Source organism: Ranitomeya variabilis, chromosome 1 (assembly GCF_051348905.1).
Source record: "Ranitomeya variabilis isolate aRanVar5 chromosome 1, aRanVar5.hap1, whole genome shotgun sequence".
Lineage (NCBI taxonomy): Eukaryota > Metazoa > Chordata > Amphibia > Anura > Dendrobatidae > Ranitomeya > Ranitomeya variabilis.
Window position 1 is genome coordinate 109,910,103 of NC_135232.1, and position 72,089 is coordinate 109,982,191.

At 45.2% G+C, this 72,089-nt stretch overlaps 1 protein-coding gene and 1 long non-coding RNA gene across 2 annotated transcripts; one reads left to right on the forward strand and one right to left on the reverse strand.

Moving 5' to 3' along the window:
- The first annotated feature begins 18,068 nt into the window (after positions 1-18,068).
- On the forward strand, positions 18,069-33,878 carry ENC1 (ectodermal-neural cortex 1). The gene is made up of 3 exons (XM_077287642.1): positions 18,069-18,487; positions 25,747-27,546; positions 31,140-33,878. The coding sequence occupies exon 2, from the start codon at positions 25,758-25,760 to the stop codon at positions 27,525-27,527; it is 1,770 nt and encodes a 589-aa protein (XP_077143757.1). The 5' UTR covers positions 18,069-18,487; positions 25,747-25,757; the 3' UTR covers positions 27,528-27,546; positions 31,140-33,878.
- A 1,446-nt stretch (positions 33,879-35,324) lies between these two features.
- On the reverse strand, positions 35,325-37,885 carry LOC143793759 (uncharacterized). Its single transcript, XR_013220244.1, has 3 exons — positions 37,751-37,885; positions 37,509-37,670; positions 35,325-35,701 (listed from the first exon to the last, which is right to left on the reverse strand). It is a non-coding gene; the product is annotated as an uncharacterized LOC143793759 (long non-coding RNA).
- Positions 37,886-72,089: the final 34,204 nt, after the last annotated feature.

Sequence of the window (72,089 nt, forward strand, 5' to 3'; positions counted from 1 at the left end):
CCATTATACAGTATTGAGCATCATGCGCGGTCATTATATAGTATGGAGCATCATGTGCGGTCATTATACAGTATGGAGCATCATGTGGGGCCATTGTACAGTATGGAGCATCATGTGTGGTCATTATACAGTATGGAGCATCATGTGGGGCCATTGTACAGTATGGAGCATCATGTGTGGTCATTATACAGTATTGCGTATCATGTGGCCATTGTACAGTATGGAGCATCATGTACGGTCATTATACAGTATGGAGCATCATGTGCAGCCAATATACAGCATGGAGCATCATGTGCGGTCATTATACAGTATGGAGCATCATGTGTGGCCATTATACAGTATTGAGCATCATGCGCGGTCATTATATAGTATGGAGCATCATGTGCGGTCATTATACAGTATTGAGCATAATGTGTGGTCATTATACAGTATGGAGCATCATGTGGGGCCATTATACAGTATGGAGCATCATGTGGGGCCATTATACAGTATGGAGCATTGTTGGGCCATTATACAGTATGGAGCATTGTTGGGCCATTATACAGTATGGAGCACTGTGTGGCCATTATACAGTATTGAGCATCATGTGTGGGCATTATACGGTATGGAGCATTGTGGGGCCATTATACAGTATGGAGCACTGTGTGGCCATTATACAGTATTGAGCATCATGTGTGGTCATTATACAGTATGGAGCATCATGTGGGGCCATTGTACAGTATGGAGCATCATGTGTGGTCATTATACAGTATTGAGTATCATGTGGCCATTGTACAGTATGGAGCATCATGTACGGTCATTATACAGTATGGAGCATCATGTGCAGCCAATATACAGCATGGAGCATCATGTGCGGTCATTATACAGTATGGAGCATCATGTGTGGCCATTATACAGTATTGAGCATCATGCGCGGTCATTATACAGTATGGAGCATCATGTGTGGTCATTATACAGTATTGAGCATGTGTGGTCATTATACAGTATGGAGCATCATGTGGGGCCATTATACAGTATGGAGCATCATGTAGGGCTATTATACAGTATGGAGCATCATGTGTGGCCATTATACAGTATTGAGCATCATGTGTGGCTATTATACAGTATGAAGCACTGTGTGGCCATATTTTTTTGTTTATAATTATTCTTTATGAAACAGTGTGATCAGCAGTGCTAAATGGGTGTGGTTGGGACGTGGATATGGGTGTGACTAGTTATGAATGGGTGTGGTCAGAGGCGTGGCCTAAAATTTGCCACGGCGCACGTTGCAAACTTTGGCCCTCTTTCCCATCTTCAAAAGTTGGGAGGAATGGATAAATACAGAAATGGCCACATGTTTCTATTAGGCTATGTGCACATGTTCTGTAAATGGATTCAGAAATTTCTACATCTCTTAGCAGGAAAAATGCAGCTCCAAAAATGGGTGTTTTTGATGTGTTTTTGCCTGATTTGAGTAAGGTCAATGGTCAAAAACGCAGGGGGAAAAACACACAGAGAATTGACATTCTGCAGATTATTTTCTGCCCCAAATCTGCAAGTCACAAATTCTCAATGTGTGCATGACACGTCAGGTTTCTCATTCACTATGCTGACTATAGATCAGGATAGCATCAGGTTTTGCTAACAAATCTGCCTGGCAAAAACGCACCAAATCTGCAACGTGTGCACAAGCCATTATACATTTCCTGTGATTGTTCCTCTCCTGGTTTTGGCTTACAAATACTGAGGTAAAAAACTGAACATCTGAACAAGGCCTAAATGGTGCAGAAATGTTGCATAAAATCTACAACATCAAAAACTCATTGTCGGAACATAGATTTAAAGATCCGGCCAGGAGAGATGAAATTAATCCAATGCGGCTTCCTCCCCCTTCCCTTGCAGGTGATTGATGACAAGTCTCTCCCACGTGTGTATGAAAGGAGAGGTTTATCAGTTGCCTGGAGCGTCGTGGGGAGAAGCCACATTGGATTCACTTTGTCTCTCTTGTCAGATCTTTAAACTATATTTTCTCTGAAAAGCTGCAAGAATAACATAAGATGTCTGCAATCGCACCCCCAGGCTCTGATTCCTGCTGCTGGCGGTTTGGGCAGCATGAATCAAGTGACAGGCTCCTTTTGATAGTCTTCAAATCACACTTGGAGTTTTAAGACATATCTGACCACTAGAGGGAGCATTGTAGTTAATTCTGGACTCTGACAGTTTGTGGTGCTGGATATTTGGGGAATTCAATAGTCTTTTATCTGAAAGGCTGTAACGAAAAAAACAACAGCAAAAGAGCTTTTTTTATATACTGTGAATAGGCCTTGGAGGATGTTCGTTCAGTTGTTTAATTTTGTAGAAAAAAAGCAGATCACAGACATGGCACAAAACTAAAGTCATTTCAAATGGCAACTTTCTGGCTTTAAGAAACACTAAAAGAAATCAGGAACAAAAATGTGGTGGTCAGTAATGGTTACTTTTTTAATCAAGCATAGGGGAAAAATTATGGAATTACTCAAGTCTGAGGAAAAAATTATGGAATCATGAAAAACAAACAAACAAAAAACCCTCCAAAACATCACTAGTATTTTGTTGCACCACCTCTGGCTTTTATAACAGCTTGCAGTCCATGTTTGTTTCTTTGTTCTTTGTTAAGTCTCCATTATGGAGATATTGCCTCCAGTTCCCTGTATATGAATATAAATTTAGTCTTTTTAGGCAACTGGGCATAGATAACCCCCCATAGAGAACCCTGACCACACCCACTTGACTAACAAGACTAGATTTACAAATGGGAAAGAGGGGGTCACATCTCTGGAATGGAAAGGCCATGTGCACATGTTGTGGATTTGCTTCTGGAATTTTTGGTGTGGATTCTGCATCTCTTGGCAGAAAACGCAGGTGCGAATTTGATGCCGGTTTTGTGCGGATTTACCTCTGTGGATTTCTATAATGGAATGGGTACAAAAACGCTGCAGATCCGCAAAAAAGAAGTGACATGCTACTTCTTTTAATCCGCGGCGTTTCCGCACGGAATTTTCCGCACCATTAGCACAGCATTTTTTTTCATTGATTTACCCTGTACTGTAAATCACTTGCTGATCTGAAGTGTTTCTGAGCGGTAAAAAAACACTGCGGATCCGCAGGAAATCCGCAACGTGTGCACATAGCTAAAGACGTTTAACAGAACAAAAACAGCGACATTTACACCTGGTAAAAATGTGTCATATTTATGGCGAGTGACGGATCCTCTAACAAGTGGTGCACAATACAAATAGGATTGTCCTGTGATGCCCATAAAATGGCGCTGTCAATTGTCCCGTTTGCTGTTGGGTGACGGCAAATAACACCAGCAATACTGCAGACTAGTGATCTTAGGCATCGGCACCATTAACACTAATAAAGCCCAACGGCTGATACATCTGGAGCCTAGCCTTAATAAACCAGCTGGAGAAGAACTACATATCCCAGAGTGTTAGGTGACTGGCATGTTAGGACATGTAATTCTATGGCTGTCAGTATTGGGAGATGCTGTTGAGCAGCCACTAGATGGCGCCAAACTGCTGTCATCAGCCTTGTGTATACTAAGCTATAATACACAGAGGTGAGTGGCGCTGACTGCGGGTAAGGGCACCGCTACATGGGCACCGATTACCTGCGTGTAGTTCTGTAAATGGATTGCTCTCAATGGGAAAAAACATAATAATCTTGTAGCTTTGATCTCTTTTAATGGCTAGCAAAAAGCTTTCAAGACTACTTAGGTCTCTTCATCAGGCACGGTAGAATAAAGGATCTGAAATGTTCTGTAAATGAACACAAATGAGAACACAGTAGAAATCTTCCATGAGGTTATATATTTGCAAATTAATAAGTTATATGTGGCATACAGATCTGCACAGATACTATAGATTGTTCCTAGGTGCTTGTTAAGAAATTATATTATAGAATGATATTATATGCCAATACTTATAAAATGAGATGACTTCTATGTCTTCCCCACTGTCAGCAGAGGATAATAGCACATGCAGGAGCTAGCCCCCAGGAGACTATAATTTGTGAATCAATAGGTCATTGGTACTAAATAGTCTTCATCAGGAGATGTGTGTGTCAATGATCTGCTCCTTTCAGGTGTCTTGTCTCCGGGTTATTCACCCTCTGGGAGATACTGGTCGTCCCATACACTGCTGTGTACATGGGTCTGTCGCTATGGTTAGGAAATGGAGAGTATGGAAGTCCAGGCCTGGCTATTGATCATTTAGATACTAGAATGTGTAATCTACGCCAATACCTGCTCTATAATTTATATATATATTTATATAATTTACTTAGACCTTATAGTATCACACTTGCATAATGTCCATATAAATAAATGATGGTAACACGGGGTTGAGGGGTGTAGTTGTAGTGGATGTGGAGGTAGCAGTCCCCCTGCTGCCTAAGGGGGCTCCCTGACCCTTCTGCCACATAAGTGATCAGTATTATAAATGACACGTGCCAGGTTGGGGGTCCTGTTACTGATTTTGCATTGAAGCCAGGGGCTTTAAGTTTTGTTTCTGATGGCCTAAATTCCGTTCTACACAAACAGAGGATTGCGAGACCTTCACACTCATTTATAGGGACCTGATACCGGTGCCTGAAATACGCACATTACAAGCTGTCACTTGTCTTATCAGTAAAGATAAATAAAAATTATCACTAGGTTTTAGACACCTAATCTGAGTACAGCACCCTGTAGAAAAATTGGGTATCACTTACTTGGCTGTTTGATAAAATCACTGGTTTTTCAGCAGGTAGTCTAACCACACCCCCACCACTGATTGGCAGCTTTCTGCCTATGCACAGTGTACACAGAAAGCTACCAATCATTGGGGGGTCAGGATTATACAGAGCTCAGCATTCAGAGAACTGGTAGATTTGCAGCAGATCCCTTAGGCTGGGTTCACATTGCGTTCAGTGACTCCGTTAAACGGACTACGTTACACAGCGGCACAACGTGGTGTAACACAGTCCGTTAACGCCGCCATTGAGTCCAATGTCGGACGCATCGTTAGCGCACACCCACAATGGCCGTGCTCTAGCGATGTGCCCTCATTGAGTGACGGACCCTGGGACGCGGGCTGCAGCGTTTCCGGGTCCATCACCGCTAGCGCAGGTAGAGCATCTGCTAGCTCTATCTGCACTAGCGCGACGACATATCGGCACTTGCGTTAACAGCAGCTCGTTAACGCATGTATTGAAGGGGCTGCTGTTAACGCAATGTGAACCTAGCCTATGTGTATGTGCACACGCTGCGGATTTCGCTGCTTTAAAGGGAGCTCAGATCTTTTTTTAATTGTCCCGTACAGTCGCAAAAAAAACCCCGAAACTCACCTTTTTATCGGGGTCACATTAGCATATAGCAACTGAAGCAAGAGCATGGGATGTGATATGCTAACAACATTTGGTTCAATCTCTGCTCTGTGCTCCAATCCTCTGAGAAAATTGCAGCACAGGTGCCGAGGAGACAGAGAAAACAATTTCTCCATTGCCAGCATGAGCAATAATTGCACTGCAATCGGATGACATCTGAGTGCAGTCTGATGTTTTGCATGCACCCATAGTCTTGTATGGGTGTGTGCCATTCGATATACACTGCCAATTGCAGCATGCAGTGATTTTTTTTCATGCCGTCTCAGCACTGCTCCATAGTAAAGTCCCTAAGGATCTTTGTTTACATCTATGTAGCGATGACATGCCATCCATGTGCTGGCGACTGCTGCAGACAATCACTAGCCTCAGTAACAATGCGTGCAGGTACAGCACCACTGAGGCCAGTACAGGAGTGCAATGGTCATGTACATGGACAGCACACCATGAAGGTAGGACAAGGAAACATACCGTCAGGGCGGCGCTCCCAGAGTCACACATGATTTTGATATTGCATTTATTGCGGTTAGGGAGGGTGTTTTTTTTATCTACTTTTGTTGTGATGTTCTAGTCCAAGAAGACCTTTATTAAACTCTATTGCTGCAAAAAATGGGCGCTATAGAGAAGTGGTGGACTGCGTGAGCAGATGATGCGGTGAGGAAACGTCTCATTTCTGTATTGTGCCCATTATATTTACAGGAGCTTTTTGGAGATTGGTAAAGGTCTACTATGGCAAGAGCATGACAATATATTGCTGGTATTGTCTGCACAAATAAAACATTTAGGTATTAAGATCTGGAATTTCCTAGCTTAATTTTTTAATATTTATGGGGTTGATATGGTTTTTCAAGCCAAAGTAAAAAGTAGTAGTAAAAAAAAAGAAAGAGAGTCAGAAGCATAAAGGACTTATACTTCTTGCTAAATCCGCTTATGGCTACATAAAAAAAAATAGATATTTTTCTAAGCTACAAGGGTATATGTATACGATGTCTTTTTCAGGTGGATTACGCTGCAAAAACTGCATGAAGAAGCGCCCAGAATATGCATTTCTACGTAAAAACGACTTGGTGTTCACATAGACTTCCACAGATGTGGAGCAGTTACAAGTCAGCTGGCCATTCTTCTATGACGGAAAGATTTGCATTCAGCCTGAGTTTCGGAGTCTCTCCTGATTTTGGGTTCCAAATACTGATGTGTTAAAGTGGCCTGATGACCTGCCTCTTTCAAGATCAGAGACTGCGTGTCGCAGGTCCGGGGCCGGCGCCTCCCATCTTCTTGCGATGCCGCCCTCCTGTTGCGTCATGGCTCCCGGCATCGCGCTCCTGCACAGGCGTATTTTGTCCTGTTGAGGGCAGCGTGAAGTACTGCAGTGCGCTGGGCCTCTCTGACCCTTCCTGGTGCCTGCGCACTGCAGTACTTTACTCTGCTCTCAGCAGGACAGAGAATTACACCTGCGCAGGAGCGCGATGCCTGGGAGCCATGACGCAACAGGAGGGCAAGAAGATGGGAGGCGCCGGCCCCGGACCTGCGACACGCATTGGACCGGACCGCCCCTCCGGGTGAGTATAATCTAACTTATTTTTCTTCACTTGCAGGTGGGACCGGGGGCTTATCTCCAGCATTACGCTGCCGTCACACTAGCAGTATTTGGTCAGTATTTTACCTCAGTATTTGTAAGCCAAAACCAGGAGTGGAACAAATAGAGGAAAAGTATAATAGAAACATATGCACCACTTCTGCATTTATACATCTTTATTACGCATACAAAAACGTGCAAAAACGCATAAAAAATGCACCTGCGTTTTCTGTCAAGAGCTGCGGATTTAGTGCAGAAAAATCCGCAGGCAAATCTGCAACGTGTGCAGAAAATAATCTGCAGAATGTCAATTCTCTGTGTGTTTTCCCCTCCTGCGTTTAAGACCTTTGACCTCACTCAAATCAGGCAAAAAAGCATCAAAAACACCCATTTTTGGCATTTTTCCTGCTAAGAGATGCAGAAATTTCTGAATCCCTTTATTCAATGTGTGCACATAGCCTAATAGAAACATGTGGCCATTTCTGCATTTATCACCCACTCCTGGTTTTGGCTTACAAATACTGAGGTAAAATACTGACCAAACACTGCTAGTGTGACGGCAGCCTTATAGAATGCTGTAGATAAGCCCAGAAAAGCAGTGGCCACATCTTATAGCAGCAAAATCTGCTGACAGGTTCCCTTTAAACACGTTTTGGCACAAAAAACGCTGCAAAACCTGATACCTGCTTTTTGGTGTGGTTTTCAGCAGTTTTTCACCGCCTATTACTTTCAATGGGTGAAAAATGCTGAAAAAATGCTGGAAGAAGTGACATGCTCTATTGTGCAAGAAACCCTGCAAAGGACAAAATACCATGGACAAAAAAACCAAGGAGTGGGCACGAGATTTCTGAAATCTCATAGTCTTTGCTGGTACTGTAAAATGCAGCTGAAGAATTGCATTAAAAAGATCTAGAAAAAAAATGCCTAGTGTGAACATAGCCAAAGGGTACCTGCAGATGAGCCTGAAAAAATCATTTTATCCAAAAAAAGACTTTTTTTTCTAATTTTCATATTTTCATCCATATGCCTTCCATGTGTGTTTTTTTTTACGTCCGTGTGCTATCTCTATGTGATCCTTATTTATGTAACTACTAGATGGTGGCCCGATTCTATCGCATCGGGTATTCTAGAATATGCATGTCCACATAGTATATTGCCCAGTCACGTAGTATATTGCCCAGTCACGAAGTCTTTTGCCCAGTCACGTAGTATAATGCTCCATACAGCTCATTATGGCCCATAGATGCCCCATATAATGCTCCATGCAGTTATGGCCCCATAGATGCCCCATATAATGCTCCATGCAGTTGTTTATGGCCCCATAGATGCCCCATATAATGCTCCATGCAGTTAGGGCCCCATAGATGCCCTATATAATGCTCCATGCAGTTATGGCCCCATAGATGCCCCATATAATGCTCCATGCAGTTATGGCCCCATAGATGCCCCATATAATGCTCCATGCAGTTATGGCCCCATAGATGCCCCATATAATGCTCCATACAGTTGTTTATGGCCCCATAGATGTCCCATATAATGCTCCATGCAGTTATGGCCCCATAGATGTCCCATATAATGCTCCATGCAGTTATGGCCCCATAGATGCCCCATATAATGCTCCATGCAGTTGTTTATGGCCCCACAGATGTCCCATATTATGCTCCATGCAGTTATGGCCCCATAGATGTCCCATATAATGCTCCATGCAGTTATGGCCCCATAGATGCCCCATATAATGCTCCATGCAGTTATGGCCCCATAGATGCCCCATATAATGCTCCATGCAGTTATGGCCCCATAGATGCCCCATATAATGCTCCATGCAGTTCTTCATGGCCCCATAGACGCTCCATACAGCATTGTGCCACATGTAATGCTGATGCTGCTGCTGCAATAAAAAAAAAAAAATGACATACTCACCTCTCGTCGCTGCTCCTCAGCGTCCCGTCTCTCCACACTGACTGTTCAGGCAGAGGGCGGCGCGCACACTAATACGTCATCGCGCCCTCTGACCTGCACAGTCAGTGCAAGAGGACGGGAAGACGGAGCGGCGCCCGGCGGATGGAGCGCAGACAGGTGAATATGAAATACTCACCTGCTCCTGACGCTGTCTCTGCCGCTGTCCCTGCCTGTCCCATGGTACCGCGGCTTCTTCGCGCAGGGCCTGTGATGACGTCGCGATCACATGACCATGACATCATGGCAGGTCCTTGTCGCACACCAAACTTAGCACCGGAACCTGCCGCTTGCATGGACCGGTCACCGGAGCGTCGGAAAGGTGAGTATATCATGATTTGTTATTTTTTTTAAATTATTTTTCACATTACATGTTTTTACTATTGAAGCTACATAGGCAGCCTCAATAGTAAAAACTTGGTCACACAGGGTTAATAGCGGCGGTAACGGAGTGAGTTACCCGCGGCATAACGCGGTCCGTTACCGCCGGCATTAACCCTGTGTGAGCCGTGACTGCGGGGAGTATGGAGCGGGCGCCGGGCAGTGACTGCAGGGGAGTAGGGAGGGACTAATCGGCCTGCGCTGATTGGTCGCGGCAGCCATGACAGGCAGCTGGCAAGACCAATCAGCGAATGAATAACCGTGACGGAAGTTGCCGACAGACAGAAGGACAGACAGAAAGACGGAAGTACCCCTTAGACAATTATATATATAGACAAGTGATGAGCGAGTATACTCGTTGCTCGAGTTTTCCCGAGCACGCTTGGGTGACCTCCGAGTATTTCTAAGTGTTCGGAGATTTAGTTTTCATTGCCTCAGCTGCATGATTTACAGCTACTAGCCAGGCTGAGTACATGTGGGGGTTGCCTGGTTGCTAGGGAATCCCACATGTAATCAAGCTGGCTAATAGCTGTAAATCATGCAGCGCTGCCATGAAAACTTAATCTCCGAACACTAACAAATACTCAGAGACCACCCGAGCTTGCTCGGCAAAACCCAAGCAACGCGTATACTCGCTCATCTAATATATAATTGCCTAGAATACTACTTCCTGCAATTTGTGCCAACTTCCGTGGCTTTGTCCGGAGCTAATGTCCGGAGCTAATGTCCGGAGCTAATGTCCGGAGATAAGTGACGTCACCAGTGTCCTACACCCAGGCAGAGCACAGGGGCCCCAGGCAGAGCACAGGGGCCCCAGGCAGCATATGGGGCCCCAGGCAGAGCACAGTGGTCCCAGGCAGAGCACAGGGGCCCCAGGCAGCCTATGGGGCCCCAAGCAGAGCACAGTGGCCCCAGGCAGAACATGGGGCCCCAGGCAGAGCACAGGGGCCCCAGGCAGAGCACAGGGGCCCCAGGCAGCATATGGGGCCCCAGGCAGAGCACAGTGGTCCCAGGTAGAGCACAGGGGCCCCAGGCAGCCTATGGGGCCCCAGGCAGAGCACAGGGGCCCCAGGCAGCATATGGGGCCCCAGGCAGAGCACAGGGGCCCCAGGCAGCATATGGGGCCCCAGGCAGAGCACAGTGGCCCCAGGCAGAGCACAGGGGCCCCAGGCAGAACATGGGGCCCCAGGCAGAGCACAGGGGCCCCAGGCAGCATATGGGGCCCCAGGCAGAGCACAGGGGCCCCAGGCAGCATATGGGGCCCCAGTCAGAGCACAGCGATATTTTGGACCACTGTGCGGTGTTTCAGACCCCCTGTGTGATGTCTGGGGCCCTGTTCTTAAGTATATTAAAGATTAAAGTAACGTATATTAAAGTATATTATAGATCAAATTTGACACGTTTATGAGCACCATTGAGTGATATACTGAAGAATGACATAATTTTTCAACATTTTATGGTTTCAAACTGTAAACACTCAGAGTTTTTTTTACTTCAACCAGAAAACCTTAACGGTTCATAAAAAACTTGACTGTTCAGGATATGATAAAAGTCATAGTATTCTGAATCTTTAACTTATAAAGATACCTTTACATGGGGTGATTATTGGTTCCAGAGAGGCTTTTGGCCGATAATCGTACACATGGCTGGTGACAGGACAATCTAATATATAAAGCTGAATGTGTGTGTGTGTGTATGTATGTATGTATGTATGTCCGGGATTGGCATCTGAACCGTAGCAGCTACAGCCACAAAATTTTGCACAGTCACACGTCTGGACCCCGAGAGCGTCATAGGCTATGTTGTGAGGTGAAATTTTAACCCCGCGCTTTCCAATTCACCAAACAATTTTGCCCCTATCTACATAATGGGGAAAAAGTGAAAGGAAAAGTGTTGGAGGCGTCGCAGCTACAGGCACAAAATTTTGCACAGTCACACGTCTGGACCCTGAGAGCGTCAAAGCTATATTGTGAGGTGAAATTTTAACCCCGCGCTTTCCAAGTCACCAAACAATTTTGCCCCTATCTACATAATGGGGAAAAAATGAAAGGAAAAGTGTTGGAGGCAAATTAACAGCTGCCAGATGTGAACAAGGGGGACTTAAAGAATGACAGCGATGGCACCAAAGAGTATATACTGTACAGTTGCTAAGGTGGGGCCCCAACATGGGATAATCACACCACCACGGGGATATGAACACACACACAAAATGCGCCACACACTACCACGTGCTCAAACACATATACCACCCTCAGTGCACATTTCACCACACATACACCAACCTCGCCACATAAAAGTAGAAACACAAAAGTCGCCGCTCAAAACTCGCCACGCGCAAAACTCTCCACATGCAAAACTCGCCACACGTGCAAAACTCGCCACACGCAAAACTTGCACACGCAGAAAAATTGCCACACGCAGAAAAATTGCCACATGCACAAAAGTTGCAACACATGCAAAAGTTGCCTCACACAAAACTTGCACATACTCAAAAGGCACCACACATAAAACTCGCCACGCGCAAAACTCGCCATGCGCAAAACTTGCTGCACACAACTTGCTACACTAACCTGTCACATGCAACTCGACACACAAAAAGTTGCTACACGCATGTCGCCACACAAAACTCATCTCACAAAAGTCCCTACATGCATGTCGCCACACGCAACTCAACACACACAACTTGACACACGAAACTCGCCCTAAAACACACACAAGTCTGGTATCCTTCAAAAATAAAAATCTGATTAATAAGCAGACAAACTACAAGAGCAACAAATGTACCATATAGGAATCCGGCAGCTGTCAGTCACATGACCAGTCTATTATGTGTATGTGTGAGCTAATATATACTGCCAGGGGGTGGGCTTACTGTTGGCTGGGGATTTATCAGGCTGCCATTTTAGCTTACAAATACTGAGGTAAAAATACTGACCAAATAACGTGTGAACGAGGGCTAATACAGGAGGAGATGGCATACAGCTATATACTATATACAGGAGATGACACACAGGTATATACTATTTACAGGGGAGATGACACACAGGTATATACTATATACAGGAGGAGATGACACACAGATATATACTATATACAGGAGAGATGACACACAGGTATATACTATATAGAGGAGGAGATGACATACAGGTACATACTACATACAGGAGGAGATGACATACAGGTATATACTATATACAGGAGGAGATGACACACAGGTATATACTATATACAGGAGCAGATTACCTACAGGTATATAGTATATACAGGAGGAGATGACACAGGTATATGCTATGTATAGGAGGAGATGACATACAGGTATATACTATATACAGGAGATGACACACAGATATATACTATATATAGGTGAGATGACACACAGGTATATACTATATACAGGAGATTACATACAGGTATATCTAATATATAAAGCTGAATGTGTGTATGTATGTATGTGTGTATGTCCGGGATTGGCATCTGTACCGTCGCAGCTACAGCCACAAAATTTTGCACAGTCACACGTCTGGACCCCGAGAGCGTCATAGGCTATGTTGTGAGGTGAAATTTTAACCCCGCGCGTTCCAATTCACCAAACAATTTTGCTCCTATCTACATAATGGGGAAAAAGTGAAGGGAAAAGTGTTGGAGGAAAATTGACAGCTGCCAGATGTGAACAATGAGGACTTAAAGAATGAGAGCGATGGCGACAAAGAGTATATACCGTACAGTTGCTAAGGTGGGGCCCCGACATGGGATACTCACCACACACGGGGATATGAACACAAACACAAAATGCGCCACACACTACCACGTGCTTGAACACATATACCACCCTCAGCACACATTTCACCACACACACACACCAACCTCGCCACATAAAAGTCGAAACACAAAAGTCACCACTCAAAACTCGCTACATGCAAAACTCGCCATATGCAAAACTAGGCTCACGCAAAACTCGCCACACGTGCAAAACTCACCTCATGGAAAACTCACCTCATGCAAAACTTGCACACACAGAAAAATTGCCACATGTACAAAAGTTGCACCACATGCAAAAGTTGCCTCACACAAAACTTGCACATACTCAAAATGCACCACACATAAAACTCGCCACGCGCAAAACTCGCCATGCACAAATCTTGCTGCACACAACTTGCTACACTAACCTGTCACATGCAACTCAACACACAAAATGTTGCTACACGCATGTCGCCACACAAAACTCATCTCACAAAAGTCGCTACATGCATGTCGCCACACGCAACTCAACACACACAACTTGACACATAAAACTCGCCCTAAAACACACACAAGTCTGGTATTGTCCTTCAAAAATAAAAATCTGATTAATAAGCAAACTACAAGAGCAACAAATGTACCATATAGGAAATACGGCAGCTGTCAGTCACATGACCTGTCTATTATGTGTATGTGTGAGCTAATATATACTGCCAGGGGGGAGGGCTTCCTGTTGGCTGGGGATTTATCAGGCTGCCAATAGCAACCAATCACAGCTCAGCTTCTATTTTGCTACAGTTAATTAACCTGAGCTCTGATTGGTTAATATAGGCAACAAAGACATTCTCAGTATAACAAAGCTAATATATGTTGTGAAATGCTTCTATTTGCTTAGTTTTTGCCTTTTAATAATTACATTTCTATCTATTTGTTTTGTGGTTTTTGTGTGCAGAATAAATTTTTGTTAACACATTCTATTTTGCTAACAGCAGTCATTAACCCGGGCGAAGCCGGGTAGTACAGCTAGTCTAATATATAAAGCTGAATGTGTGTGTGTGTGTATGTATGTATGTATGTATGTATGTCCGGGATTGGCATCTGAACCGTCGCAGCTACAGCCACAAAATTTTGCACAGTCACACGTCTGGACCCCGAGAGCGTCATAGGCTATGTTGTGAGGTGAAATTTTAACCCCGCGCTTTCCAATTCACCAAACAATTTTGCCCCTATCGACATAATGGGGAAAAAGTGAAAGGAAAAGTGTTGGAGGCGTCGCAGCTACAGGCACAAAATTTTGCACAGTCACACGTCTGGACCCTGAGAGCATCAAAGCTATGTTGTGAGGTGAAATTTTAACCCCGCGCTTTCCAATTCACCAAACAATTTTGCCCCTATCTACATAATGGGGAAAAAATGAAAGGAAAAGTGTTGGAGGCAAATTAACAGCTGCCAGATGTGAACAAGGGGGACTTAAAGAATGACAGCGATGGCGCCAAAGAGTATATACTGTACAGTTGCTAAGGTGGGGCCCCAACATGGGATAATCACCACACCACCACGGGGATATGAACACACACACAAAATGCGCCACATACTACCACGTGCTCGAACACATATACCACCCTCAGCGCACATTTCACCACACATACACCAACCTCGCCACATAAAAGTAGAAACACAAAAGTCGCCGCTCAAAACTCGCCACGCGCAAAACTCTCTACATGCAAAACTCGCCACACGTGCAAAACTCACCTCATGGAAAACTCGCCACACGCAAAACTTGCACACGCAGAAAAATTGCCACACGCAGAAAAATTGCCACATGCACAAAAGTTGCAACACATGCAAAAGTTGCCTCACACAAAACTTGCACATACTCAAAAGGCACCACACATAAAACTCGCCACGCGCAAAACTCGCCATGCGCAAAACTTGCTGCACACAACGCTAACCTGTCACATGCAACTCGACACACAAAAAGTTGCTACACGCATGTCGCCACACAAAACTCATCTCACAAAAGTCCCTACATGCATGTCGCCACACGCAACTCAACACACACAACTTGACACACGAAACTCGCCCTAAAACACACACAAGTCTGGTATTATCCTTCAAAAATAAAAATCTGATTAATAAGCAGACAAACTACAAGAGCAACAAATGTACCATATAGGAATCCGGCAGCTGTCAGTCACATGACCAGTCTATTATGTGTATGTGTGAGCTAATATATACTGCCAGGGGGTGGGCTTACTGTTGGCTGGGGATTTATCAGGCTGCCATTTTAGCTTACAAATACTGAGGTAAAAATACTGACCAAATAACGTGTGAACGAGGTCTAATACAGGAGGAGATGACATACAGATATATACTATATACAGGAGGAGATGACACACAGGTATATACTATTTACAGGGGAGATGACACACAGGTATATACTATATACAGGAGGAGATGACACACAGATATATACTATATACAGGAGAGATGACACACAGGTATATACTATATAGAGGAGGAGATGACATACAGGTACATACTACATACAGGACGAGATGACATACAGGTATATACTATATACAGGAGGAGATGACACACAGGTATATACTATATACAGGAGCAGATTACCTACAGGTATATAGTATATACAGGAGGAGATGACATACAGGTATATGCTATGTATAGGAGGAGATGACATACAGGTATATACTATATACAGGAGGAGATGACACACAGATATATACTATATATAGGCGAGATGACACACAGGTATATACTATATACAGGAGATTACATACAGGTATATCTAATATATAAAGCTGAATGTGTGTATGTATGTATGTGTGTATGTCCGGGATTGGCATCTGCACCGTCGCAGCTACAGCCACAAAATTTTGCACAGTCACACGTCTGGACCCCGAGAGCGTCATAGGCTATGTTGTGAGGTGAAATTTTAACCCCGCGCGTTCCAATTCACCAAACAATTTTGCCCCTATCTACATAATGGGGAAAAAGTGAAGGGAAAAGTGTTGGAGGAAAATTGACAGCTGCCAGATGTGAACAATGAGGACTTAAAGAATGAGAGCGATGGCGCCAAAGGGTATATACCGTACAGTTGCTAAGGTGGGGCCCCGACATGGGATACTCACCACACACGGGGATATGAACACAAACACAAAATGCGCCACACACTACCACGTGCTTGAACACATATACGACCCTCAGCACACATTTCACCACACACACACCAACCTCGCCACATAAAAGTCGAAACACAAAAGTCACCACTCAAAACTCGCAACGCGCAAAACTCGCTACATGCAAAACTCGCCATATGCAAAACTAGGCTCACGCAAAACTCGCCACACGTGCAAAACTCACCTCATGGAAAACTCACCTCATGCAAAACTTGCACACACAGAAAAATTGCCACATGTACAAAAGTTGCACCACATGCAAAAGTTGCCTCACACAAAACTTGCACATACTCAAAACGCACCACACATAAAACTCGCCACGCGCAAAACTCGCCATGCACAAATCTTGCTGCACACAACTTGCTACACTAACCTGTCACATGCAACTCGACACACAAAATGTTGCTACACGCATGTCGCCACACAAAACTCATCTCACAAAAGTCGCTACATGCATGTCGCCACACGCAACTCAACACACACAACTTGACACATGAAACTCGCCCTAAAACACACACAAGTCTGGTATTATCCTTCAAAAATAAAAATCTGATTAATAAGCAGACAAACTACAAGAGCAACAAATGTACCATATAGGAAATACGGCAGCTGTCAGTCACATGACCTGTCTATTATGTGTATGTGTAAGCTAATATATACTGCCAGGGGGTGGGCTTCCTGTTGGCTGGGGATTTATCAGGCTGCCAATAGCAACCAATCACAGCTCAGCTTCTATTTTGCTACAGTTAATTAACCTGAGCTCTGATTGGTTAATATAGGCAACAAAGACATTCTCAGTATAACAAAGCTAATATATGTTGTGAAATGCTTCTATTAGCTTAGTTTTTGCCTTTTAATAATTACATTTCTATCTATTTGTTTTGTGGTTTTTGTGTGCAGAATACATTTTTGTTAACACATTCTATTTTGCTAACAGCAGTCATTAACCCGGGCGAAGCCGGGTAGTACAGCTAGTACAATATAAACGTTCAAAGGTAAACACTGATAACATTAAAATCTAATATATAATTGCCTAGAACACTACTTCCGGCAATTTGTGCCAACTTCCGTGGCTTTGTCCAGAGATAATGTCCGGAGATAAGTGACGTCACCAGCGTCCTACACCCGCTCAGGGTGGACAAAGATATATGCCTTCGTGGTGCGCGGCACTTTTCTGATTGGTTGCCGCCTGCCGCGAGCGACCAATCAGAAATGTGCCGTACTGTCAAGAATTGTCAAGAGCTGGTGAGTGCAGCCATTTTTTGTTCTTTCTTACTATTATTTATTAATTGTATTATTCTTACATTTGAATAAATAAAGTATATATGGATTCTAGACTCCCGATTCTTTAGAATCGGGCTGCCATCTAGTCACTAATAACTACATTAAAACATGTGCATGATCAAATACAATTTTCTAGATTTATAATAGAGATCTATCCATAAAAATCAGATGCCGCTCTGATGGTTCATGTGGGATCCGATTTTTTTTCGCTCACCCATAGACTTGAATGTGTGAGTCTCATCCGAGACTTGGCTGAAAGTAGTGCATGCTGCGATATTTCTCTCATGGACACTTGGACCAAGAAAAAAAACATTAATCTGAACAGCCCTATTGAATAACATGGGTCAGCGTGCTGCCTGATTATAAGTTGGATAGCACTCGTCCGATGTATACACTCGTCCGATGTATACACTCGTCTGCATGAGCCCTACACAGGGATGAGAGAGTGTCAGGGCTGCTCCTCAGTCACTGCTAGCTATTGGCAATGCCTTTGTCCTCATTCAGGAAGAGTTTTGGGTGTATTAGCATATCCCCAGCCCCTACTGCAGGAGCATTGAGCACTGTGGGTGTGCTCATCCGCCTTCCCTCCTCCTTGTGCCTCTAACACCTCTGTGAATGAAGCCAGGCTGCAGTGAGCCACAAGCGCTCAGACACAGTGCAGGCTGCTCCTTACTCCCCTTGTGTGGCATGGTGTCTCCACCTCAGCCTGCTGCCTTGCTCCCCTTGTGTGGCATGGTGTCTCCACCTCAGCCTGCTGCCTTGCTCCCCTTGTGTGGCATAGTCTCCCCACCTCAGCCTGCTGCCCATGTGTCCTCCATGAAGCCTAGTGCATCTCATCTGTGAGCCCGGGATAACTGGGTGACTGCTGGAAGAGACTTTGTAAGGTCTGGGAGAGACTGGAACAAGAAAATAATTGTCCCAACTGCTACATCAAGACCAGCAGAGCGCACAGTGACATGAGCTGAGGGTAAGTGGATGTGGGGTTGGGTGCTTAGGACTGCACTTACCATATTGGTAAACTAGTCGTGTGCATTGGGGGTAACTTTTGGGATATTCTGGGAAAACACTATTTATGTGGTCACCAGGAATGAAAATGGTGTTGATACTAGCGATCCGGATGATGAGGAAGGGTAATGTTATCAGGCGAAATCAGTAATGTATTGTGTTCTCATAGCACCTAGTGTACGTACTGCAGTGGTTTTCCGTAGGGTTTCTTATATGGCGCCAACATATTCCGTAGCACTTTACAATTCAGACATAGTAACACTATGAGCCCTGCTCACAAGAGCTTACAATCTAGGAAGATAGAGGTGATCCAAGAGATAATAAGTGCTGGCAATATACAATGGTCCAGATATCTTTTTATAAAAAAACATGGTAGCCCCCACGGAGTGGCATGTGAAGAAATCATACATTGGGCTCGTCTACATTGTTGTATGTTTTGGGATTCGGTCTCCTCTGTCTGTAACCCTGTGGATGTAGCAGTGTGATGGGTCCGAAGCTCTGGTTTTGGGATTGTTATGGTAACGGCGATGCCTTTTGCTGTGGGTTTCTGATCCAGGGAGGAGCGATATTTGAATGAATGCTTGTTATGTTCCCAGCTTTCCAGTATGTCTGAGCTCCTAGACAGCATGGCCAGGGAGCAAGCGGCTGCTGCACAGGAAATGCTCCCTAAATCGCCCCCTGCCCTTTATATGAGCACCGCGTTACCCTAAACCACTTCTTGCATGATAAATATTAAGAATCAGAAGCGATACCAGGCAGTCATGTATATGTGGAGCGTTCATGTTTGCTGGTCTACATCACATTGTTTCCCTTTTGTTATATATTTCTATAGTAATATTTGACAATAAAACATGTACGGCAACATGTATTGGTTAGAGTCAATCTGATCTATGCAGAATATTGCAACATACAAAGATGGGGCAGACATGGGGGCTGGATAATAGTTTGCATTCTGTGTGGCTCTACAACATCCGCTATTGGAAATGAATGACTATTTTGTCCAGGAAATACTTGGCAGTGTGCGGACCTGCGAGCTCTCGGGTTCAGCATTAAATAATTTCCTAGACACGGCTTTGGATGCACCTAATGCTCCTTACACGTGCTGCGTATTCAGCTGTCATGTTCGGTTAGGCTAAAAGCGTGTTTCCACCCTGAGCTGAGGCTCCGAGGAGTGCTGGTTACAGATGCACATTGGCTATGCGGAGTATGCCATACATCCACATGTGCGCTGGAGAATGGCGCTTTGTTTGCACAATCACATGTTAACGTATTCTAGAAATTGATGAAATATGTGAACGTGGTGGAAGGGCGGCAATGGTTTGTACATCTAGAGGTATTTAATTGGGCTTGGTTCCTTGCCAGTATGTGCTTAGCACTGCTGATGGATGGCACTCGACTTGTAGTCATATTGTATTGTGTCAGAGTAGGGATATGTTGTGTGGATCCTTGGAAGACTTGAGGACTGTCACGTTGTGTTCCCTTTGTATGGATGAGTGCTACGAGATGCTTGTTCCTATTAGATCAAGACAGACTTGTCAAAGCTGTGAGGACTAATGTCCCATGTTATACAAGCAGATGTAGTGGAAATGAATTATTGCTAGGGAGTTACCAATATGCTATGTTCTGTCTGTTTTATCCTCATTACTAAGGCCATAACAATCCCGTATGTCATGTCTAAGGGCTATCAAGATGCTGTTGGGTGGTGCATTATTTGCAATGATGTTTTTCATGGCTGGATATCACTATGTTCTCTATATATGAAAGTCTGGAAAGCTAAACATGGGTTGTGTGTGTGTGTGTGTGTGTGTAACATTTATATATATCTTAAGGTTGCCTAGAAAAAGGGCATGAACATGGTGCGTCTAAACATGTGCCTGGTTTGTAAGGCCGGTTTCACTCCTCAACAATTCATGAACTGTCTACGGACCATGCTGCCCAAACTGGCCGTTTGTCTCCTGACTTTAGGGGTCCGTTTACACGGACTGACCGATGGCACAATACAACTGCCAACCATTAGGCCTTGTTCACACCATCCTTTTTTTCCTGCGGATTTTTCAGGTCCTGATTTGGGAATCCCGCAGTGCAAAACCGCGGTGGATTTCCCTGCGTTTTTTTGTGCGGTTTCTTCTGCGGATTCCACTGCGGTTTTCCAACTGCACTTTCCTATTGGTGCTGGTGGAAAACAGTTGCGGAATCCGCAGAAAGAAGTGACATGCTACTTCTTTTTTTTCCCCAGAAAATCAGCGCGGATTTTCCAGCGGAAAAAAGCAAAGTGGGAACAGCGGATTTTGTTTTCCATAGGGTAACATTGTACTGTACCCTGCATGGAAAACGTCTGCGGATCCGCAGCTGCAAATCCGCTGCGGATCCGCAGCAAAAACCGCAGCGTGTGAACATAGCCTTAAACCTTAATCGAAGAGTAAACCTTAATTGATTAGTGATCGCGAGTACTCTACACAGGCAGACCACAGTAAATGAGGTGCACTGAGCGATCTGTATTGGATCGCTCAGGGCGTATGGGAGGCCATTGTTCTCAGCAGTGCTTTAAATTGTCTACATAGGATGATGGACCACTGAGAATGGTGATCTTGGACTACACAGAAGATCATTTTGCTTATTCATCGGGTGGTCACAAGCCTGTTTATACTGCAAGAGAATCGTGGCACGATTCTTTTCAATCACGCTCATTCACAAGTATTTTTCAGTGAAAATGCAGCTTAAGTCAACCTGAGATTAGCCCCATACACATTAGACTGAAGTCCGCTATATCCACCAATACCAACAGGTTCAGCCGACAGTCTAATCTGTATGTGACGGCATCCCAGCCATATGATGTCAGGTGAGATAAGGATCTACCATGTCTGATTTCAGTCTGTCCTTACTTTTGTTCTCTAGAGATACAGATAAGTTACTGCTCCTGTGTATGAAGAGTGCGTAAGATAGTTGCCAGAACAACGATCATTGATTTTGCCAACTGGTATCTAATGTGTATAGGGAGCTTAAGGCCACGTTCACACGTTCAGTATTTAACTTCAGTATTTGTTAGCCAAAACCAGGAGTGGGTGATAAATACAGAAGTGGTGAAATGTCTCTATTATACTTTCCCTCTGATTGTTCCACTCCTGGTTTTGAATTACAAATACTGAGGTAAAAAAAACTCAACATGTGAGCGTGGCCTAAGGGTTGTTATATGCAAAAGAAATTGCCTGAGTTCAACCAAGATGTACAAAATCATGACTGTGATATGGCGCCTTGTCACATAAACTGCATAAACCTAGTGCAATCTATTAGACAGCATTAATAAATGTGGGCCATTATATCACTATACAATACAAGTCTCAACCGGGTCAAGGAAAGCCTTTCATCATTGATTACAGAATATGTAGTCACTCCATTTCTCTTTTCTAAGTCCTTTTTAACACCGACGGGGTGACTGATTCTTGTACTTCACAGGTTTGATTGGTCTTGACAACCTTTCAAAGGAAGCCTTGAAGTCAGATACACATGTACATTCCTTCCAGCCTGCGAGGGTTATAAATTCCTTCAGGTTACTGTATAAGTGAGATACTCAATTTAGTTTTTTCTTGTGATGAGATCATCGTTACATACAGACACCCACTGATTTCCCTTCTTCATTGACTTCAGTACTGAATGACAGGTTAGCATCTGATCTTCCACACACGTTACGTTTTAGGATTGCCGTCTGGCTATAAAGTGCAATGGAAAAAATGTGTAGTGAGGAATCTGAATAAATGATAGACGTTGCATTTGTTCCTTTAAGGAGCTGAGATACCGCTTGTACACATTCCCTTTTCCTGAGATCTGTATGTCTATCACTGCCTGGTTCAGACAGCTGTGTGTGGTGTCCGTTTTAGGGGTGGAGGCAACATGAATGAAGCACATCTCTAAATGGTCTACCCATATTGTATATTTATGGCATATTCTGTTGATGTGCCAGAAAAACATCATAGGTATGTCTCCATCATCTAGGGACCCCACCTAATTGGGAGAAATAGAAATAGGGACGCTTAAGTGTTAATGGAGAAGAGGTTATGTCTGTACTCGACTCTCTACATTGATTTGGAAATTACCGAACATACATCTTGTGGAAATGCCATCATCTCTAAGAACGATGAAGCCCTTTTTTTGATAAGTCCTGTTGTTTCCCAACTGAACATGTAACATTTCATCACTACGGTGAAGGCATGCTGGTGCATGCAAAACTCCAATACACCCTGAAAATCACAAGTTTATTTTTCTACATAGACAAAGTGGTGTAGAGATCCAATTCATTGTAGCGTCCAGTCCAGATGTCAATTGGTCCATCAATTTAACCATTCATCGACATGTATAGAAACCAACAAATTTGCCAGAAGCAATTATTTTATATTACAATTTTTTTTACTCCAGCACTGTAATAAAGTTGTATAAAATCTAGAAGAAACTTCTGCATGTTCAAAACTCTTGATCAGACTAGTCAACGAGATTACAAGAGGCATGTTCACAAATAATTTTTTTTTTATTGCTTTTACATAGATTTGGGAGCATGAAATCCACTTAGGTGTTAAACATATAGACAAGTTCTTTCCAAAGAGGTATTTAAAACCTTGTTTCAAGAAAAAAAAAGTCATTTCTTTGATGTTGAGACCCCATGGGGATCTGCCCCAAATTTGACACTGAAGTTAAAAGGCTGAAAAAAGTGTGGGGGAAAAAATAACATCAAAACTCTTCAAAACCACATCTAAGGGTATGTATTGTTCACCCATCATGTTTTTACCATGGAAAACACAGCAGAATCTGCTCCAAACTTGGCACTGTCAAGTCACAAGGCTGTATGCTTCAAAATTTTCATAAAAAAAAAAACACATGGATTCCTGACTTGGATTTTCTCTTGAAAAACCATGTTTGATTTTTTTTTCCACCTCAAAAGACTCCATGTTATGAGATTTGATTAGGACCCTAAGGTCCAGCAGAAGACCCCACCTCCCCATTTGTAGCTGACTTTGGAGTTACTAGTTTATTTCCATTGGGTTGATTCCCAAATAGCCTATTAGATCTTTTTGATGACACGTGTGAAAAGAGAGCAATTAAAAGTGGACATGAATATACTCTGTATAAATGGAGGGTGGGCCCTCAGAATATTTCATCTGGTGGGTGCAATGTACACTAAAAATGTACAAGGAGGGCTTGGATATTTTTCTTGAAAAATGTAAAATTACAGGTTGAGTGCTAGCTATATTATAGAGCTGGGACATTAATCCAAGGAATTGGTTTGATTGCTATATATAAAGTCAGAAGAATTTTGTCCCCTAATATGTGGCAAATAGAATCTGCTACATGTGGTTTTTGCCTTCTTCAGGATCAACATATCAGGTTATAGGTTGACCTCTATGAACTTCTATCTACCTTCAACCTTAAAACTATGAATAGTGCTTGTCCTGAGTTGCACTGACCTAGGCTTCTGTTCATAAGTCGAATTCAGGAAGTTCTGCACGGAGGATGTTTAATTAGTTAGGGCCAGTAAACTTAAGATCACAGAGGTATTTCCTGCCTAATGTTTTGTGCAGCTGTTGACCTGTCACATTTTGGTGCTTGGTCTTTCTCAACATGTCGCATCCCTCGGTAGTCTCCACTAATTTACACTGAGCAGTTCTGTGCTCAATGCTGTCATGTTTCAACACATGTAAGTGTCTAGATTGCCTGCTCCTCTTACCCCATGTATCAGCACTATCTGATATGTTTTTCTGTTATGATTGTGCTATTTGTATGCTGACATGTGTAAAGTGACTCGAATGAATGTCACAGATGGAGGTGTGAGAAGGGGGAAAGCAGGGCACGTTCTCTGGTGAACACGGGTCTTCTGTATATCTTAAAGATGCCGAATAACTGGTTTTACAAGACTGGTGAGCAGGCGGAAATGGTTTGTTTAAATATGTCACCCTTATACCACTTTATGGAAAGTATGAAGTATATCATATGAACAGAAAAATGTCATAATTGTAAAATTCACTACTATTGATGCATCAAAGTGTATTCTTGTTTTACAGGAAAAAACTTGTAGAAAGTGGATTGTTAACATCAAGATGTGAGCTGTTAGCTGGGGAAACGTAGATGTTAAACATACTAAAACTTAAAGGGGGCTCCAACTTTGGAGTTCTACATCAATATGCTGATCATAGGGTGTCATAATGGTGGTAACCCCATCAATTGGCTGTAATCTGTGGTTGAGTTTAGCAAAAAGTGCTTAACTTTCTTGCATTACCACCATACAGCAAATAAAACATTACACAGTGCCAATTAAAATAAGCAAGCTGTCCAGATAATGCATGGACATACTGCCTGTTCTAGAGGGAGATATGTTCTTCCTAGATACTCTTTGCCTTGGCTTGTTGATGATGGTCCTACAGCTGGCCATACACATTGGATGGCTCTTGGCAAACAATGCTTCGGACGATGGTTCGTCTGACAGTCATCTTGGCCAACTACACAGGAGCGCTCGTTCGGCTGAGCGCTCCTGTTTTCCTTGAGAAATCTGACATTTGACCAGTCGGCCGATTACTTATATTCGGTAGAACAATACAGTCGGCAGACTGAAATCAGACATGCAAGGTAGACATCTTTCCCAACAATCAATCGGTCGGTGCCCCCATACACATTAGACCGTCGGCCAAACCCATCGCTATCGACAGATTAAGCCGACATTAGTTTGATGTGTATGGGGCCTTAAGATTAGGACTCTTCATACTTAATTTAGAATTCACTATTTGAAGAAGTTTATTAAACCGAAGAACTCTTGTTATCTATTATTGCCTGTAAGCAAGCAGAACAGAAGAGAAATTACTGGTTTCCAACATGAAGTCCAGAAACATGTCAGATTCCGTTATCTCTACTTTTATATTATTTTATGTTTTGTACATTTAAGGTTGGTGTTTCTTTGGTGGTGTTGTGGTTTTTATGCGGTTCATGTGGTCATTTCATAAGTTAGGCTGTTTTTAAATGTATTTTAGTTGTTTTGACAAGTAGTATTAGTGGAGGCTTGGATGGTATGAATCCCTTCTAAATGAATTGACTGCATTTGTGGAAGTTTTGGTCCAGCCCAGTAAGAGGGTAGTGGAATCCTACTATAATAAGGACTAGTAAGCTGGGAAAGTGAGGCTGGATAATTTGCCGTTTCCCCTGTCTGAATGAGTAATTGTACATCTGTTGTTTTGTCTCTTACAGAAGTGAAGAAAATGTCGGTCAGCATACATGAGAACCGCAAGTCCAGAGCCAGCACTGGCTCTATGAACATTTACCTATTCCACAAGTCTTCATATGCTGACAATGTGCTAACTCATCTTAATCTTTTAAGACAGCAGTGCCTCTTCACGGATGTCTTATTACTGGCGGGAAACAGGTCTTTTCCCTGCCATCGTGCTGTCCTTGCTGCTTGCAGTCGCTACTTCGAAGCAATGTTTAGTGGAGGTCTTAAAGAAAGCCAGGCCAATGAGGTGAACTTTCACAATGCTATCCACCCTGAAGTTTTAGAACTTCTTTTGGATTATGCATATTCCTCCAGAGTCATAATAAATGAAGAAAATGCAGAATCCCTTTTGGAAGCTGGAGATATGTTAGAGTTTGAGGACATCCGAGATGCATGTGCTGAGTTCCTAGAGAAGAACCTTCATCCAACCAATTGTTTAGGCATGCTTCTCCTCTCTGATGCCCACCAATGTACTAAGCTGTACGAACTAGCTTGGAGAATGTGCCTTACCAACTTCCAAACCATCTGCAAAACGGAAGACTTTCTTCAGTTACCCAAAGAGTTTGTTGTCCAACTCTTGGCACATGAAGAACTGGAAACTGAAGATGAGAGGATGGTATATGAATCTGCAATGAACTGGATTAACTACGACCTAAATAAACGTTACTGTTACTTACCTGAGCTGCTCCAGACTGTACGATTAGCTTTGTTACCAGCCATATATCTCATGGAGAATGTGGCCATGGAGGAGCTAATCATTAAGCAGAAAAAAAGCAAAGAGCTTGTAGAAGAAGCGATTAGGTGCAAGTTAAAAATATTGCAAAATGATGGAGTGGTGACAAGTATGTGTGCGAAACCTCGCAAAACCGGCCACGCTTTATTTCTCCTGGGCGGACAGACTTTCATGTGTGATAAATTATACCTTGTTGACCAGAAGGCAAAAGAAATTATACCCAAGGCAGACATTCCAAGTCCTCGCAAAGAATTCAGTGCATGTGCCATTGGCTGCAAAGTCTATATCACTGGTGGAAGGGGTTCAGAGAATGGTGTTTCAAAGGATGTGTGGGTCTATGACACCCTTCATGAAGAGTGGTCAAAGGCTGCACCCATGCTGGTGGCACGATTTGGTCATGGATCTGCTGAACTTAAACACAGTTTGTATGTAGTAGGGGGGCACACAGCAGCAACTGGCTCTCTCCCAGCATCTCCATCAGTGTCCTTAAAACAGGTAGAACAGTATGACCCAGCTACCAACAAGTGGACCATGGTAGCGCCTCTCCGAGAAGGTGTTAGCAATGCTGCTGTGGTTAGTGCAAAGCTTAAATTATTTGCCTTTGGCGGCACTAGTGTTAGCCACGATAAGTTACCCAAAGTTCAGTGCTATGATCCTTCTGAGAACAGATGGAGCGTACCAGCCACTTGTCCACAGCCATGGCGATATACAGCTGCAGCTGTTCTGGGAACCCAGATCTTTATCATGGGAGGGGACACTGAATTCTCTGCCTGTTCAGCTTATAAATTCAACAGTGAAACGTATCAATGGACTAAAGCTGGAGATGTGACGGCCAAAAGAATGAGCTGTCATGCCGTAGCATCTGGCAATAAACTGTTTGTAGTTGGAGGCTACTTTGGAATTCAGAGGTGCAAAACATTGGACTGTTATGACCCAACTATTGATGCGTGGAACAGCATAACGACCGTACCTTACTCCCTTATCCCCACGGCATTTGTGAGCACATGGAAACATCTGCCCTCTTAAAGCACTGTGGATTGGCATGGTAAGTTTCATGCAATAAGACACAACATTCTAAAAAAATGTTTATTACATTATATTTGTGGGAACAGTGGAGCATTTAGATCTGCGTGAATATGTGACATTATTTAAAGTACTTGTGTGCTGTTAAAGGGTCAATCATGCTGCCCAAATTACGAGCGTCATAAAGGGGTATGCCCATCTCCAAGGTCCTATCCTAATATGTAGTAGGTGTAATAATATTAGCAAATGCCATCAATTTAAAACGTAGTATACAGTAGTTCATCTGATTAACTATGTCCTTGCCATATGTGCAGGGCATTGCAGTAGCTTAGATATCCATGATTATGGCCACTCACATAATGACTGTTACACTGCGTGAGTAGCTGTTACCATGGAAGCCTAAGCTACTGCAATGTCCTGCACATGGGTAAGAGACATAGCTAATCAGAAGAACTATACTACATTTCTAATTGGAGGTATTTGCTAATATTATTATTATTACACCTATTCCACATTGGAATATGATCTTTAACAGTGTAGAGCAGTGATCCCCAACTCCAGTCCTCAAGAGCCACCAACAGGTCACGTTTTCAGGATTTCCTTAGTATTTCACAGGTGATGGAATTCCGGCCTGTGCAGGTGATGCAATTATCTCCTGGGCAATACTAAGGAAATCCTGAAAACATGACCTGTTGGTGGCTCTTGAGGAGCGGAGTTGGGGAACACTGGTGTAGAGAATGCAGTGTTTTTGTTGTGCTTTTCTTTTGATGACTGTAGGGGATTGTAGTTACAAGACCTGGGAGACATTCTGCTAAATAATGGTTTATCAGTGGGTGACGGGGGCAAATGATGCCCCCTGAATTACCATAGTTATATATGATTTTTTTTTTTTTTGCTTTCTTAGCATGTTTTCTGCACTACACGTACAATTAGTAGTAAGAATCTTTGTTATATGGGTGCCTTCAGCATCAATAGACCTACACGGTCAAGGTCATATAGGGAGCGCTCCCAGGCTGGGCGTGGGACCGTGTTTGCCCTCCTCCCCGCCATTGCTTATACAGTACATAACTTTTGAGAGGTAACCCTGACGTACATTACCCCTCTTCATGCCCTGTTGTTTCAGCAAATATCTTTTATCACAAGTATGTGAAGTGTTTTCAAGCAGCCGCACACATTTCCGACTGGTCGTAGATGTGTAAATAAAACAATAAGATTCCTCATGCTCTCCGCGCCAGTAATGGTTAAGTCCGTGAAGGCCGGGCCTTTCTGTTATTCCTTTCTGTGTGTTTTGTCTCATTCTTTAGAAGCTTGAAAGATGATTAATCTTCTCCTGGGGAAATGATACATGAAACTTTTCTTCTTTTTTTCCTCCTATTTGACCTCCTGGGGCAGGTGTGGCTTCTTGGTTAAAATGTTAAAGACCAGCCGACCTGAAATCCCAGTTCTTTTAAGACTGCGTAACTGTATAAAGCAAGGTCAGGGCAGGTAACCTCGTTCCAATGTAATCCAGCTGGCTTGGTGCTGAATGAAATTATGATTATGGCTTGCATGCTGCTACTTTTGGGATGAATTTACCACGCTGAGTCCATATGCGCCATGGCTCATTAGAAAAATGTGTGCATTGAATACTAAAATTCTACGTGGAATAGGAATAATGTATAATTTATGGATGTTGAGGTTTTCCCATCTTAAAAAGATATACTGTAGTATGCCATAATATTCAGGTTGGTGGTGGTCCAATAGCAGATTGCCCCTCAATCATGAGAGCCAAGTGCAGCTTGGTTGCAGTACCTACACATGGACAGAAGTGGTAGGGAATAACTCAGATTTGTTTAGGGTAGTATGCAGGGTTAATTTCTTTGTATGAAGGAGTTTGGTATTTTAGTAAAACTAAACTTTAGAGAACATATGGTTCCTCATATAAAATGAGCAAATAATACACAGTATGGTATCTTCAAAGCCTAAAAGACTTTAAGGGTAATTCCCAAAATAGCAAGTTATTGTTTATACTTTGGATCGGTGATGATTTCTGGCACTCCGACTGTTTGTACCATTAGAACTTCCAAAAATGGGGCTCTCTTGAATGGAGAGAGTACAAATGCTCAGGTTGTGCTGAATTAAAGGGAACCTGTCACCCCCAAAATCGAAGATGAGCCAAACCCACCAGCATCAGGGGCTTATCTACAGCATTCTGTAATGCTGTAGATAAGCCCCCGACGTATCCTGAAAGATGAGAAAAAGAGGTTAGATTATACTCACCTGGGCGGGCGGTTCAATCCGATAGGCGTCGCGGTCCGGGGTCCGGGGCCTCCCATCTTCATAGGATGACGTCCTCTTCTTGTATTCACGCTGCGGCTTCGGTGCAGACGTACTTTGTCTGTCCTGTTGAGGGCAGAGCAAAGTACTGCAGTGCGCAGGCGCCGGGAAAGGTCAGAGAGGCCCAGCGCCTGCGCACTGCAGTACTTTGCTCTGCCCTCAACAGGGACGAGAAGAGGACGTCATCCTATGAAGATAGGAGGCCCCGGACCGGACCGCAAAGCCCATCGGACCCAGACCGCAGCGGGACCGCCCCTGGGTGAGTATAATCTAACCTGTTTTTCTCATCTTTCAGGATACATCGGGGGCTTATCTATTACAGAATGCTGTAGATAAGCCCCTGATGCTGGTGGGCTTAGCTCATCTTCGATTTTGGGGGTGACAGGTTCCCTTTTAATTGTCTACGGAACTGGAGAAATCCAAGGACAATGGCAGCCCTTGTTTCATCTGGAAAGGAGAGAACTCGCTATTTTTGGAATAACTCTTAAAAAGTGGTTGTCCAGTCAAAAAATATTTCTAGATTGGCCTTTGTAACTTACTAATATATTTCCATTTTAATATGCTGGTTGCCTCAAAATGTCCAATATCCGCTCTAGTTGTCACATCAGGTTCTCTGTTTGACCCAGGAGAGCGTTTCCTCTTTTGACACATGATCGGTGCAGTGTGTGATGGAGGCTGACTTGGTTCCTTTTATCAGTAGCTATCCATTGGCTGTGACAGACAAGGGGTCTGGCTTAGCTATTGAAATGAGCCAGCCCCCCTTACAACATACTGATTGTGTGCCAACATAAGAAACTCTTTCCTGTGTTGAGCACAAGCCAGAAGTAGAGCTGCAGTCGCCAAGATTGGAGAGGACACCTGATTATGGGGGACACCTTGGATAGTGAAACTATATTTGTCTCATTTTATACATATTTTTGACTGGAAAACTCCTTTAATAGGAAATCTCAGATGGCATGGGATCTATATTCTGGGTAATCTTTTCATGTGAGGCACACCTTTCTGAGACGTATCGTAACCATTCCTCTAGCCTTACATCTGTCTCCTCCAGAGAATTGGTTTCCGTTTTATTCAAGAATTGCTCCAAGCAAACGCTACACATTAATTACCCCCGAGTTACTGCGGGACCCCTATGGTGCGAGGTGACTAATCTTATTTAGGATTTAGTTTTATGATTATGGTGTCATTTTGTGGCTATTATCTGGGTGATGCACCATTTGGTGTATGTTCTGTACATCTGCCTGTATTATTGGAGATGAGACTAATGGCTGTCCTCTGTCTTTCTTTTGTCCACCACAGAGGACCTCAGCTGTGAAGATTCGGGGGCCAGCTCTTAGAAGAACATGACAAAAGAACTTTTGATCTTTAAAAGAAGACATTTGCCAATCTCACATTCTCCCTCCTGCAGCTGGGAATTCTGGCGTCTCGGCTGCAGAAACGGTTCCTTCAGACCTCAGTATTAACTCCTTCGAATCAGAATCCAATGAATCAGAAATTGTTGTTTTTTAAATTTGGCTTTGTATTTGCAACCCCCAGGAGAGTATTTAATATGTCTGAATCCATCTGGACTCTTTTCTCTGTGGACGAGTTTATCATCTGATTCCATCGGAGATAGAAATGTCAGCACCAGCTGTGGGGGAAGCCGGCGGGTTCCAAGTAGCAAAGATGTCAAGTTGCACACAGTTCGAGCTGCACATATCCCGACATAAGACTACACAAGTGGGCCATGCCATTGACATTTTTCTAAACACTAACAAAGCAGAAAACCACAACTGTAACCTAGCCAGAGGAAAAAACTGTGAACAAATATTGGATGTACCCAGACTCCATTACCATTTCATTTGCCTATTTATATATGACTTTATTACATTCCCAGATGTCTATTTATTGTCCCGTGCTGTCTGCATGCTGATACAATACTTGTAGTTGTATTGACATGTTAAAGGCCTGATTAAATGTATATTTCAAGACCTTTACAACATTTTAAGACAGGGTATTGGGATACCTGCATGCAGCATTGCAAACAGTATAAAAATGGCGAATGACCAGATCTGAGAATGTGTCAGCATTACTCTGTCAGTCCAATGACTGCGCAAACCAAGCACGGATGCCCGGTGTACCCTTGACGTGGCCAAACGGTTCAGTCCACTTTCAAACCACTTATTACTCTTTTTTGGTTGATGGCTCTGGCATTGCAAGAGCCAGAGAAGGACAGATATGGCCAAAAAAACAAGTAGGTGGGAAGGTACACTGAATTCTTGGCAACACCTGTGCTTGGTTTGTACAGTCTTTATTATTATTTATGTGTTGCTTACATAGCGCTCATCACAATCTAAATTCCAGGCAGAGCTGAATTTATCATTTAATTTATTTCATTGTTTGTCCAAATACAACAAACCCTATAAGTCAGTGCACAATCCCTTTTGAAATAGACCTATTAATTGACTAACCACTTTCTTCAACCACCTTAATCATTGGTGGTTAGACCGTGTAAGCGCAGGTGATTGGCTGATTATGGGACAGCTGTTAGTGGTCAGGTCCACGCTGTTTAGCTGATCGCTGCTGCTGCCTCTTTCCAAGAACTTGCCTGTAAAGTTAAAATATTTCCTTAAACACAGTCCTTACATTCTGATAGTAAATGATCCCATTAATGGAGTATCCTTTTTTTTCCATTTATTTATTTTTTTTACTATGGCTCTAAGAATTAACAGACTAACTACCTGCCAGTTCTGCCCGTCACCGATCTCTGATGGCTCACAATAGTTACTGACCTCGATTATGGGGCTCCGTTTGACATCGCGTCGTCAGAGCAGCTGCTTTTCTTCCACTCTGCTCTGTTGACGGGGCATGACTAGCGATGTCATACTAATAGGCAGTGGGGATCCTGCTGTCAATCAGCATGACGTTAGGAGTCACTACCCGTCGACAGAGCAGCCCAGAAGAGGAAGAGCTGCTCTGTTGGCATGAAGCAGCAGAATCGCTGGCAGGAGCAGTACGTGAACTTTCTGAGCTGGCGCTGGGTAGAACAGGCAGGTAGTTAGCAGCTACCTGCCTGTTAGTTCTTAGGTCTGTAGTAAAATAATAAAAGTCCTGGAAATCCCCTTTAAGCTTTGCTCCACAGATGCAGAGCCCTGGTCGTCTTGTGAAGACCTGCGTTTGTTTTCTGAATATCCAATCGCCAATGTGGTATAAATTTGATATGAGTGTCCCTCTCATATAAAGGCTGAGGAATGCCTGGCTGGAGCTCGTCCTCACAGCTATACCAAATGTGACTAATTCACAGATATGTACCACAGCTGCTGTCGCAAATCTGCCTCTCAAGGCATAACCATTAGCAGCCGGCCTGATGAAGGACCATCAGTAATGAATATTAAGTGGCCAGTAAATGGCTTTCACAAAGCATTACCTCAAGATTACTGGTTGGTAATCCTCGCACAACTCTGCCGTATCTGTCCTATTTCTGCTGTATGTACAGTAGGAATGCCTGGGGTTCTCATAAACTCAAATTGCAATGCTGCAAAAGGTAAAAATACAACTGTAATGGAATCGGTGTAAAGGTCAAGGAAGACCAGGAAGGAGGCCGCGGCCTCTTCACAGGAAGCTGCCGGTGTAACAAGACCTGACCTTTAATTACTCACAGTGGTAAAATAAGAAGCCGTGGAGGTCACTTTCTCAGGCCATTCCCCCCCCACATCCCACCCCAGGTCACACATTGTCCTTTCTCCTTTGTACAAACTTGTTGGCACCTAGTGTCTGTACAGTGTTATTCTGCTCTTACCTGGAACTACCCCCAATTTCTCATCCTATCTTCTTGTTAAATACTTTGTCGTCTTTTGTATAACTGTTAATTGTCTGCTTGTCGGATCGGTATTGACATCATCCAAAGTTATTTATTTATTTATTAATGGGAATTTCTTTTTGTAACTTTTTTTTGCCAAAGGCGTTCGTTTTGTACGTGTTCTCTGGTTCCGCTATATACTTGTTGCATTTTATTTTCAAGTGAATTTGTGGTAAGAAAATAATAAAATTGCACTGTTTAAATATTTGTGTCCTTTTTTTTTATTGTGTTTTCTTAGCAGATACAACAAAGCTTTTATGCCTCACAGTTGTATACTTTTGGATAGATTCTCTATTGTTGCGGATTTGAAGTGTAATGGATTCAAGTTGACTTCAAAGCCTGCGTTCTTTATTATTATAACCTCCTTCTTGGACGGCATTAACGGAAACACCACGGGACAAGATTAGCATCTGCGTCAGTCTAGCCCTACATTTTATCATTTAAAACTAGAGCTCAAGGTTCACTCGGGATTCAACATATGGATAACTTGGGAAAAGAGCGGTGAGGGGGAACATAATATTGTAACATAGTATTACAGATACAAGTACAACTGAGCCATACTTAGATCTCATGGAAGCTTTTTAACTGGAAAGACCACAAAACCCAAATCTAGTTGGCCTCGACTCAGACTGAATTAGCAAATCGAAGATACCCTACCCTCTATTTAAAGCTAATAGATTGGACTTAAATTCTCATCGAATTCACATACAGCAAAAAGATTTCTAAAATAATGTATTCTTATTAATCATATTTTTAAGAACTTGAGCTAAACTTCAGAAGCCAATACCAAGAGTAGAACAGTCAGAGGGAAAGTATAATAGAAACAAGTGCACTATTTCTGCTCTTTTCACCCGTTCCTGGTTTTGGTAAAATACTCACCAAATACTCAATGTCTGAACATGGCCTTAAGGTACCGTCACACTCAGTAACTTTGCAAAGAGAACGACAACAATCTGTGACGTTGCAGCGTCCTGGATAGCGATCTCGTTGTGTTTGACACGCAGCAGCAATCTGGATCCCGCTGTGCCATCGCTGGTCGGAGCTAGAAGTCCAGAACTTTATTTAGTCGCCAGGTCGGCGTGTATCGTCATGTTTGACATCAAAAGCAACAACGCCAGCAACGAGCGAGAACGAGAAGTGAGTCGCCGTTACGTCACTGGATCGCTCCTGCATCGTTCTGAAGTTGCTGTGTCTGACGTCTCTACAGCGACCTAAACAGCGACGCTCCAGCAATCTAGTTTAGGTCGGCTCGTTGTCTATATCGCCGCAGCGTCGCTTAGTGTGACGGTACCTTTAGACTTTAACATCCACTCCTGTGTTCTCAGGGGAGATGATGTCCACCAGAGGTGTCTGGCAGCTACTTACCTTTTACCCCACTGAAAACCTATGGAAATTTGTCAAACAGTTATTGGGGTACCAAGATTGTCTAACAAACATCAATTGTATTTCTAGTAGGCCCAAGAACCCTACTTAGAAATCATATCTCAACACAATCTATGGAGATGGGACATATTCTGCATGGGATTATAAGGGCTATACTCTACCATTACTTAACCTAAATAAATAAGGGCCACAACACTATGACTTTGGGAAAACAGACTGCAATGTTTTATTAAGGGAATATTAACAATTAAATATATCTTGGACCAATGTAATACTAGACCAATCAGTAAACAGTGGCTCAGTCCTTAATTGACTTGAGCTGCACTAACAAACATTTAAATTTAACAAACACCACCGGGCCGGAGAGCTGGCTGTAACCTCCTTCAAATAAAGCAAGCAGCAAATGCATATGATAAAGTAAGAAAAACTTGGAGATGGTGGGCCGCAGATCTTCAATCTTAAAGGTTAGGAATGCTTAGTCGCTGGCCATCAGGAGTGTTAAATAGATCAATCCTCCGCCGCCTTCCAGCTGATCCACCAATCCTGCAATTCCTGGGTTTCGGCGGGAAAACGTCAAGGGATTCCACATCTAACCAGCAATGCCACATATGCCCAGCATCGATGTAGCCCGACAAAAATGCTGCAAGATTAACCCATGAGAAACATATATACACAGTACTAGCAAAGGGCCAATATTCAACCATTTAATCATAACCTGGCCTTATAATCCCATGTGCCCCCTTAGTCTACTACACGGGGACTTAACATTCTTCATATAGGAAAGCAATAGTTTAAATTTAAAAAAAAATATATATGTTTTTATTAAAAACCTCTTCACTAGAGGTTTTTTTTAAAAATGGAGTCTGTCATCATAAAATGACTATTCAAACCAAGCTCAGGCAGTCATTACACTTGGTGCACACTTGTTTTGTAACTATCTCCACTTCCTCTTCCTTGATTGACAGCTCTCACTTTACATGAGCTAGAGGAGGGCGGTGATAGATGTAAAGCAAGTAGGTGGGAACATGTATGGAACTGTTTGACTATGCCCAGGGTGTGCTTGGTCTGAACAGTCATTTTCTGCTGACAAACACCTTTTAGTATAAGGAAAATAACTCAATATACAGCTTATACTTGGAAAGAAAAACATTGTGAATCAGGAAACACATGAACAGAGTTATGAAAGCAAGACAAGTTTCAGTCTACATGGAGATGTACACATACAATATACTGCTCTAATGCTGAGGATTAGAGATGGTCGAACCTGAACAGTAAAGTTCTGAGTCCATATTGAGCACCCACTGTTCGAGCACATGAGGTTTTATTTTGGGAGGAGAGGGGTTGTTGTCACCCTTCTATTGTCAGGTGACATCAAGCCCAAGGCTTAGTAATGGAGAGGCATCTATAAGAAATATGAACCCCATTTGCCACCGCGATAGGGCAAGCGGGAAGAGCCGGGCACAGCGCCAGAATTGGCGCATCTAATAGATGTGCCTTTTCTGGGCGGCTATTGGCTGCTATTTTTAGCCTGCGGGAGGCAATATCCATGGACCCTTATGAGACTGAGAATACCAGCCCCCAGCTGTCTGCTTAGGCTTGGCTGGTTGTCAAAAAAGGGAGACCCCATGCCGTTTTTTTAAATTATTTATTTAAATAATTTAAAAAACGATGTGGGGACCCCTCCATTCTTGATAACCAGCCTTGCTAAAGCTGAGAGTTGTAGGCCGTAATCAGTTTTTCATGGCTGGTTATCAAGAATACAGGGGAACCCATGCTGTTTTTATTTATTTAGAGCGCCGGCTGATGAATACTCTCATCAGCCGCCCATGCTCTCGCTGTTATTAGCAGCAGGAGGTGTAGTCTGATGGGAGTAGTCGTCCCATCAGCCAGCCCCAGTGACCGGAGGTAAACTTTTTAACTCAGATACATACTTACGCCGTCATTTGACAGCATGGGAACTGCAGCTGTCTGACCGGCGGTAATGATTATACCACCAATCGGAGGCAGTGTTTGCCACGCTGTCATGCACATGACAGTATGGCAAACACTGGCTGTTCGGGACCCCTATTTTTTTTACTGTTCGGTTGGACCCATACATGCAGGGGGTCTGGACACCCATCTCTTCTGAGGATTTCTTCTTCCTTTCTAGTTAGTAGTTAGAGCTATGGCTTCTATCTCTATACTTCAAGCATTGGACCAACTACTTAAGTCATCTGAAACACTTCCTGGCACGGACTGCGGTTGAAGTGCAGAGAGGCTTTAATCATCGGTCTTGGATGGATGACTAACTTCTTAAGATCTGAAACTGTGGTCTTTGCATTGAATGCATGGCTCATACAGATTTTGAAACTTTTCCATCATATTTTTAGTTAGTTATATTCTCATGTTACAATATTGGAATAAGAGAATAAAAGAAACATTTGTGGTTGTCTTTTTCTGCTCCTTACATTCAGTGTAGTGAGACAGCGGTCTGATCCATTGCCTCTATTAATTCCGATATGTAGACTGTGGAGTAGATGAAGTCCGGGTGGGCCTCTTGGCTCCGGGGGGAACATTCTGGACTCATGCTTCTTTCATTGATGTGGGAATTTAGACTTGTTGCTCAACCGCTGCAGAGGGGAGCGAAAAAAAAAAAGCTACAAAAACGTCCCACACGCTGAAGTGATTCATAGCACCGTGCACACAAAACCTTGGCAGAAGACGTGGAGGTTCCTCCTTTTCTCTGCGCCAGTTGCTGTAGAAACAGTTAACAATGGGCAGCCTTCCACTATACGTCTGATTGTTTAGGATCCATTCAGCCGAGCTGACACCTGCCTGAGGACAGAGTGACTAGAAGTGAAAATTTTTTCTGACCATTAGATATGTGACCTGAGTTAGCAGAAAAAATCTAAAGATATGTATATCATAAGCATTTGTATAATATTTAAATGAACTGCAGCATCTTCCCCTGTATCAGGGGCAATGATACTCCAATACAATTCATGGGAGATGAGGTTTCTGGAAACCATTACAAAAACACATACATTAAGGTCACATTGTTGGAATACCTTGATTTTTATTTTTAGACAATTCACTCAAGCAGAAATATCACCCCGTTATCTTATCCTAAGGGTAAGTTCACACTAGGCGTTTTCAGGGTTTTTTTCTGCAGCAAAACCTGATCTCTTGGCAGGAAAACAGCTCCAGAAAAAAGCAGGTTTTGTGCTGCGTTTTTGTTGTGTTTTTGGCATGCTGATAAAAGTTTAGTGCAAAAAAAAAAAAAAGTCATATTCTACAGAATCAAGTTTTGGCACAAAATACCTGCGTTTTTGCTGCAGATTTTCATAGTTTTTTCACCACCCTTTCATGTCCATGGGTGAAAAACACTGAAAAACCATGAAAGAAGTGGCATGCTCTATTGTGCTAAAAAAAAAAGGCAACGCACAGAATAGTGATGACAAAAAAAACAAGGTGTGTGCATAAGATTTCTGAAATCTCAGACATAGCTGGTACTGTAAAACGCAGAAAAAAGCTGAAAAAACGCCTTACCCTTAAAGCCTCATTCAGACATCCATTTTTCATGTATGTTTTCTATCCGTGAAAATAGAACATCTGCCCACTATAGTCTATGGTGCTGTTCACATGTTCCTGTTTCTGCCAAAATCACAGACATGTACATTTTTTTACCAGCATCACAGGTGAAAAATACCAATACATGTCTATAGGTCCGTGAAAATCACAGACTACGGATGGCATCAGTGTACAGTCCATGTGCTATCCATGATTAACGTCCATGCAATGTATGGGACAAGTTTTGTATCTTACGGGAAAAGTACTGATTAACCCCTTAACCCCTGGAGCTTTTTAATTTTCGTTTTTCACTCCCCTTCTTTCCAGAGCCATAACTTTTTTATTTTTCCGTCAATATGGCCATGTGAGGGCTTATTTTTTGCGAGATGAGCTGTACTTTTGAACGATAACATTGGTTTTACCATGTCATGTGCTAGAAAACAGGAAAAAAATTCCAAGTGCGATGAAATTGCAAAAAAAGTGCGACACTGGTTTTTTTGTTTGGCTTTTTTGCTAGGTTCACTAAATGCTAAAACTGACCTGCCATTATGATTCTCCAGGTCATTACGAGTTCATAGACACCAATCTATCTAGCTTCTCTTTTATCTAAGTGGTAAAAAAAATTTCAAAGTTTCTTGAAAAAAATAAATTGCGCAATTTTCCATCTAACATTTTTCGTTATCTTGGGTTGGGTTGGGTGAGGGCTTATTTTTTGCGCGCCGAGCTGACGTTTTTAATTATACCACTTTTATGCAAATGCATTCTTTTGATCGCCCGTTATTGCATTTTAGGAGTGGAGCGTGCAGCTGCATGTATAGCTATGTGGCCGCACGCTCCGCTCCTGAGTGACGGCGGCAATGCCGGGTATTAACATGCGAGACTCGGCCGTATTTCTCGCATGTGTGATCCCGGCCTTCAGGTTATGGCTTGTTCACTTCCATCATTAGGAAAGGTCAGGTGTTGCAAGATTCCCAGCTTTATAAAAACCCAGCCTCCTCTAACCTTGTACCAAATGGGTTCTTCTAATCAGCCATGAGTTCTTATAAGCAGCTGCCTAGAACTCTGAAAATTAAAATGGTGGAGGCCCGCAAAGCAGGAGAAAGTTAAAAAAAGATATAAAAGCGTTTTCAAGTTTCCCTTTGTTCAGTTTGAAATGTAATTAAGAAATGGCAGTTATCAGAAACAGTGCAGATCAAGATAAGATTAGGAAGACCAAGCAAAATTTCAACAAGAGCTGCTCTTAGGATTACTAGAGAGTAGTGTTGAGCATTCCGATACCGCAAGTATTGGGTATCGGCCGATACTTGCGGTATCGGAATTCCGATACCGAGTTCCGATATTTTTGTGGTATCGGAAATCGGAATCGGAAGTTCCCAGTGTATGGTTCCCAGGGTCTGGAGGAGAGGAGACTCTCCTTCAGGCCCTGGGATCCATATTCATGTAAAAAATAAAGAATTAAAATAAAAAATATGCGACCAATCACAAGCCGCGACGTCATCGAGGGTCCTAAACTCCTCATTCTTAGGAACGGAGGCTGCCGGTTACAATCGGTAAGGTCCAGGGGCCGCCGGACGGGTGAGTATATCCATATTTTTTATTTTAATTCTTTATTTTTTACATGAATACGGATCCCAGGGCCTGAAGGAGAGTTTTCTCTCCTTCAGACCCTGGGAACCATCCAGGATAGCTTCCGATACTTGTGTCCCATTGACTTGTATTGGTATCGGGTATCGGTATCGGCGATATCCGATATTTTTCGGGTATCGGCCGATACTATCCGATACCGATACTTTCAAGTATCGGAAGGTATCGCTCAACACTACTAGAGAGTCAAATAAGAATTCTGCTTGACTGCAATAGACCTTCAAAAAGATTTAGCAGACACTGGAGTTGTGGTACATTGTTCTACTGTTCAGAGACACCTGCACAAATATGACCTTCATGGGGGAGTCATCAGAAGAAAACCTTTTCTGCATCCTCACCATAAAAATCAGTGTCAGAAGTATGCAAAATAACATCTAAGGCCAGGTTCACATTAGCATTTTTGTATGCAGCGCATGATCCGCATGTGTCAGGTGTACATATCTTTAACATTGTGTACGCAGGGACCTGCTTTTGCATGCGTTCGCATGTGGATGCGTACGCATGCATCTTTTCGGCGGTCTCCAGCAAATGCAACATGTTGCATTTTTTGAGGCGTCAAATATTGCCCAATCGTCCGCATGCGGACGATTGTGGATGATTTCGTAAAAAAAATGCATTACTGTCTATGGGAACGCATTGGTACGCAAAGACATGCGTACTTTAGACTGCGCATGTCCAGGAAATTATATCACTGCCCCCGCCATGCACATAAAAAATGCAAACGCATGCCAAAATGCATTTAAACGCATGCACACGCAGCGTTTTTGTTTGCATCATGCGCAAGATGATGTGCAGGTGTAAGCATGCTTTTGTATGCATTTTGGCATGTGTTTGCGCATGCAGATGGTACGCTGTGGACACATACACAAATGTGAACTTAGCCTAAGGAAGCCTGATGCATTTTGGAAACAAGTCCTGTGGACCGATGAGGTTAAAATAGAACTCTTTGACCACAATGATCAAAGTTATGTGTGGAGAAAAAAAAGCACAGAATTTCAGGAAAACAACATCTCGCCAACCATTAATCATGGGGAGGGATCAATTATGCTTTGGAGTGGTGTTGCAGCCAATGGCACGGGGAACATTTCACGAGTAGAGGGAAGAATGGATTCAATGAAATTTCAACAAATTCTTGATGCAAATATAGAACCATCTGTAAATACAGCTGAAGTTGAAAAGAGGATGGCTTCTACAAATGGAAAATGATCCTAAACACACGTCAAAATCCACAATAGACTACTTCAAAAGGTGCAAGCTGAAGGTTTTACAATGGCCATCATAGTCCCCTGATCTGAACATCATGGCAAATCTGTGGCTAGACCTCAAAACAGCAGTGCGTGCAAGACGATCCTGGAATCTCACAGAACTGGAGGAATTTTCCAAGGAAGAATAGATGAAAATCCCTCAAAAACAAGAATTGAAAGACTCTTGGCTGGCTACAAAAAGCATTTACAAGCTGTGATGCTTTCAAAAGGGGGTGCTATTCGGTAATAACCTTGCTGGATTCCCAAACTTTTGGATCTGCTAATTTTCTTTTTTATAACTTTAAAATGTAAAATGTATATTTTTTTTGCCTAAATTACAAAGGAAATGTGTCACGCACGGTGGCTCAGCGGTTAGCACTGCAGCCTTGCAGCACTGGGGTCCTGGGTTCAAATCCTACCAAGGACAACATCTGCAAGGAGTTTGTATGTTCTCCCTGTGTTTGCGTGGGTTTCCTCCAGGTTCTCTGGTTTCCTCCAACACTTCAAAGACATACTGTTAGGGAATTTAGATTGTGAGCCCCAATGGGGACAGTAATGATAATGTGTATAAAGCGCTGTGGAATTAATGGTGCTATAAACGTGAGTAAAATAAATAAATAAAATAAAATCTTTTAGTTTAGGCTTTTTAGAGATCATTTCACCTTGCTTCACAATAACATTAATTTTGTCCAGGGTTGCCCAAACTTTTACATCCACTGTACTGTATATAGCCAGGGCTGCCACTAGGAATTTCGGGGCCCCATACTGGCAAAATTTTCGGATCCCCATTGAGACTCCGCCCAGGCTCCACCCCAGCCCCGCCTCCACCCCTCGAACTGTCCACAGTCAAAAGATTTTTAAAGCCGCCACCACAACAAGGTCAGGCCCTACCCTACTCTAACCTATTAAACATTTGTTAAAATATCCAATACAATTTAGGTATATTTTTTATTTATTTTTCAATTTTTAAAATGACAATACCACATAAAGGAGACAAATACCACCGCACCATGACCAGACACCAAATTACCACTGCATAGTGACCAAATAATAGCACATACAAGGAACAAATACCACCATACCATGTCCAGACCACATATTACCACCATATGATCACCAATAATATCACATACAGGGAACAAATACCACCACACCATGACCAGACCACATATTACCACCACATAGTGACCAAATAATAGCACATACAAGGAACAAATACTGCCACACCATGGCCGGACAACATATTACCACCACATAGTGACCAAATTATAGCACATACAAGGAACAAATACTGCCACACCATGACCGGACAACATATTACCACCATATGATCACCAATAATACCACATACAAGGAACAAATACCACCATACCATGTCCAGACCACATATTACCATCAAATGATCACCAATAGTACCACATACTGGGAACAAATACCACCACACCATGACCAGACCACATATTACCACCACATAGTGACCAAATAATAGCACATACAAGGAACAAATACTGCCACACCATGGCCGGACAACATATTACCACAATATGATCACCAATAATACCACATTCAAGGGACAAATGCCACCACACCTTGGCCGGACAACATATTACCACCACATAGTGACTGAATACTACAATACTGATCAGTAATAAAAAAAACACAATACTAATATCATCATAAGTGCCAGTATTCACAGGAGATCTGTACTTAGTATGCAGTGTCTGTGTACAGGTAATACAGTGATCACCGATGACATTATACATAGGAGCTCTCTATATAGTGTATAATGTAAAGGTAATACAGTGATCACTGGTGACATTGTAAACAGGACCACTGTATATAGTATATAGATAGCATCAGTGTACAGGTAACACACTGACTCACCAGTGATGTCTCTAGGTGAAGTCCTTCATCTTTGCTTTTAATCTTCATCCAGCACAGACCGCTGTCACTTCATCCAGCCAGGGATCGTTTCTGCAGGAAATAACAGTTATCAAGTGCACCGCTTGCAGAACACATTACTTATTTTTTCCCAAATTTTAAACTACAACAGATGAAGAAAAAAAGCGACAGTGTTGCTCTGCACAGTAACAGGACCGCCCCCCATTTAAAACAGTACCCTCAAAAAATAAAAATAAAAAAATATGGTCCTTGTGTCTCCATCCTGCCGGTGAAACATTGAGGCTTGCCGCTTTCAATAAAAATAAAAAAAATAAAAAAAACAGTACCCTCAAAAAATAAAATAAATACATCACTGCAGTAATATCCCTTAATTAGCCCCTATGGTAATAATATCCCCCATCATGGCCCCTGTGTGTCTCATTCCTGACTCCAGCCATATGTTCTCCTATTCTGTCCCCATGTGATACCCCATCCTGCATCATATGATCTCCCCATCCTGCCCCATGATCCTGCCCCATCTGTCCCATGATCATGCCCCATCTTTCCCATGATCCTGCCCCATCTGTCTCCATCCTACCCCATGATCCTGCCCCATCTGTCTCCATCCTTCCCCATCTGTCCCATGATCCTGCCCCATCTGTCTCCATCCTGCACCATGTCTCTATCCTGCACCCCGTGTCTCCAATCCTGCACCACGTGTCTCCCATTTGCCCCCTTGTCTCCATTCTGCCCCTTGTCTCCATTTTGCCCCTGTCTCCATTCTGCCCCTTGTCTCCATTCTGCCCCTTGTCTCCATTCTGCCCCGTGTCTCCATTCTGCCCCTTGTCTCCATTCTGCCCCTTGTCTCCATTCTGCCCCTTGTCTCCATTCTGCCCCGTGTCTCCATTCTGCCCCTTGTCTCCATTCTGCCCCGTGCCTCCATTCTGCCCCTTGTCTCCATTCTGCCCCATGTCTCCATTCTGCCCCTTGTCTCCACTCTGACCCCATGTCTCCATTCTGCCCCCTTGTCTCCATTCTGCCCCGTGTCTCCATTCTGCCCCGTGTCTCCATTCTGCCCCATGTCTCCATACTTCCCCATGTCTCCATACTGCCCCTTGTCTCCAATCTGCCACTTGTCTCCAATCTGCCCCGTGTCTCCATTCTGCCCCGTGTCTCCATTCTGCCCCATGTCTCCATTCTGCCTCTTGTCTCCATTCTGACCCCATGTCTCCATTTTGCCCCCTTGTCTCCATTCTTCCCCGTGTCTCCATTCTGCCCCGTGTCTCCATTCTGCCCCATATCTCCATTCTGCCCCCTTGTCTCATTCTGCCCCGCGTCTCCATTCTACCCCTGTCTCCATTCTGCCTCCGTGTCTCCATTCTTCCCCCCGTGTCTCCATTCTTCCCCCTTGTCTCCAATCTGCCCCATGTCTCCATTCTGCCCCATGTCTCCATACTGCCCCTTGTCTCCAATCTGCCCCATGTCTCCATTCTGCCCCTTGTCTCCATTCTGCCCCCATGTCTCCATTCTGCCCCCTTGTCTCCATTCTGCCCCTTGTCTCCATTGTGCCCATTGTCTCCATTCTGCCCCTTGTCCCCATTCTGCCCCCGTGTCTCCATTCTGCCCCTTGTCTCCATTCTGCCCCTTGTCTCCATTCTGCCCCCATGTCTCCATTCTGCCCCTTGTCTCCATTCTGACCCCATGTCTCCATTCTGCCCCCTTGTCTCCATTCTGCCCCGTGTCTCCATTCTGCCCCGTGTCTCCATTCTGCCCCATGTCTCCATACTGCCCCCTTGTCTCCATACTGCCCCTTGTCTCCAATCTGCCACTTGTCTCCAATCTGCCCCGTGTCTCCATTCTGCCCCGTGTCTCCATTCTGCCCCGTGTCTCCATTCTGCCCCATGTCTCCATTCTGCCCCTTGTCTCCATTCTGACCCCATGTCTCCATTCTGCCCCCTTGTCTCCATTCTGCCCCGTGTCTCCATTGTGCCCCGAGTCTCCATTCTGCCCCCTTGTCTCCATTCTGCCCCGCGTCTCCATTCTACCCCTGTCTCCATTCTGCCTCCGTGTCTCCATTCTTCCCCCGTGTCTCCATTCTTCCCCCTTGTCTCCATTCTGCCCCTTGTTTCCATTCTGCCCCCTGTCTCCATTCTGCACCGAGCTGGATGGAGACATATGGTCCTTGTGTCTCCATCCTGCCGGTGAAACATTGAGGCTTGCCGCTTTCAATAAAAATAAAAAAAATAAAAAAAACTTTCTTCTTACCTGTCTGCGCTCCTGGGGCAGAGATCTCTCCAGGGGTTTCAGCGCGCACTCGCCGGCGAATGACAATGTCATCATACACCGGCGATGCGCGCTGATGTCAGCTGCCAGCCTCCGATTGGCTGGCGGCTTTAACCATTGCCTCAAGGCAATAGAGTAACTGAACCTGCGTCTCGGACGCAGGTTCAGTTAGCGATATAAGCCTGCTGCTGGGGGCCCGGGCCCGATGAGCAGAAGAGACTGGGCCCGATGCGGGCCCCCTCTGCCCACTAGGCCCCATACGCCAGTCAGGGCAGTTATGCCCTGATGGTGGCCCTGTGTATAGCACTGTGTACTTACAGTTGTTCATTTTGCCTTTCTACCAAGCTAATTCTTCTCTTGTCTCTGCTCTATGTAGAGCGTATATCATTCCCCTCTTCAACTCCTGACCCAGCCACTCCCTTCTCCCTCTGCCAGGAACCTTTGCAGTGACTGATGAGTCATATGAGTTACAGGGAAAAGAGACTTCCTGTTTCTACATAGAGCTTAGGCTACTTTCACACTAGCGTTAACTGCAATACGTCGCAATGCGTCGTTTTCCCGAAAAAACGCATCCTGCAAAAGTGCTTGCAGGATGCGTTTTTTCTGCATTTACTAACATTAGCGACGCATTTGCGACGCATTGACACACGTCGCAACCGTCGTGCAATGGTTGCGCCGTGTTGGGGCGGACCGTCGGGAGCAAAAAACGTTACATGTAACGTTTTTTGCTCCCGATGGTCCGCTTTTTCCGACCGCGCTTGCGCGACCGGAACTCCGCCCCCACCTCCCCGCACTTCCCCGCACCTCACAATGGGGCATTGGATGCGCTGGAAAAATGCATCCGCTGCCCCCGTTGTGCGGCGCAGAGAAAGCTAGCGTCGGTAACCTTGGCCCGACGCACTGCGACGGGCCGAGCCCGACGCTAGTGTGAAAGTAGCCTTAGCCTGCTTTCACACATCAGTTTTTGCCGTCAGGCTGAATCCGGCTAATTTTGGAAAAAACGGATCCGTCGGAAATTGTGATGTGATGGATCCGTTTTTTCGCTGGACCTGATCCGGGGAGGAGAGAGAGAGAGAGACCAGAATGGAGAATGCGAAAATCAGTGCATGCTCAGTTTAAAGAAACGGAATCTGTTGCCGGATTCTATCATATGACAGATCCGGCACCATAGGCTTCTATTCTAGCAAAAGCCGGATGGTGCCGGATCCGTCGCTGTCCGTTTTTTTGACAGACACAAAAAACGTTGCTACAGTATGTCCGTTTTCTCCGGCTGCCAGAAAAGAAATTTTTGACGGATCCGGCAAAAAACTTATGAAACGAGAGGCCATTTGTCACAATCCGTCACTAATACAAGTCTATGAGAAAAAAACGGATCCGGCGGCAACTTTTGCCAGATCTTTTTTTTCAAAATTCACCGGATTGTGCCTGATGGCAAAAAACTGATGTGTTAAAGCAGCCTTAGAAGGATTCTGCTGGTTAGTTTTTAATCATGTGATGTCATAGACCTAATGGAAAAAGAGAAGAATTCACTGGACAGAAGGGGAAAATGAGCAATTGAATTGTAATTGAACAGTGCTATATAATATGATGATTGCAATATATTAACAGGATGAAAACTTTGATGGGAGTGCTTCTTTAATTCCGAGTAGTGTTGAGCATTCCGATACTGCAAGTATCGGGTATCGGCCGATATTCGCGGTATCGGAATACCAATATCGAGTTCCGATACTTTCATTATATCGGACACCGGAATGGGAAGTTCCCATAATTCAAAGAGACAGAATTCAGCCAATGAGGAATCATTAGAAGTGTGGGCACATCCTGTTCTGCATGTTAGGCATGTAACTACTGACATGGCTGTGATTGGCTGCTGAAATGATGTCATGATGCAGTATAAAAGTCGCCGCCGCCATCTTGGGTCCACTCTGCTGTGAATTCAGTTAGGGACAGGACGTTGCTGTTCTGACTGAGGGCCAGTTTTGAGATAGCGATTTGCTTCATTGTGCTTTACCCAGGCTAATATAGCAACTGCTGTGTGAGAACCTTGTTGTTGCCTTGCAGCACTGTTCACGGCTGTCTGCAAGGTTTCTGCGTGAGTGCAGCTCACTCTGTAGTCTGTTCTGCAGCCACCGCTGGTTGTAGTCAGCTCAGGGTGCGTCACTGCCTCATACCGTTCCATTGTCCATTTCTCAATTAGTGCAGCCTGCTGCACATTTTTTCAAATTTATCCTATTAGTGGCTTTCCATCCGTATCCTGCTAGATTGTGGAAAAACACTATATAGGATTACATAGAGGAGCTTTTTTGCTTCTGACTCTGAGGATGATGAAGAAGAAAGTGTGGGAAAAGTTAAAAAGAAGGTGGAGAGCATGGAAGTAGTGAAACATAAATATCTGACAAAATATAAAAAAATCATAACATAGTCAATATCTTTGTAACTCCGAACGTCTTAAAAAAAAAAAAAATCCTGCTATTCCATTTGATTGGCCTAAACCTCTATGCCTTTAATGTCTCCTCCACCTCCTCCAATACATCCTACATTATTCTTAGTTGTTTTCTTTCATGTAAAATGAACCTACAAGGAAAGAAAGGGTTTATTTTAATTCTGATATTTGTGTCCCATTGAATTGCATTGGTATCGGGTATCGGTATCGGCGATATCCGATATTTTTTGAATATCGGCCGATCCAATTCGATACTGATGCTTCTGGATATCGGAAGGTATCGCTCAACACTAATTCCGGGCATTTATTTTGTGCCATCCATTGTATGTTTCAAATAAAGAAAATATTAGCAATAAATTTAAGTAATGGGGGCTTTATGCAGCCAAGATCCACATAGCACATAAAATGCACTTGTATTTTTTTAGGAAGACTGTAATCCAAGTCTCTTTTTTACAGCAGATGCAAACTAGGAACACACAGCGAACTCTGGAGAGAACATACAAATACTTTACACCTACTTATGCCAAACACTATAACTTATTTCTGTAGCTCATAGCACCAACATATTCTGTAGCACTACACAGAGACACAGAAATTGTAGCCTTACACATCAGTCCTTGTTTCCAAAGTGGCTGAAATACTCACTATGTCCAATTCCGTAGAAATCCAATTAACCTGTCTGTATGTTTATTGGAGTGCGGTTGGAAATCAGAGAATCCAGAAGAAAAACAAGCAAATATGGGAAGTATATACAAACTCTATGCAGATGTTATATAGCGTGTGAAAGAACATAGTAGTCATAGACGATAAACCATGTTTTGTCTAGGAACGATAGAGAATAGTTTGTCTTTTTAGAACATTTTCTGTTAACATAACTTAATTTCTGTGTGAATATACTGTATTTGTATAAAGAACGTTAGAACCCTGACTATGGCCTCTTTCACACTTGCGTTTTTCACCTTCCGTCACAATCCGTCGTTTTTTACGAATGCAGGAAAAAATTTGCAGGATCCTGTTTTTTCCCATAGACTTGTATTAGCGACGGATTGTGACGGATGACCATCCGTTTCATCTGTCGTGCGCTGGATCCGTCGGAAAACAACAGTCCGTTGTGCAGAGAAAACGTTCAGAGGAACGTTTTTTCTGCACGTCGGAAAATCGGTCAGCGACGCATCCTGCACTGCTGTTGTCGGCTATAATGGAAGCCTATGGGCGCAGGATCCGTCGCGGACCGTCAAACACATGACTTTTGGATATGGGATGGACCCCACTCCATCTTAAAACCACCATAACTACTGTAAACCTAGGTACTAAAATAAATACACAAAACACATTATTTTGGTTGTCAAAATGGCCACAGCTTTTATTGAAATCACAGGATTAAACAATCACAGTAGGAGTCAGGTGGAGTGCTAGTACATTGGGATTCACAAGTACTGCGATATCCCCAGCTGTCTGACATACAGCACCAGAACAGACAGCCATAAAGGGGCGGCATGCACTGGCTTGCAATTCAAGCAGAGCCAGTAAACTTGCAGGGCACCAATGACCCTATTATCCTCATTCCTGTGCTTAACCACTGTGCGTGCACCTGATTGATGTTACCATTACAACGTCCTTGAGGCTGGCCACCAAAGGCGAGCTTGCTCACCACCATGAGGTTTTACATCCTCTATTAGTTAAAATGAGTCCACCTTAACTTGTCTGCAACTTCCACCTGACTCCTAAACCGCAAAGCCATGACGGGTTATAAATTCCAAGTCTCATTTGACACTTTTTTTTTTTTAAATAATTAAATCATTTTTGTAAACTTAAAAACTAGAAGTCCCTGCAAAAGCATTAATGGGACTAAACTTGGCAAACCTTTGACTCACAGAGTCATCCTACAGCGCTCAGGAGAGGAAAAAACCCCTGTGGAGGAAACCTCCAGGGAACCATGGCTTAAGGATTGCCCTTCCCTTGGACTTAGAAGGTTACCGCAAATAAGAACTCTTTATAGCCAATATACAATTGAAACTGGTACAAGATATACAATGACAAATTTAAATATACAATAAAGCATCTATCAATATACAAGCAATAATTAAAAAGTTTTAGGACAGAGATTATAAACAGGGCGGGAGGGCGGGTAATGTGTCCTCCTGTCCATTCTGTGAGAGAAAGAGGGAGAGCCAGAGTTGCCTCCCCTATATAAGCCCCACCCTCCTCACAGTAATACACCAGGCACAAACATCGAAACTCCTTCCTCTTAAAGCAACAACACTCTTGTTTAAAATCTACACCGCAATACAAACAAAAGCTACAGGAGTTCTCGGTCCACCCATCCCCAAGTCATGTCCACCTCCGTCTAGTCTCCGGTGGTTTCTGGAATCCAGAAACCTTATCAGGACTCTGAACATTTTTTTATTACCTTTTGTGCATTGCTGCCCTTTTCCAAGATGGCATCTTTGGTCTCATGTGCACTGTGTCTTCCTGCTATAAAACTCCACCCCAGCCTTCAGTCTGTGCTAGAGTATTCTGCCTTGCATTCAGCTCCTGACCTCTGGTTACTCCCTGGCTATATACCTGCTCCTGTGAACCTGTGGTGTTATCCTGCTACTCTGCTCTGAGTTCCTGCTGCATACACCAGTTCCAGTAATCCTCCTTCATCTGCTGCTCGTGTTTACTTCCATCTGCATTTGCTGGACATGTAAGCTGTTGCTGCTCTGCTTAAACCTGAGACTAATAACCAGGCCTCCCTGGTGGAGCTAAGATATTATTTGAACTGCCTTATAAGCATATCTATCTGTGTTTTGGACTAAGCAAGGACTTACTCGTGTCAAGTATCCAGCCATAAAGGGGCGGCATGCACTGGCTTGCAATTCAAGCAGAGCCAGTAAACTTGCAGGGCACCAATGACCCTATTATCCTCATTCCTGTGCTTAACCACTGTGCGTGCACCTGATTGATGTTACCATTACAACGTCCTTGAGGCTGGCCACCAAAGGCGAGCTTGCTCACCACCATGAGGTTTTACATCCTCTATTAGTTAAAATGAGTCCACCTTAACTTGTCTGCAATTTCCACCTGACTCCTAAACCGCAAAGCCATGACGGGTTATAAATTCCAAGTCTCATTTGACACTTTTTTTTTTAAAATAATTAAATCATTTTTGTAAACTTAAAAACTAGAAGTCCCTGCAAAAGCATTAATGGGACTAAACTTGGCAAACCTTTGACTCACAGAGTCATCCTACAGCGCTCAGGAGAGGAAAAAACCCATGTGGAGGAAACCTCCAGGGAACCATGGCTTAAGGATTGCCCTTCCCTTGGGCTTAGAAGGTTACCGCAAATAAGAACTCTTTATAGCCAATATACAATTGAAACTGGTACAAGACATACAATGACAAATTTAAATATACAATAAAGCATCTATCAATATACAAGCAATAATTAAAAAGTTTTAGGACAGAGATTATAAACAGGGCGGGAGGGCGGGTAATGTGTCCTCCTGTCCATTCTGTGAGAGAAAGAGGGAGAGCCAGAGTTGCCTCCCCTATATAAGCCCCACCCTCCTCACAGTAATACACCAGGCACAAACATCGAAACTCCTTCCTCTTAAAGCAACAACACTCTTGTTTAAAATCTACACCGCAATACAAACAAAAGCTGCAGGAGTTCTCGGTCCACCCATCCCCAAGTCATGTCCACCTCCGTCTAGTCTCCGGTGGTTTCTGGAATCCAGAAACCTTATCAGGACTCTGAACATTTTTTTATTACCTTTTGTGCATTGCTGCCCTTTTCCAAGATGGCATCTTTGGTCTCATGTGCACTGTGTCTTCCTGCTATAAAACTCCACCCCAGCCTTCAGTCTGTGCTAGAGTATTCTGCCTTGCATCCAGCTCCTGACCTCTGGTTACTCCCTGGCTATATACCTGCTCCTGTGAACCTGTGGTGTTATCCTGCTACTCTGCTCTGAGTTCCTGCTGCATACACCAGTTCCAGTAATCCTCCTTCATCTGCTGCTCGTGTTTACTTCCATCTGCATTTGCTGGACATGTAAGCTGTTGCTGCTCTGCTTAAACCTGAGACTAATAACCAGGCCTCCCTGGTGGAGCTAAGATATTATTTGAACTGCCTTATAAGCATATCTATCTGTGTTTTGGACTAAGCAAGGACTTACTCGTGTCAAGTATCCTCAAGAATAATTGTACTTCATAGACTTTCTGCGTGATTGCATTTTCCTCTGAAGTTTCCTATAGACTGCTAAGCTGCATTTAATATTTACTCCAAGTGTTGTGGACTTGAGTTTCTCTCTGCACCTGTTTGAATCACCGTATGATAATATAGACTTTACCACTTATAAAACTGTGTCCTGTAGTTGTCTTTCTTGTTCCACGCAAAGAGTCCCCTGAGTTATCCCCTATAATTATTACAGGATACTCTAGCCTAAAAAAAAGGAGACTGCTGGAACAATGACTGCAGAAAGCAGACTAGAGCAGGTGTTTTCCATAATTAGATCACTGCAGAAAGATGTGGAAGGTCTGCAAAAGAAGTTTGGAAGCTTTGAACAAAATCAACAAGTGTTTGGACAGACTTTGCAGGACTTAAGCACCCACATGGCAGCCCAGGAAAACAAACTTGCTGGCATAAAGTCCCAGTATGGATGTGCTTTTCAGGACATAAGCACGCAAATAGCAGCACAAGCGACTTTTCCCTCTGGGCAACCGCCACCAGCTAGCCCACCTAAGTTGCCCCCATTCAGATTTAATGGTCATCGCGACAAATTTTGTGGCTTTGTGAATCAATGTATGCTATATTTTTATGTGCATGCTGACCGTTTTCCTAATGATAGATCCAAAGTATTGTGTGTAATAATGCTGCTGACCGCACAAGCGCTCGCCTGGGCGAATCCGATGATTGAGTCTCGTGACCCACGGTTAAATAACTTGGATGATATCTTTGCCGCTATGGCATTAATGTTTGATGATCCTAATCGCCGTGCAACTGCTGAATCTGCTTTATTGTCTTTACGCCAGGCAAAACGTTGTTATTGAGTATGCTACTGAATTCAGGAGATTAGCGGTAGATACTAATTGGGACAGTTATGCACAATTGCCTATTTTTAAAAGGGGTCTGTCTAGTATTGTAAAAGTAGAACTAGCTCGCTCTGAGTCACCACAAGAGCTAGAGACATTTATACAGCATTGTGTGCGCATTGACATTCGCCTTACTGAGCATAGGCAGGAGAAGTTTGCTGCATATAACCGTATTTCTAACTCTTCCCTTCCTTCCAAAGAGCTTGCAGGTAAAACATCTCGGGAGGTGGAGGAGGTGCCCATGCAAATTGATTCCGTTCAGAGGCGCGAGATCAATGAGCGCTGGGAGCATCGCCTTCGTGAAAGTCTATGTTTCTACTGCGGCCAGTCTGACACTTCTTGCTCAATTGTCCTAAGTGTCCTAGATGGCCTAACAAGGTGCTAGCAGCAGTAGGGGAGTATGACAACTGTGATGATGAATCTGACATCTCTGAATGTAGCCTGCCTTTAAACGCTGTATTCCATTCACTTTCTATGACTTCACCCCCAAGGAGCTTAAGGAAAAGAACCCTCACTGTTCTCTCCCTATTAAGATCCTATGTTCAGGACAGTGGATTTCCAGTGCAGCTATGATTGACTCTGGTGCAGGTGGCAATTTCATGGATATCGCATTTGCCAAGGAACATGGTATTGAAATTCAGCAAAGAGCCTCTCCAATTACCATGGAAACAGTGGATGGGTCACCTTTAATCTCTGGGCCTGTGGATCAGGAGACCGGACCCCTTGAAATTTTGTTGGAGCCTAATCATCAGGAGCAACTTTCTTTCTTGCTAATTTCTTCTCCTCATTTTCCTGTGATTTTAGGCATTCCTTGGTTGCGTTCTCAGAACCCAATTATCAACTGGGAGACCAAGGAGATTATCTTTCCAACAAGGAGCAACTCAGCGTTAACAGAAGCTGTCCCTGAGTCCACGGCTACGGAACCACATTTACAGGTATTTTCTTTACCCCCAGCATATAAAGAGTTCTCTGACATCTGTGACAAGAAGAATGCAGATCAGCTTCCTCCACACAGGCATTATGACTGTCCCATTGAGTTGCTTCCTGGGGCAGCTATTCCTTTTGGTAATGTATACCCTTTGGCGGCACCTGAGCTTCAAGCCTTTAAGGAGTATATTGATGAAAATCTGGCCAAAGGCTTCATACGTCTTTCTTCCTCACCAGCAGGGGCACCTATCTTTTTTGTAAAGAAGAAGGATGGGACCCCGAGACCCTGTGTTGACTATCGGGAACTCAATAAGGTAACCGTACAAAACCGTTACCCTTTGAATCTGATTCCCGAATTACTGGAAAGAGTCCGCCATTCTAAGGCGTTGTCTAAACTGGATCTTCGTGGGGCTTATAATTTGGCGCGTATTCGTCCAGGGGATGAGTGGAAGACAGCATTCAGATGCTGGTATGGACACTTTGAATCTCTTGTGATGCCCTTCGGGCTTTGCAACGCCCCTGCAACGTTTCTACACCTTGCTAATGACATTTTCAGAGATTTGTTGGACCAGTTTGTAGTGATCTATTTGGACGATGTACTAATCTTTTCTGACTCTCTACAGGAACATGAAGAACATGTCAAAACTGTTTTAAGACGTCTGAAAGAGAACCATCTGTATATTAAGCCGGAGAAATGCGAGTTCCATCATTCTGAGATACAGTTCTTAGGTTATATCATCTCTCCCCAGGGGCTGAACATGGAATCTGGTAAGATTCAGGCTATCCGTGACTGGCCGGTACCCAAGAACGTTAAGGAGGTCCAACATTTTTTTGGTTTTGCAAATTACTACAGACGCTTCATTCAAAATTTTTCTGATATTGTCCGTCCCATTACTTCCTTGACAAAGAAGGAAAAGCCCTTTAAGTGGTCATCACAGGCTCAAGAAGCTTTTGATCGTCTTAAGATCTGTTTCACATCAGCACTGCTGTTAATACACCCAGATCCAACACTTTCTTTCATTGTGGAGGTGGACGCTTCTGATAATGCTTTGGGGGCTATTCTCTCCCAAAGAACTGGAGAGAAGGGTCTGCTACATCCTTGTGCTTTCTTTTCCCATAGACTAACCTCAGCAGAGAAGAATTACGACGTGGGAGACAAGGAATTGCTGGCTATTATTGCGGCTTTCAAAGAATGGAAGCATCATCTGCAAGGAGCTGCACAACAGATCATAGTGCTAACTGACCATCGCAATTTAGAGTTCCTTAGATCCGCTAGATGTCTTTCTCCTCGTCAGGCTCGTTGGAACTTATTTTTAAATTAATTTAACTTTATTATCTCGTACCGTCCAGGTTCTCGTAATGGGAAGGCTGATGCTTTATCCCAAATCCATGCTGCGGATTCCGTACCTGGAGCCCCGTCCAAGACCATTCTATCTGATGCCAATTTCATCGGAGTTATCCACGATCAGGACTTGTGGAAGGAGTGCAGGGAGGCCTATGACGGTGATGTATTTCTGGCCAACCCACCTGTGGATATCAATCTTGTCTTTAAGGGTGGCATGTGGTTCAGAGATCGACGTATCTACGTCCCTGAGGTCGTCCGACTGCAGATCCTCAAGTTGGTACATGACTCCAAGTTGGCTGGTCACAGGGGGGTACAGAAGACACAAGAGTTCCTGAGCCGATTCTTCTGGTGGCCTCCCCTCAGCTAAAGATACTTATACAGAATGTTTTTCGGTTGCATGGGGTTCCGGATGAGATAATCTCTGACCGTGTAGTGCAGTTCACTTCAAGATTCTGGAAGGGGTTTTGCTCTGCACTCAATATTAATGTATGTCTCTCTTCCATTTACCATCCCCAGACAAATGGTCAGACTGAGCGTACCAACCAGACGCTGGAACAATATATAAGATGCTATGTCAGCCATCTACAGGATGATTGGTTGGAGTTGGAATTTTCATATAACAATTCTCAGAGCGCCTCCACTAAATTTACACCTTTCTTTGCCAATCTGGGTTATCATCCGTGTATCTTACCTAGGTCTCCATTTAATTCTCCGGTTCTGGCAGGGGAGGAAAGGCTGACTGCGATGAGGCAAAATCTGGAGGTTCTGAAGGAATCCCTGACCACAGCTCAAGAATGTTATAAGAGATCGGCTGATAGATACCGTAAACCTGCACCCATGTTGATTCCGTGTGGTTAGCAACTAAGAATCTGAAGTTAAACGTTCCTTCACAAAAACTTGGACAGAAATTCATTGGCCCTTTCAAGATCAACGGTATTGTGAGCTCTGTGGCCTGCCGGCTGAAGCTGCCTAGGACTATGAAGGTACACCCAGTTTTTCATGTATCTTTACTAAAGCCTGTATCTCCTAATACCTTCCAGGGACGTGTTGTGCCACCTCCGCAGCCTGTGGTGATTGATGGGCAAGAACAATTTGTAGTGGAGGAAATTGTTGATTCCAGGATTCGTAGGAATCGGCTCCAATATCTGATAAGATGGCAGAGATATCCCCCTGAGGAAGACTCTTGGGAACCTGTGGAAAACATCAATGCCCAACAGAAGATTTCTCGTTTTCATCAGTGATTCCCTGAGAAACCAGGTCCAGGATCATCCTGAGGCCGCTTCTAAGGAGGGAGTAATGTCAGGACTCTGAACATTTTTTACTACCTTTTGTGCATTACTGCCCTTTTCCAATTTGGCATCTTTGGTCTCATGTGCACTGTGTCTTCCTGCTATAAAACTCCACCCCAGCCTTCAGTCTGTACTAGAGTATTCTGCCTTGCATCCAGCTCCTGACCTCTGGTACTCCCTGGCTTTATACCTGCTCCTGTGAACCTGTGGGGTTATCCTGCTACTCTGCTCTGAGTTCCTGCTGCATACACCAGTTCCAGTAATCCTCCTTCATCTGCTGCTCGTGTTTACTTCCATCTGCATTTGCTGGACATGTAAGCTGTTGCTGCTCTGCTTAAACCTGAGACTAATAACCAGGCCTGTTAGGGTTGGCGGAACGCACCGAATATATTTATTAGATGAGATAGGTGCGTTCGCAACCCGGGATCCACCGTGTAGGAAAGAACCTGCTGCTAAGTAAGGCTGGGTTCACATTGCGTTATGGCTGTACGTTAAATGGACTATGTTACACCGCAGCATAACGTGGTGTAACGTAGTCCGTTAACGCCGCCATTGAAAGCAATGCCGGACCCATCGCTAGCGCACGCCCACAATGGGCGTGCACTAGGCGATGTGCCGTCATTGAGTGACGGACCCGAGACGCGGGCTGCAGCGTTTCCGGGTCCGTCACTGCTAGCGAACATGGAGCTAGCAGATGCTCCATCTGCACTAGCGCTGTGCCAAAGTCGGCACTTGCATTAGCGCAGTCTGTTAGCGTATGCGCTGAATGGACTGCACTAACGCAATGTGAACCTAACCTAAGGCGGTGAAGTAAATTAGTATAAATGGACTCTGTTACTTCACAGAGCCCATAGTAAAGAGAACGCAGTACCCTGTTAAGCACACAGGGGACACAGCTACTGAGTTGAGCCGACAGTGGTCATGCAGTCCACACCAAACACGCAGCTCCTCTCCGGTGGAGCCGGAATACTAATGGCTATTAGCCAGCCCTGAATGCACTCATAAGAAACTCCTCGCCGGAGGTGCCAGCATTCTAGGGGCTTATTTCAGCCGGGTCCCTGACTGCATACACACAAAACTCCTCGCCGGAGGTGCCAGCATTCTTGGGGCTTATTTCAGCCGGGTCCCTGACTACACACACGACCACACTGGCGCTGAGCTCGTACATATTTGATACTAGCGCATGGCCGTGCGGTCATGAGAACCTTTTATAGCTGCAGCAACTTCAGGACCTTCCTAGAAGGACCAATAGAAGGCTGCCACAGTACTTGATCGGGTACAGGACCTTCCTGGAGGTCCAATGGAAGTTGCTGCAGTACCTTAGCATGTGACCCTTGATCTCCATTGAGAGATCTTACCCTGGGCATGCTCAGTGTGTGCAAAGCAGGACTTAGTCCCAGAAAAGCCTGCTCTCCGCAGACCAGTGCAGGGTACAATAGCAGAGCCTGGAGAGGCAGCAGTAACCCTTTGCACAGTGTCAGATTCAGTGAGACGCTGGGACCGATGTCTCCGCTGAGCAGGCTCCACTGCGGCCGATGCAGAATGGGAGACCGCAGCAGACTTGGTTCAAGATTCCCCCTGTGCAGCGGTGGGAACTCGACTCCTAACATTACCCCCCCTCCTTGAGCCCCGCTACGCTCAAAAGCTGCAATGAGCAGCGGAGCCCAATGTGCTCCACAGGTTCCCAGGTTCTGTCCTCAGGGCCGTGACCCTTCCAGTCCACCAGATAAAATTTCTTGCCATGTACCACCTTGCACCCCACGATAGCATTCACCTCAAACTCATCCGTGGATGAACCCGACGTCCTGGCAGATGACTCGGAAAACCGGGACAAATGGACGGGCTTTAAGAGAGAGACGTGGAAAGTGTCGGTGATACCAAGGCGCGGAGGAATGGCCAAACGGTAGACCACAGGGTTGACCTGTTCTAGAACCTTGAATGGGCCAATGTAGCGAGGCGCAAACTTAGTGGACTCAACTCGCAGCCTGATGTTACGGGCGGAGAGCCACACTAAGTCGCCAGGAGCAAAGGTCGGAGCGGGGCGCCGGTGTGTATCAGCTGAAACCCTCATTCTCTCCTTGGAGGCCCGGATGGCATCCTGTGTGCGGTCCCAAATGTCACGTGCCTCCACTGCCCAGTCTGCCACCCTAGACTCGGTGGATGACACGGGCATGGGCACAGGGACACGCGGATGCTGGCCGTAATTAAGGAGAAAAGGAGTCTGCCCAGTGGAATCGGCTACGGCGTTGTTTGAGGCAAATTCCACCCAAGGTAGCAAAGATGCCCAGTCATCCTGCCTAGCAGAGACAAAATGTCGCAAGTATGTCACCAGAGTCTGGTTGGTCCTCTCTACCAACCCTTTCATCTCGGGATGATATGCAGAGGAGAGATTCAACTCTAAGCTGAGTAAACGGCAGAGGTCTCTCCAAAACCGAGACGTGAACTGGGGACCCCGGTCGCTGACAATTTTATCAGGCATTCCATGTAAACGGAAAATATGCTTTATGAATAACGCCGCCAACGCCCGTGCAGAAGGTAACCGTGGAAGCGGCACCAAGTGCACCATCTTAGAGAAATGATCGGTGACCACCCAGATAACGGTGCAGCTACGAGACTTGGGTAAGCCCACCACGAAGTCCATCCTGACCATCTCCCAGGGCCTGTCTGCCACTGGCAGGGGGTAAAACAACCCTGCAGGCCGTTGCTGAGGAGACCGATTCTGGGCGCAGGAAACGCATGCCCGAATATAGTCCCCAACGTCACGGGCCATATGCGACCACCAGTGCTCCCCGTAGCCTATCAAAGAGCTCAGATATCAGGTGTAGTGGGTACTTGTTCTTAACGGTGATGGCGTTAAGACCCCTGTAGTCTATGCATGGATGTAATTCTCCACTCTTCTTCTGCATGAAGAAGAACCCAGCCCCTGCAGGTGACACTGACTTCCTAATAAATCCTCTTGCCAGATTCTCTTGGATGTACTGAGACATTACCTCTGTCTCCGGGAGAGATAACGGATAGACTCGACCCCAGGGAAGCTCAGCACCAGGCAAGAGGTCAATAGGACAGTCATAGGGGCGGTGAGGCGGAAGGGTCTCCGCAGCCCTTTTGGAGAACACGTCCGCATAGGTCCAATAGTGTTTGGGGAGAGAGGAAAGATCTGTGGGTACTTCTGTTGTAGCAACCTGAACGCACTCCCTCTGACATCTACCCTCACAGGATTTACTCCTTCCCAAAATTCTCCCTGAGGACCACTCTATATGAGGAGAATGATAGCGTAGCCATGGCATCCCCAACAGGACCTCATGAATTCCCTCAGGAATGACTAATAGAGAGATAATCTCCTGATGTGAAGGAGACACAGAAAGAGTGAAAGGAATGGTTTGGTGTGTAATCTGTGAGGGTAGTGTCGACCGATTTACCACTCGAATGGTTACTGGTTTGGCGAGCATCACCAGGGGTATTGCGTGTCGCTGAGCGAAAGCGGATGACATAAAATTACCCTCCGCCCCAGAGTCCACGCATAGCTCTACCATAAGATTGGATGGGCCTTTGGTAATTGTCCCCTTGAAGGACCACTTAGAGGCAAATGTCGCTGTGTCTAGTCTACCTCCTCCAACTGCCACTAGACGCTGACGTTTCCCTGACCGCTGAGGACACTTGGAGGCAAGATGTCCTGACTGCCGGCAAACATGACAGACCTTAAGTGCACGAGCGGACCGGGACTTGGACCCCGCTCGTGACACCTCTATGGCCTCATGTGTCTCAGGCGCCTGGACCGGAGATTCCAAAGGTCTGGCGAAGGTGGGAGCCAGCCGAAACCTCTGCCTACACTGGGCTCGATCCAACCTTCGCTCGTGAAAACAAAGGTCTATGCGAGTTGATACAGCTATGAGATCCTCCAGTGTGGTGGGAATCTCCCTAGTGGCCAAAGTGTCCTTCACATGGTCAGCCAGCCCCCTCCAAAATACAGGGATGAGGGCTTTATCTGGCCACTCCAACTCAGACGCTAATGTCCTGAAGTGGACGGCAAAATGGCTGACCCATGGTCGAACCCCGAGTCAATGCCAGCAGTTGGAGCGCCGTATCATGGGTGACTTGAGGTCCTACAAAGACCTGTTTCAGAGTGCACAGAAACCGAGGAACACTCTGCACCACATGATCGTTGCGCTCCCACAGCGGCGTAGCCCACTGCAAAGCTCTGTCCGACAGGAGAGAGATTATGAATCCCACCTTTGCCCGCTCTGTGGGAAAACGTGCAGCCAGGAGCTCGAGATGTATACCACACTGGCTCATGAAACCCCTACAGGACTTACTGTCCCCAGAGTATTTTTCAGGCAATGGGAGGTAAGATAAAGTCGGAACAGAGGTGACAGTGGGTAAAGCTGCTACAGCCACGCTAGCAGCCTGAACAGCTACTGCGGTAACATCCACCGCCGAGGTTGCACGCTCGAGAGACGCCAACCGGCCCTCCAGCAGCTGGATGTACCCCTGCAATCGCTGTTCATCCGCCATTACTTAGCCAGATCCTGGTGCTAGTATACTGTTAGGGTTGGCGGAGCGCGCCGAATATATTTATTAGATGAGATAGGTGCGTTCGCAACACGGGATCCACCGTGCAGGAAAGAACCTGCTGCTAAGTAAGGCGGTGAAGTAAATTAGTATAAACGGACTCTGTTACTTCACAGAGCCCGTAGTAAAGAGAACGCAGTGCCCTGTTAAGCACACAGGGGACACAGCTACTGAGTTGAGCTGACAGTGGCCATGCAGTCCAAACCAAACATGCAGCTCCTCTCCGGTGGAGCCGGAATACTAATGGCTATTAGCCAGCCCTGAATGCACTCATAAGAAACTCCTCGCCGGAGGTGCCAGCATTCTAGGGGCTTATTTCAGCCGGGTCACTGACTGCATACACACAAAACTCCTCGCCGGAGGTGCCAGCATTCTTGGGGCTTATTTCAGCCGGGTCCCTGACCACACACATGACCACACTGGCGCTGAGCTCGTACATATTTGATACTAGTGCATGGCCATGCGGTCATGAGAACCTTTTATAGCTGCAGCAACTTCAGGACCTTCCTAGAAGGACCAATAGAAGGCTGCCACAGAACTTGATCAGGTACAGGACCTTCCTGGAGGAACAATGGAAATTGCTGCAGTACCTGAGCATGTGACCCTTGATCTCCATTGAGAGACCTTAGCCTGGGCATGCTCAGTGTGTGCAAAGCAGGACTTAGTCCCAGAAAAGCCTGCTCTCTGCAGACCAGTGCAGGGTACAATAGCAGAGCCTGGAGAGGCAGCAGTAACCCTTTGCGCAGTGTCAGATTCAGTGAGACGCTGGGACCGACGTCTCCGCTGAGCAGGCTCCACTGCGGCCGATGCAGAATCGGAGACCGCAGCAGACATGGTTTGAGATTCCCCCTGTGCAGCGGTGGGAACTCAACTCCTAACAAGGCCTCCCTGGTTGATATTATTTGAACTGCCTTATAAGCAGAGGCGTAGCTACAGCTTTTGCCGCCCGGGGCTGTTCCCGAGCTTGGCGCCCCCCCCGGCTAGTGTATAGGTAATCCAGTGATCACCGGTGACATTATACACAGGACCTCTGTATATAGTATACAGTGTATAGTGTCAGTGTATAGGTAACACACTGACTCACCAGTGACGTCTCTAGGTGAAGTCCTTCATCTTTCATCTCGCACAGACCGCCATCACTTCATCCAGCCAGGACTCGTCTCTGCAGGAAATAACAGTTATCTCGAGTTCCACTTGCATAACACATTACTTAATTTTCCCAACTTCTACATTACACCACATGAAGAAGGCAACATAGTATCACTCTACACAGTAATAGGACCGCCCCTCCATTTAAAACAGTGTACTCAAAAAATAAAATAAATACATCACTGCAGTAATAATATCCCTTAATTAGCCCCTATGGTAATAATATTCGCCATCCTAGCCCCCGTGTGTCTCATTCCTGGGTCAGCCATATGTTCTCCCATCCTGCCCTAATGAGTATCCATCCTGCCCCATATGATCTCCCCATCCTGCCCCATCTGTCTCCATCGTATCCATCCTGCCCCATGATTCTGCCCCATCTGTCTCCAATCCTGCCTCCAGTGTCTCCAATCATGCCCGTATCACCATTCTGCCCCGTCTCCAATCATGCCCCCATTTCTGCAATCATGACCCCTGTGTCTCAATTCTGCCCCATCTGTTTCCAATCCTGCCCCATCTGTTTCCAATCCTGCCCCATTTGTCTCCAGTCATGCCGACATGTCTGTCATCCTGCCCCCTGTGTCTCCAATCATGCCCCGTTTCTCCATTCTGCCCCTATGTCCAGCAATCTGCCCCAGTGTCCAGCTTTCTGCCCCAGTGTCCAGCTTTCTGCCCCAGTGTCCAGCTTTCTGCCCCTGTGTCCAGCTTTCTGCATCAATGTCCAGCATTCTGCCCCAATGTCCAGCGTTCTGCCCGTGTCCAGCTTTCTGCCCGTGTCCAGCATTCTGCCCCTGTGTGCAGCATTCTGCCCCAATGTCCAGCTTTCTGCCCCAGTGTCCAGCTTTCTGCATCAGTGTCCAGCATTCTGCCCCAATGTCCAGCTTTCTGCCCCTGTGTCCAGCTTTCTGCCTGTGTCCAGCATTCTGCCCCTGTGTGCAGCGTTCTGCCCCAATGTCCAGCTTTCTGCCCCAGTGTCCAGCTTTCTGCATCAGTGTCCAGCATTCTGCCCCAATGTCCAGCTTTCTGCCCCAGTGTCCAGCTTTCTGCATCAGTGTCCAGCATTCTGCCCCAATGTCCAGCTTTCTGCCCCTGTGTCCAGCTTTCTGCCCGTGTCCAGCGTTCTGCCCGTGTCCAGCTTTCTGCCCCTGTGTGCAGCATTCTGCCCCAATGTCCAGCTTTCTGCTCCTGTGTCCAGCTTTCTGCCCGTGTCCAGCGTTCTGCCCCTGTGTGCAGCGTTCTGCCCCAATGACCAGCTTTCTGCCCCTGTGTCCAGCTTTCTGCCCCTGTCCAGCTTTCTGCCCGTGTCCAGCTTTCTGCCCGTGTCCAGCTTTCTGCCCCTGTGTCCAGCTTTCTGCCCCCCCGTGTCCAGCTTTCTGCTCCCCGTGTCCAGCTTTCTGCCCCCCTGTATCCAGCTTTCTGCCCCCCTGTGTCTAGCTTTCTGCCCCCCTGTGTCCAGCTTTCTGCCCTGGGCCCCCCGGATCGCCGCTCTCAATTAAAAAAAAAAACAAAAAAAACAAGTTCTGCTTACCTGCCACGCTCCTGCTCTCTCCACGCAGCTGAAGCGTGCACATTCACGCTGCGGCTGATGTCAGCTGCCAGCCTCAGGTTGGCTGGCGGTTGTTGTGCGTGGGCCCGCACGTCAATAGCGTTAAACAGCTGCAGCGCCGGCCGCCACTAAGGGCCCAGTTCAGCCTGCGGCTGCCGGTAGGGGCCCCATACGCCAGTCACGGCTGTAATGCCCTGATGGCGGCCCTGGGTGACCCACCCCCCGCATTGCGCCACCCGGGGCGGCCGGCCCACCCAGCACCCCCCTTCCTACGCCACTGCTTATAAGCATATCTATCTGTGTTTTGGACTAATCAAGGACTTACTCGTGTCAAGTATCCTCAAGAATAATTGTGCTTCATAGACTTTCTGCGTGATTGCATTTTCCTCTGAAGTTTCCGATAGACTGCTAAGCTGCATTTAATATTTACTCCAAGTGTTGTGGACTTGAGTTTCTCTCTGCACCTGTTTGAATCACCGTGTGACAATATAGACTTTACCACTTATAAAACTGTGTCCTCTAGTTGTCTTGTTCCACGCAAAGAGTCTCCTGAGTTATCCCCTATAATTATTACAGACGTATCACGTTTTTCCCCTCTGAGCATGCCCGGAAGGATTTTCAAATCCGTCTCTCTCTCCTCTCATCCCCGGACATATGATTCCTGGCAATTTCTCCATTGAAATTGTGGCAACAGCACAAACGACGCATCCGTCATTACACTGGATGCGTCACACATGTTGTTCACGATTTTCGTAACGTACTTCGACACGTCATTTTACTGCACAACGATGTACAGCAGATGACGCAAGTGTGAAAGAAGCCTATGTTCTTAAAAACTACATTTGGATCTATCCCTTTATAAGCTGAGCCCTGATAGGGAAGGATCACATATACAGCTCTGGCAAAAATTAATACGAGGATCACTGCAAAATGTTCAGTTTGTCTGATTTTTCTCTTTATAGGTATATTTTTGACTAAAATTGTAAATTGTTCTTGTATTCTATAAACTGCTAACAACATGTCTCCGAATTTTCAAGCAATAAATGTATTTTTTTTCTGAAAAGGAGAAATGGTCAAAAAAATTACAAATAAACACATATTCATTTAGAAACAAGAATACTAATGTTTTAACTCAGGAAGAGTTCAGAAAACAATATTTTGTGGAATAACCATGATTTGTAATCACAGCTATCATGCGTCTTGGCATGCTTTCCGCCAGTCTTTCACACTGCTTCTGGTGCAAAAATGTAAGCAGTTCTTCTATGTTTGATGGCTTGTAAATATCCATCATCTTCTTGATTACATTCCAGAGGTTTTCAATGGGGTTCAGGTCTGGAGATTGTGCTGCCCCTGACAGGGTTTTGATGTGGTGGCTCTTAATTTTTGCCAGAGTTGTATAATCAGGATAGATACCTCTTCATAATGCCTTGGCACTAAAAGTGTCCCCTTTCCAAATTTCATGACTGCGTTTTTCACGCCAGAAATATCGCCATCATTGTTTATATGCTTTACCAGCATGTTTAGTTGGGCTGCAGTACCTGACACAGCCCATGGATAGAAATGGCGCTATTTCTAAATAACGCAAAAAATACACAATAGATTCAAAGAAGTTGTATAAGACTAAGGCCCCTTTCACACATCAGTTTTTTGCTATCAGTCGTAATCTGTTGAATTTTGAAAAAAAATGAATCCGGTGACTGATACCACAGGATCCGTTTTTTTCTCATAGACTTGTATTAGCGACGGATTGCTATGGATGGCCTCACGTTTCATTCGTTGTTCACCGGATCCGTCGAAAATTGTTTGTCCGGCGGCCGGAGACGATGGACAAAGTAACTTTTTTGTGTATGTTGAAAAATCGGAGAGCGCCGGATCCATCTCCATTCTTCGTTTGCTTGAATTGGAGCCTATGGGTGCCGGATCCGTCAAATGATGGAATACGGCGACAGATTCTGTTTTTTTTTAACTGAGCATGCTCCGATTTATTTAGGATCCAATTAGCCAGATCCGCTAGTCGAATCCGTCGAAAAAACGAATCCGTCGCATCAGTTTTTCACAATCTGCGATGCATCCGTTGATCCGTAGAGCCAACGGATTGTGACTGACGGCAAAAAACTGATGTGTGAAAGGGGCCTAAAAGTGGCATTCTTTTTCACAGAGTATGTCTAGTATTTGTACAGCTCCAAGCTGATCGGAGATCGGAGCAATGCTGGAAAAAAAGCTGAGTTTCTTTTTACATTTTTTATATGCAGAGAAGCTCTTTAAGGTTGTAATAACATAACATGGCGCAGTCACTACATTCATCAATCAGACACTTCCTAATTGGGAGTATGGATGTGACAAATTTTGAATCTGAGAAACAATTTGTCGTTTTGCAGTAGAACATACAGTGACAGTGACTACAGTATATGAACATAAGGATGAATGACCTCGGGGAGATCAAAACATCCAACACCGCGGAGACACCATCACGTGTTTCTCAATGCAGTGATCCAGAACACTGCCCCCATCCCTTATAGGAAATATGCAAATGCATGTAGAAAAGCCGCGGAGACACCATCACGTGTTTCTCAACGCAAGCAATGAATAGCCAGGTCTTTCACCGGAAAGGAACAACCACAGGAAGGGCAGCATCCAATAAAGGAAAACCACCTATGCCAAAACATGGTATCCATCCACAGACAGCTGTATCGGGGTATTTGCCCCTCATCAGTGTGGAGTGGGAAACTGGCTATTAGGAGCAGTGCCTGTTGAAAAGGCTATGAACATAAGGATGAATGACCTCGGGGAGATCAAAACATCCAACACCGCAGAGACACCATCACGTGTTTCTCAACGCAGTGATCCAGAACACTGCCCCCATCCCTTATGGGAAATATGCAAATGCATGTAGAAAAGCCACGGAGACACCATCACGTGTTTCTCAACGCAAGCAATGAATAGCCAGGTCTTTCACCGGGAAGGAACAACCACGGGAAGGGAAGCATCCAATAAAGGAAAACCACCTATGCCAAAACATGGTATCCATCCACAGACAGCTGTTTCGGGGTATTTGCCCCTCATCAGTGTGGAGTACGAAACTGGCTATTAGGAGCAGTGCCTGTTGAAAAAGCTATGAACATAAGGATGAATGACCTCGGGGAGATCAAAACATCCAACACCGCGGAGACACCATCACTAGTGTTGAGCATTCCGATACCGCAAGTATCGGGTATCGGCCGATACTTGCGGTATCGGAATTCCGATACCGGGATTCCGATACTTGCCGCGTATCGGATACCGGAATCGGAAGTTCCCAGATTCAAAATGCACAAATTCAGCCAATGAGAATGATTTCAAGTGTGGGCACATCCTGTTCAGCATGGAGGGCATGAAACTACTGGCATGGCTGTGATTGGCTGCTGAAATGATGTCATGATGCAGTTTAAAAGTCGCTGGCGCCATTTTGCGATCACTCTGCTGTGAATTCAGTTAGTGACAGGACGCTGTTTGCTGACTGAGGGCCAGTTTAGAGATAGCGATTTGCTTCTTTGTGCTTTCCAAAGGCTAATTTAGCAACCGCTGTGTTCACCTACTATTCACCTTGCTTTTGCCTTGTAGCGCTGTTTTCACAGCGATCTGCAAGGTCTGTGTGTGTGTGTGTGTGTGAGTGCAGCCCACTCTCTAGTCTGAGTGCAGCCACATAGGCCATCCATAGCTGGTTGTATTCAGTTCAGGGAGGGTGGTTCATTGCCTCATACTGTTCTTTTTTTTTTTTTTTTCCAAGTAGTGTAGTCTGCTGCTAATTTTTAACAAAAAATCCTATTAGTGTCTTTCCACCCGTCTCCAGCTAATTTGTGGAAAAACACTACATAGGATAACGTAGAGGAGGGTTTTTGGGCCTTGCAGCGCCGTTTACGGCTGTCTGCACGGTCTCCGTGTGACTGCAGCTCGCCCTGTAGTCTGTGAGCAGCCATAGCCTGGTTGTCTCCAGCTCAGGGTTGTTCACTGCGTCATACCGCAAAATCAATTTTCATTTTGTTTTAAGTAGTGCAAGCTGCTGCACATTTTTTCAAAAAATTCCTATTAGTGTCTTTCCACCCGTCTCCAGCTAATTTGTGGAAAAACACTACATAGGATAACGTAGAGGAGGGTTTTTGGGCCTTGCAGCGCCGTTTACGGCTGTCTGCACGGTCTCCGTGTGACTGCAGCTCGCCCTGTAGTCTGTGAGCAGCCATAGCCTGGTTGTCTCCAGCTCAGGGTTGTTCACTGCGTCATACCGCAAAATCAATTTTCATTTTGTTTTAAGTAGTGCAGGGTGCTGCACATTTTTTCAAAAAATTCCTATTAGTGTCTTTCCACCCGTCTCCAGCTAATTTGTGGAAAAACACTACATAGGATAACGTAGAGGAGGGTTTTTGGGACTTGCAGCGCCGTTTACGGCTGTCTGCACGGTCTCCGTGTGACTGCAGCTCGCCCTGTAGTCTGTGAGCAGCCATAGCCTGGTTGTCTCCAGCTCAGGGTTCTTCACTGCGTCATACCGCAAAATCAATTTTCATTTTGTTTTAAGTAGTGCAGGCTGCTGCACATTTTTTCAAAAAATTCCTATTAGTGTCTTTCCACCCGTCTCCAGCTAACTTGTGGAAAAACACTACATAGGATAACGTAGAGGAGGGTTTTTGGGCCTTGCAGCGCCGTTTACGGCTGTCTGCACGGTCTCCGTGTGACTGCAGCTCTATCTGTTGTCAGTTCAGCCCCCCAAAAATAAATAAATAATAAAGTTCACCAAACACACCAGTGACACCACTTTACATTTCTGTAGGCCACATTAGCTCATATTAAAGTCTAGTCCACACTTTAGAAAATTAGTGTTTCTTATACCTGTTAGGAGGAGTTGTTCAGGAATAAGCACACAAAGCCGTTAGTACTTTTCTGCTTATCTTTATCAGTCACCCAAGATGAAGAAGGCAGTGAGTAAGGCACGTGGGCGTGGGCGCGGAGCAGGGAGGGGACGTGGGGATTCTGTGCCCGCTGCGGGCACCGGTGACTCATCAGCACCCACTTTCACAAGGGAACAGTAATTCATGCGCAGCTTTGTCGCAGAGCGCCGTACACCGCTGCTGCGTGAAGACCAAATTGAAGCCGTTGTCGGATGGATGGCAGCTAATGCATCAACTTCAATTAGTGCCACATCCTCTCAGACACAGAGCACTGGAGAGCAGCCATCTGTCTCTTCACCACCTGCCAAATTGCCCAGGCAGACAGAGAGCCCAGGACAGGAGCCGTCTCTACTTCTGTTCTCTGAATCTCTTGGCTTGGAAACAGGGGGCCAGCCAAGCAGCATTGGAGAAATGGAAGAAGAGGCAGGGTGCAGTGATGCCCAACAGCTTTTTCTCTCTTCCTCTGAAGAGGCGGGTGGGCCAGTGGCTCCGGTCACCACATCGCAGGCCACATCAGCTGATGATGACACTCAGGTGCCACTTACTGGTGCGTGCTCTGCTGCTGAGACTACCCAGGAGGAGCAGTTGGGGGCAGAGGGTAGTGTAGATGATGAGGTCCTTGACCCATCTTGGCGTGAGGGACAGGAAGGTGGTGGGAGCAGCTCTGAGGAAGAGATTCCCCGTACGGCCCAAAGAGGGAGAGGGAGGGGGAAGACTGCGGATCCTGCAGCCTCCGCTTTGGCAGCCGTTAGGAGCATGTCTCTTCCAAAAGCCAAAAAGGGCGCTCCCAAGACTTGCAGTGCCTGGTCCTTTTTTGACACAGTTGCAGCTGACATTTGCTATGTCAAATGCAAGGTGTGTCATCACAAAGTCAAAAGAGGTCGAAATGTCAGCAACCTCAATACCTCCAACATGTGGAAACATGTGCGCACCAGGCACCCGGCGGAGTTAGAAAAACTAGGCCAACCAACAGCGGCAGCTACCACCTCTTCAGCTCGTGTTGCCTCTTCCTCCAGCTCACACGCAGCTGGTTCGGCTTCCTCCCAGGATCGCCGTGGAAGAACCTCTGGCCCTGTTGTCCAGAGACCCGCTGTAATTCCACCCGCAGCACCACTTTCCCAGTCATCCACACACTCCCAGCCCAGTCTACAGCCATCGGTAGTACAGGCATGGGAGAAAAGGCAGCCTTTCTCGTCAAACCACCCACGAGCACAGGCTCTGACTGCAGGCATTGCCAAACTTCTGTCACTGGAAATGCTGTCATTCAGGCTGGTGGAGACTGACAGCTTCCGTGACTTGATGTCATTGGCAGTCCCACAGTACAATGTGCCCAGCCGCTTTTACTTCAGCAGGCAAGCCGTCCCTGCCCTGCACAAGCATGTGGAGGGACACATAAAACACGCGCTACTGAACGCCGTCAGTAGCAAGGTCCACCTCACCACCGATGCGTGGACCAGTCAACATGGACAGGGGCGATACCTTTCCCTCACTGCCCATTGGGTTAATGTCGTTGAGCCGGGTACAGGCCGTGCGAGTGGCGCAGGACGTGTCCTGCCCACTCCAAGGATTGCAGGAATCCATTCTGTACGCATTGACTCCTCCTCCTACACCAGTTCCTCAGAATCATCGCTGCAGGAGCCGTCACAGTCCACCTCCACATGGACCCGTGATGAACGTGTACCTGTTACGACCGACATGAGCACAGCCGTGGCCAAACGTCAACAGGCCGTCTTGAAATTAATTTATTTGGGGAATCGAAGCCACACAGCGCAGGAGCTCTGGAATGCCATCAAGCAGGAGAGCGATGTGTGGTTTGTGCCAGCGAATCTCCAGCCAGGCATGGTAGTGTGTGATAATGGCCGAAATCTGGTGGCAGCTCTGGGCCTCGGCAACCTCACTCACATCCCATGTCTGGCACATGTGCTCAATTTGGTCGTGCAGAGTTTTCTGAGGGACTATCTGGATCTTGATGCACTGCTGCACAAGGTCCGCCTAGAGTGTGCTCACTTGCGGCGTTCCAGCATGGCAAAAGCGCGCATTGCGGCTCTGCAGCGCCGACACCGCCTGCCGGAACATCGCATCATATGTGACCTACCTACCAGGTGGAATTCCACGTTACATATGTTGGAGCGGTTGTGTGAGCAGCAGCAAGCTGTAATGGAGTACCAGCTGCTTCAGGCGCAAAGAAGTCGCAGTCAGCGCCGTACAGACTTCACAACCACAGAGTGGGCCACTATGAATGACGTCTGCCAGGTTTTGCGTCATTCCACGCGGATGGCGAGTGCAGATGATGCACTAGTCAGCAGGACTGTCCCCCTTATCTGCCTGCTTGAAAAATCACTGCAAGCGCTAAGGGATGATGTTGTGGAAGAGGTGGAGGATGAGGATTCAGCATTTCCATCATCTTCTGGACAGTCAGCGCCACGTGGTTCCTCACAAACGCGTAGGCAGGGGACAGTTTGTGAGGAGGATGAGGAGGAGTCAATGGAGGAGGAAGACATCCGTCCAGAGGAGGGAGTTACACAATTGTCCAGTAGTCAGTGTGTACAGCGAGGGTGGGGTGATGACGAGCGGGCAGAGATCACGCCTCCAGCAGGGGACAGCGTTTCTTGGGCAGTTGGCAGTCTGCAGCACATGGTGGATTACATGCTGCAGTGCCTGAGAAACGACCGCCGCATCGCCCACATTCTCAACATGTCTGATTATTGGGTGTTCACCCTCCTCGATCCTCGCTACCGGGACAACGTAGAAAGCCTCATCACACCGTTGAACCGGGAGCGAAAAATGCGGGAGTACCAAGACACGCTGGTGAATTCCATCATCTTCTCCATTCCAAGTGAGAGAAGTGCTGCTAGTGCATTCCAAAGCAGCTCAGTGCGTCCAGGCAGTGGTGGAGGCTCTGCACAAAGAGGGAGCAGAAGCAGTGCCTCTGCCCAAGGCAAGACCAGTATGGCCCAACTGTGGCACAGTTTTCTGTGCCCGCCACAAAAGTCTACACCATCACAGACGGCTCCAGTCAGCAGGAGGCAACGGTTCCGTCAGATGGTGACAGACTACATGTCTTGCCCTCTTGCTGTACTCCCAGACGGCTCTTCCCCTTTCAAGTTTTGGGTCTCAAAGCTGGATACAAGGCCAGAGCTAAGCCAGTATGCATTGGAGGTGCTGT

Coding starts and splice junctions, on each gene's coding strand:
- ENC1 (XM_077287642.1), top strand. CDS start 25,758: ATGTCGGTCAGCATACATGAGAACCGCAAGTCCAGAGCCAGCACTGGC.